General features: G+C 39.1%; 1 long non-coding RNA gene across 1 annotated transcript; it reads left to right on the forward strand.

Moving 5' to 3' along the window:
* The first annotated feature begins 7980 nt into the window (after window positions 1–7980).
* On the forward strand, window positions 7981–55390 carry LOC109036704 (uncharacterized). The gene is made up of 6 exons (XR_011899362.1): window positions 7981–8162; window positions 20564–20710; window positions 21421–21643; window positions 42630–52835; window positions 53850–54056; window positions 54996–55390. It is a non-coding gene; the product is annotated as an uncharacterized lncRNA (long non-coding RNA).
* Window positions 55391–72089: the final 16699 nt, after the last annotated feature.

Raw genomic sequence — 72089 nt, forward strand, 5'->3', positions numbered from 1 at the left:
AAGCACCATCTGAGTCATTAATTTAAATTCCTAAAGGATTCTTGGACTAATCTCATAATTGTAGAGGGGCCGATAGGAAACGCTCAATTCTCTGATAAATGAGTCGGAACGCTTCTAGATAATAGCAGCAAACGCTTTGAGTCAGGTGAAACCCAGGAATTCAAATGCATTATATAATGCATCATATACTATTTCCAAAATTACTCCGTAGGTATACACCAAGCAATATTAGACAACTAATTAGGTCCTCACATTACATAGGTACTATGAATCATCAAGCTAACGACAAGAACTGACACGTAGATCTTTATTAAAAACTAATATGTTTGTTGTTAATGAATTTAGAATCCCGGCAGATTCCATCTTTCGTGGTTCCTTTTTACGAGGTACGAAGCACAAATATAATACAGGGTTATCCAAAAGTCACTGACCACCCCTGTAACTTTTTTCCAAATTGAGATAGAAGTTCGAAACTTTGGGAATGTTCCTCGGTCTAAAGTAGCAACTTTTTGGTCCCCCCAAAATTTTGGGGGGCGGCCCCCCTTAAGGGGGGCGGGGGCTAACTTTTTTTTTTCAAATGGCAACCCCCCCCTTTGTGATACCTCATTCGAAAGATAATAAATAAAGAAAATTTTTGACGCAAACCGCAGGTCAAAATGTTCATTTTTGACAAAATGGCGGCCGGTCAAAGTTCAAAATGGCGGAAATTTGGCATCTCCGTTGTTTATTGACGGATTGGTGTGAAACTCGGAATTCTAGGGTTTTTTGTGATGAGAAAAACGATTCTGGCATTGGTTTTCCAGAAAAGTCAGTCTTTTGCAAAATGGCGGCGGTCAAAATGGCGGCCTAGAGCGGGAAGTGGATATTTAGGCTGCATAACGTTGGATATGCATGAAACTTGGTATCCCGGGGTATTTCGGCACGAGAAGAACAAATCTTTCATTGGATATCTGAAATTTTGACAAATTCCAAAATGGCGGCGGAAAAATTGCGGGAAATCAGTTTTACGGCTGAATACCGATGGATTTGCATGAAATTCGATATCCTGGCGGTTTTTGGCTGGATTTAAAGGAATCTTTCATTAGATTCTTGAAATATCAAATAATTTCATGCTAATCCATCGGTAAACAGCCGTAAAACTGATTTCCCGCAATTTTTCCGCCGCCATTTTGGAATTTGTCAAAATTTCAGATATCCAATGAAAGATTCGTTCTTCTTGTGCCGAAATACCCCTGGATACCAAGTTTCATGCACATCCAACGATATGCAGCCTAAATATCCACTTCCCGCTGTAGGCCGCCATTTTGACCGCCGCCATTTTGCAAAAGACTGACTTTTCTGGAAAACCAATTCCAGAATCGTTTTTCTCATCTCAAAAAACCCTAGAATTCCGAGTTTCACACCAATCCGTCAATAAACAACGGAGATGCCAAATTTCCGCCATTTTGAACTTTGACCGGCCGCCATTTTGTCAAAAATGAACATTTTGACCTGCGGTTTGCGTCAAAAATTTTCTTTATATATTATCTTCCGAATGAGGTATCACAAAGCGGGGGGTTGCCATTTGAAAAAAAAAAGTTAGCCCCCGCCCCCCTTAAGGGGGGCCGCCCCCCAAAATTTTGGGGGGATCAAAAAGTTGCTACTTTAGACCGAGGAACATTCCCAAAGTTTCAAACTTCTATCTCAATTTGGAAAAAGTTACAGGGGTGGTCAGTGACTTTTGGATAACCCTGTATAATAATTCGGCACAAATATGACTGATTTAATGCTTCTTAATAAAGGAGGTTATAATTGTTATAGCCTGAGGTTTGTTGACGTTTGTCGACAGCAGCAAGGAGATGGCGCTCTCTATTGTTTTCGCTTTGAATTACGGGGATACGCGGTAAGGAGATGGCGCTCTTGGCCGGCGTGTGGTGAACCTTCCAGCAGGTAGATTGGCCCGCCAAAGAGCCATGCACAAATTCGTCCGTTTTTGGGCCCTCGAAATTGGGGTCGGTGTGAGGTTTTTTTTTCATCTATAGGGTGACCCTTTACACATAATAAAATTTCAGATTGAGTATACGCACCGTTTTTGAGATAGGGGGGGGGGGCAAAGTCCCCGATTTTTACTCATATTTGCAGGTAATTTATAGTCGAACTTCAGCTGCTACAAGGTACCGGATGTAGATATTGAAGCGCGGTTTGCGGTGATTTGTCAAGCTATTTCTGGATTATTTTTTCACATCTTTTACAAACCCGCAAATGGTTTTTCGGGGGGGGGGGGGGGGAGCTTTATTCATACTATCATGACCGTTCGTATACGTCTTACTGGCATTAATTGCTTCGTTCTCGACTCCTCTCCACGCCGTAATCATGATGGTATTTTCTGTTAGGAATCTTTCTTCTTCTTTATATTTGACCAATTCTAATGTTGTCTCCCCCTTTCTCCCTTTTTAACCTCCCCCCCCCCCCAATTCTAAACACTCCCTCTCAAGTGTATATTCCTGTGCGGCAGATATGAAGGTGTTATTTGTGGGGAATTATTTTTCTGTCTTTATGGTTCATAAACTTTGACCCCACCTATTTCCTCCTTCCCCCCTTTACCCCTGTTTCACCCCCCCCCCCCAATTTCCACCGTACCTTACTCGAAGTTGTCTGCTCCCTCCGCAGCAGAAATGAGGATGTTTCCAGCGAAGAATTTTTTACTTTTTTAAACTCAATACAAGGGAGACACCCCCCACCCTTTTTTCTCTTTCCCATCCCCCCTCACTAGTTCATATTTCCTACCTTATTCCCTCTTTCCACTGCCCCCCCCTCTTTTCTCTTTTTTACATGCTTGAATACTTTTTTTTGTGAGAGTATAATAGTTATCGGATAGTGTAATAGTTACCGGAAACATCCTCATTTCTGCTGCAGAGGGAGCAGACAACTTCGAGTAAGGTACGGTGGAAATGGGGGGGGGGTGAAACAGGGGTAAAGGGGGGAAGGAGGAAATAGGTGGGGTCAAAGTTTATCAACCATAAAGACAGAAAATAATTCCCCACAAATAACACCTTCATATCTGCCGCACAGGAATATACACTTGAGAGGGAGTGTTTAGAATTGGGGGGGGGGGGGGGTTTAAAAAGGGAAAAAGGGGGAGACAACATTAGAATTGGTCAAATATAAAGAAGAAGAAAGATTCCTAACAGAAAATACCATCATGATTACGGCGTGGAGAGGAGTCGAGAACGAAGCAATTAATGCCAGTAAGACGTATACGAACGGTCATGATAGTATGAATAAAGCTCCCCCCCCCCCCCCCCGAAAAACCATTTGCGGGTTTGTAAAAGATGTGAAAAAATAATCCAGAAATAGCTTGACAAATCACCGCAAACCGCGCTTCAATATCTACATCCGGTACCTTGTAGCAGCCGAAGTTCGACTATAAAATACCTGCAAATATGAGTAAAAATCGGGGACTTTGCCCCCCCATATTTAAAAAACGGTGCGTATACTCAATCTGAAATTTTATTATGTGTAAAGGGTCACCCTATAGATGAAAAAATACCTCACACCGACCCCAATTTCGAGGGCCCGAAAACGGGCGAATTTTAGCCCTTTTTGTGCAAGGCTCTTTAAAATTTGGGAGATGCTAAGCGAAAACCGTTTAGTTTTAAGACTATTTAAACATCGAATAGTTATTCTACCCATTAAAGTAGATATTTGATAGCTTTTGACCGTGCTTAAGGAAATATTATAATATAAAATCGTATCTGAAGTATGATGTCAATGAATCTAATGGATTCTAATGAATCGTAGAAAAGCTAAGATTTTTACGGATCGCCGTCTTTGATAGGAGGCATCATTAATCAATTACATATTTAATTGAAGATGCCTCATTATATCGACAAGTCGAGTCCGAATATATGAATTCATCACATATCGCGAAGACATTTACAATAAAGTTCAGTGGTTTGAATAAAAATTTCATAACTATTATCCTGCGATCAAAATTCCAATCAAACTTTATGATTTTGTAAAATTGGCAGTATTTTTCTAAATATTCCGGTAAAAGTGTCTATGCAGGAGCGGAGCGCCGGCAAAAGCGAGAAAATATTGCGCGATTCTCGCACCATGATGGGGGCGAAGCCCCCCCACATGCCGGCGCGAGGCGCCGGTACGCGGTGCTTGCGCAGCCCATAAATTGGCCGGAGGCCAATTTTTTTTTTTTTTTTTTTCTTGCTTGGATGATGACAATACTTCCTCTCTACCCTAGGAGAGCGAGAAAGTAATATATAAATGACAAAAGTAAAATATTTTAGAAGAACCGAAATGCTTTACTCACAGCGTGCACTTCAAGGTTTCACAGGTAGAACTCGCCAGAAACAGGAGATGAGAGATACAGTGTGTTCGAAAAGTCCCCCCCCCTCTAACTTTTGACCTATTTGAGGTAGAGATTTGAAACTTGGAGGGTGTTTTTAGATCGAAAGGAGCTACTTTTTGACCCCCTCAAAATTTTGGGGGTCCCCCCCCCTTGGGGGGGTTACGGACCCTTACTTTTTTTTTTCAAATAGGAAGACCCCCTTTGTGATACCTCGTTCAAAAGAGCATAAAAATAGAAAATTTTTCGCGCAAACCCGAAGTCATTATCTCAAACCGTTTCAAAATGGCGGCCGGTCAAAGTTAAAAATGGCCGAAAATTGGCACCTCTGCTATTTGCGCATGGATTTGCTTGAAACTCGGTATCTGGGGGTATTTTGGCACGAGAAAAACGAATTTGACGTTAGATTTTTAAAAAACCCTAATTTTTCAAAATGGCCGCCGGTTTAGGCTCGAAATTTTGACAAACTCGATTTTTTGCTGATGGATTCACCTGAAATTTGGTATATGGGGGTATTAAGACCCGAGAAGAACGAATTCGACGTTAGATTTTTAAACAAACCCTCATTTTTCAAAATGGCCACCAATTAAAGTTCAAAATTGTCAACAATTGGCAACCTCGACTTTTTGCCGATGGATTCCTGTTAAATTTCAAGCTTGAGCTTCAGGATTCTCAGCTCATCGTTTTCCTCCCACCCAGATACCCCCAAACATCGAGTTTCAGGCGAATCCATCGGCAAAAAGTCGAGGTTGGCAATTGTTGACAATTTTGAATTTTAATCGGTGGCCATTTTGAAAAATGAGGGTTTGATTAAAAATCTAACGTCGAATTCGTTCTTCTCGGGTCAAAATACCCCGAGTTTCAAGCAAATCCATGCGCAAATAGCAGAGGTGCCAATTTTCGGCCATTTTGAACTTTGACCGGCCGCCATTTTGAAACGGTTTGAGATAATAACTTCGGGTTTGCGCGAAAATTTTCCTTTTTTATGCTCTTTCGAACGAGGTATCACAAAGGGGGTCTTCCCATTTGAAAAAAAAAGTTAGGGTCCGTAACCTTCCAAGGGGGGGGCCCCCCAAAATTTTGAGGGGGTCAAAAAGTAGCTCCCTTTGATCTAAGAACACCCTCCAAGTTTCAAATCTCCACCTCAATTAGGTCAAAAGTTAGAGGGGGGGGAGGGGACTTTTCGAACACCCTGTATGTGAGGAGGAGCAGAGCTGGGCGAAATGCAACTCACAGCGTGCACTTCAAGCGCCAGAGGAAGAAAACAGAGGAAAAGTGAGTGTATAGGAAACAGGACAAAATGCTACTCAGAGCGTGCACTCCGAGTCCCAAAAGTGAAGAGAAGCGAAGAGAAGTAGAGAGCGGGTGACCCTCCAGAAAGGAGAGGGTGATGAACAATGTTTGGCTTAGAGGGTCATCAGATTGATTTGAAGCTATTGGAAGACGATCTCGACATTCATTGCAAAATTTTTGTTACAAGAAAAATAAATTAAAATATAAAATTTACAGACATGGACGTAGGAAAATTTCCTACAGACGTTTATAGTAGTTTGGAATTTTTTTACAATTTTTCGCTTTAGGTGAATCTACGGAAAACCCTGATTTCGCAGTCCAACGAGCATCTAGGAGAGAGGAAAACGAGAAAAACAGTATTCCATTTCTTCTCATAATTCAAACAGCTGATGTACCGTCACCGGGAGTCGCGGCGCGGTGTCGCCAAGCCGTGACACATTTGTCGCTATTTTTGGTCTACAAAAGAAGGGGATAAACTTAACGAAGAATGAAATTCTTCGTTACACCCCCTACCCCACCCCCGCCCCTATTCTTTTTTTAATGTTTTTTAGATACATAATAATTTTGTGACAAGATCTCATAGGCTTGACGGAACTTCTACCCTTTTTGGGTTTTGGTGCGTATACGTAGTATACCGCCTTTGCGATCGTTTCGAGCCCCCTCCCCCTCGATACAATGTGCCGAGTATTACCGGAAAGTGACTGGCGCGAACGTCTGAGGTTACCCAAAGCGTGTAAAAAGTTTACTAATCCGTCAATAATTATGATTTAACTTTTTTTTGTCTTTCTAGAGCTTTCTAGTTTATGTGAAATGAATACCAAGAGTCTACATACCTTGGTTTAAAAAAAAAAAAAAAAAAAAAAAACCTAAGAATGCTCCGCGCTAATTAAAAATATGCATATATAAACAAAATCAAACGAACTGATTCGAGGATCGAAGACATCGGGGGGGAGGGGGGAGATCGGGGGGGGGGGGGGTGTTTTCGAGGCAAAGGGCCAAAATAATTTGTTTCTTCGCGGCCCTTGCATGCACATGGGTTTGGGGTTGCTCTTCAATTTATTCTCACATTACATATTTTTCCAGGAAAACATTGGGACATAATGTATTAACAAATAAGGTTTTCCTTTCCTTTTTAATTCATTAATTTATATCACTGAAGTTTCATATGGTTATTTGTGCTCAATGTGAATAAATATCGGGGGAAAATGTACGTAAAATAAGGCGGGGGGGGGGATAGTGATCGGAACTGCTTGATTTATAAATACGGATGAAGAATTAAAAATAAAATGTTACGTGATCATGCGGAAAATAAAAAGTAATCAACTCACTCGGGAACCGAACCCGGGATGTTATGAGCTTGGAATGAACCAGCACCTGTGCAGTAGGGCTTCGGACTCTCCTAAACATCGAATGCTTTAAAGCGGTAGAAGAGGCTGCTTCAGTGTTGCCACGCGCCGCACGACCAAATCACGCGCCGAAAATGCAACTTTTGGAAATTTTTTACGCCCTTCCTATTGCACATTCGGGAAAACGGCTCAAATTGACCTCTAGAATTGGTCCATAGAGTCTGTAAAATAAATTCAGCTCAATCCCAGGCGGCAGGTCCGTAAGTTCCCCTTCCTAGATTTTTGTCGTTGTTGTGGGTCACGTTGTATTCACTTTTTACAATAAGTTGTGTTATAGACTGAGAAAATTTGTCTATGTTTGGGATTGATATCCATTTTTTATTCCTATCAAGTACTGTGTTGCACAGTCTCTGGTCTATGCGTTTTGACTTTTTCTTTATTAGGATTTTCAGGATGTCCTGATAGCAGTTTCTAATATGGTGTACAGCTCTTTATTGTTATCTTGTTTTGACAGAGGAATGTTATTAGTCTATTAAGGAACCTGTGGAATCCTGTCATCTTCTGTTGCCAACTGTGGTATGAGTTTTCTGGTATTATCGCATCAGTGTAGCAAGGTTTGCGGTACATGCTGAATTTAAGTTTGTTATTCTTGATTTGTATAGTTAAATCAAGGTAGTTCAACTTCTTTCCACCAAACTCTAGTTTAAACTTGATTTTTGGGTGTAAGTCATTGAGCTCCTTCACAGGCTGTTCAGCTTCTCTCTTAGAACCTAACTTTATGCCAAACGAGCCGTCTACCAGTCTGAAATGTGAAATGAAGGTGATGAGAAGATGCAAAAAGGGCAAAAGAATGAACGTTTGTGAACAACTCGAAATAGATAGTTTTAAAACCAAAGCCATCCTTAATTCTCAGACAGAAAGCACCATAACAACGGTGATTACCCCTCCCACCTTGATGAACTACTACATGATAACAGGGAGTGAGGAAGAAAGACATAACAATGAATGTCAGGGTTATCAGTCACGTCACGAACGCGAACGCGGACGCGGATTCCGAGCCACTCGCGATTGCGAAAACGCATCGTAATTTTAGTTTTTATACATTTTTTAAATCACCTTACGATGAGCGTTAGCTCGAAACAGCTGTAGTGAAGAATGAGCAACAATTTTCAGAAAAATCGGTGAGAAAAAGTTTCACAAAATTTCAAAATTTGAAATCCTTATTTGTCCTAAATCATCTGACCATGTCAGGATGATTGTTTTTATAATTCTCTTCAAAGACAAATATTTTATTGGAGAAAAGGCAACTCTCGAGTGCTTTTGCGTAGTTTTTCCTGAACATGGTAGATTATTCAGTGGCGATTTTGCAAGATAGCAACAGTGTTTTTCCCCCATTTAAATATATGTAAAACAATCTATCCTTGGAAAAACAGCATGACTCGCCTAAAATCTTTTCGATGCATTTAAACGGAGGAAAAACAATGTCGCCAACTCTCAAGGATCGCCACTACGTATAGTGCAGAAGTCCCTGCGTAATCTAGGTAAAAGTTTCTTGATGAAACAAGCTAAGATCCTCTCTAAGGGGTCTTCTCAGACGTATCCTCACTATTTTAACGTGAAAGCGTATCTTGATTCTTGAATGAGCCCCGTTTAGCATGTATTTATATGTAAAACAGGGCTCACGTGGAAATTTAGATACTTTACGTCAGAGGAGCGACTGTGTGAATGAATTGCGAGACAGGAAAGACAAACAGAATCATTAGCGACATTATACGAGTATTTATTACGAGAATCAGAGGTTTTCACTTTCCAACCCTGGCTATACTGTAACCAAAGCAAAGTAATGCTCAGGAGACAGCAGCGCTTTGCACTGCAAAAGACGTGAGAAATTTAAAACCATTTTAATATCCCTCTTAAAGAGCAACCCTGCTAAAAATGATGAGTAGGCTATTCAGAATTCGCCGACTCACATGGGTAGAATTTTCTACTTATATGAGTAGACATCCTGCTCATATCACTAGAATATTCTACTCATAAGAGTAGATAATAGTCCAGTAAACGAAGGCGTATAGGGGCCGATTCCGGCCAAAAATTAAAATACGGCCGGATTTAGGCTCAATCGATTCTTCACGTGAAAAGGTGTTTTTAGCCAAAAGTCCTCATAATCCCCTTGGGGGATTTCGCACAGTGGTCCGATGAGGTTGAAAATTGGACATATTTTCAAAAATTCATTGCGGAGCGAGAAATAAACTTGGAGAGGACTAAAGACGATTTTTATTATGTTTACAAAGTTTGAATGATTCAACAGCAGTGGCGTAAATGAAGGGCCGCACTGAGGGCGAGCCCACGGCTCTAAGGGGCCCAGTCACCTCCTGAAATGTTGAAATGGAATCCCCTCATCGAGCCTTGCAGGGTATTGAGGTGGGCCCAGCGATAAAGTCTGCGGGCGGGCCCGTGCTTGGTGAGTGAAGTAACTCTTTACAGAAAACGCATGAATTTGAAAAAAAAAAGTTCATTTACACACGCTGAAGAGCGCAAGCCTGAAACATTACCCTATAATAAAAACCTTGCGTAAGCTGCTGAAAAGGGGGGGGGGGGTAAGGTCTAAGTTTGGCTCACGGGGTATTACGAAGGGGGGGGGGGGGGTCAAATCAAGTATTAGTGAGCCTCCCACTTTAAGAAAAAATAATAATTTTGAATAGAAACAAAAAGTCGTCACTTTTCACACTTTCTCTGTCACTCTCTGGAAAATTGGGTTGGGGGGGGGGGGGGGGTCAGGGCAGTTACTTGATTCCAAAGGGGATTGAAATGTAGTTGCACTGTTGCTTCACAAGGGGTGGAGGTTTAAAAAGTCGTCCAAAAAGCAACAAAAAGCCGTAAGTATTACATAAATCGCTACCAGAGCGAATTATTGAACAGTTAAACAATAAAGCGAAAACTGGCAACCATGGCGTTTTAAAAAAAGCCTTTATAATGGAAATGATTGATTTTGGTCGTAAGTAGACGAGCAGAGGTGAATTAACCATCACTGCCATCATGTGCCACCTAAAATCGCCAGTTTACGATTCAAAACATAGGCGGCCGCGCGTCGACCCGCTCCGTTTTTGCGCTTTTGCTCCCTCAATTTTAAAGATGAACCTATGATGTAATATACCAAATCAACGCTAAAAGAACGATCTACAACTTTTACTGAAGGATATTTTTCGATCCGGGTCTTCATAAGGACGTAAATACGGAAAATGCCTGTCAATAATTCTCAATTTTCAATTTCTTTCAATTTTACTCACCTTTAAATTACTTTGACATTTAAAACTATAGTTTATTCGAAAAGTAGACTCAATTACCTACAGTTTCGAAAAAAAAGATGAGCTCTCCAAGTTTATTTCTCGCTCCGCAGTGAATTTTTGAAAATATGTCAAATTTTCAACTTCATCGGACCACTGTGCGAAATCCCCCAAGGGGATTTATGGGGACTTTTGGCTAAAAACACCTTTTCATATGAAGAATCGATTGGGCCTAAGTCCGGCCGTATTTTAATTTTTGGCCATCAAAATGCTTCGTTTACTGAACTATAAGTTCAATTCATATGAATTTAATTTTTTTTCATTTTTCCGATGGGGTGTTTTGACCAGGAGACACCAACGTAATATGTAAATTTGAAAAATAAAAGCATTTTGTTCTTATTCTTTTTTTGATGCGGTGACTAGTTTCTGAGATAGGTATCGGACACGGCAGATTCAACGCTGAACTCATGTTAGTTGGAATCTCAAGTCATATGAGTCGGCGAAAAGTGAATAGAGAAATTCTGCTCATGTTAGTTAAATTCTATTCATAAAAGTTGAAATTATATTCATATGAGTTGAAATTCTATTCATATGAAATGAAATTCTATTCATTTGACTTTGATTTTCTACTCATTTGTACTCACCATTTTTAGCAGGGTTAAGTGCCATGAGAATGGCGTGATTTGATATGGGCAAGGGCATAATGACTATAGACAAAACCTAATATCGATGGTGAAACTACCAGACGTCTTATCTCGTTTGCGGTGTTTAAAAATATCTGCTGTCATTTTATTTTTTTGCAGAAGAACAAATCAGTATCATTCCTTGAAGTTTTCACAGAGGTCTCTTCGCAAAGAGAGGATAAATCACGGAGGTTTTCTAAAATTGACGTTGAGTAGTTTTCCATTTAAAAGCTAAGTGGGACAGGAAGTCAGCGACGTCACAAACCAGGATACGTGGTATGGTAGTTTCACCGTCAATACCTACGTTGGCTATCATGTCACATACAGCTCCTCTACTACCGGGATGGGTGAAAGAACGCTTGACACGCCTAAAATGAGCAGAAAATTTAGAGTTAGATTTGATAATTATTATTCAACATATATGTAGAAGAATAAAGGCAGGAAAACTGCAAGGAAAATGCCTGGGCCCATATTTATATAATATCTTCACTAGCGACATCCCAAAACCGAAGAGGGGCTAGATTGGCACTTTTGCAGATGATACTGCCTTAGCAGAAAGAGACAAAGACATTTTTATTTCTAATCTTAGATGACAAAAAGCTATCGATGAAATGGCTGGGTTCCTGACAATGGCGCCACGCTCATCGTAGGTAAATCTGCTCATACTGTTTTTTACAAATAAGAAAATACCACAATTGGACCGCGTTTAACAGAAAGGAACCAAGCCACATCAGCTATTGCCAAAAATTGGGCAATTTAATTTTTTACGAGAGAATGTTTGTGTGGATTCCTTTGAAATTTTCAAGGAATTTGCTTTGTACTGTAGAGAAAATCCACTGAAATTTGCACAAACATCCGTACATCCGTTTTCATGTAAAAAATTAAATTGCTCGATTAAATTTGGCAATGGCCGATGTGGCTTAGTTCCTTTCTGTTTAACGCGGTCCAATTACCAGTTCCCATAGGAGAAAGTTACTTACGTTACGAGCGCTGGATATTTAGGAATTTATTTAAACTCTAGGCTTACTTTTAAAGATCATAATAGAATCAAAATGAAAGAATTGAATAAAAAGTATAGAAAATTGTATTGGTTGTCAGACAAAAGATCAAAATTGTCAAATTAAAACAAAATTTTATTGTATAATCAAATATTCAAACCAATATAGGTGCGTGGCACCCTAGTAGCCAAAATAGTTTCATCAAATAGGTATCGCACAGATGTCATATTTTTTAAGTATTTAATGGATATTGTATGGGGTATAAAATATACAGGGTGCCCAAAAAGTCCCTTCCACCCCCTCTAAAATTTTACCTAATTATTATTTTGAAACGAAATTTTGGGGAAAGTACATCGATCAATGTTAGCTACTTTTCGGGACCACAAATTCCCCCCCCCCCCTTGAGGAGGGGCTGCGGACCCCAACTTTTTTTTAAACAACAACCCCTCCTTTGTGACAAATTCATCGAAAGGATAATAAAAAATGAAAATTTTTGGCGCAAACCGCTTTTCAAAATCTTACTTTTTGACAAAATGGCGGCCGGTCAAAGTTCAAAATAATGGAAATTTGAAATCTCCGTTTTTTTGGGCGGATTGGGACGAAAACTGGCACCCGAAGGTTTTTTGCGAGAAGAAAAACGATTCTGGTGGCATCAGTTTTCCGGACATCCTGTCCTCCTTAAATTGGCGGCGGTCAAAATGGCCACATGGAGCAGTAAGGGAATTTTTAGGCTGTTTATCGGTGGATTTGCATGAAACTTCGTATTAAGGGGAGGGGGGTTATTTCGGCATGAGAAAAATGAAGCTTTCATTGGATTTTTTAAATTCTGAATAACTTCAAAATGGCGCCAAAAAATGGCGGAAACTTGGAATTACAGACGTTTAGGGTTGAATTCGCATCAAACTCGGGGTTTTGATGGTTTCTGATTCGACAAGAATGACACTCTTGCTTTCAAAATTTGAAACGTTGCACACTTTCAAAATGGCAGCCGAGTTTCATGCGAATCCATCCCTAAACGTCTGTAATTCCAAGTTTCTGCCATTTTGAAGTTATTCAGAATTCCAAAAATCCAATTAGAGATTCGTTTTTCTCATACCGAAATACCCCCCCCCCCCCCTTAATATGAAGTTTCATGCAAATAGACCGATAAACAGCCTAAAAATTCCCTTACCGCTTCATGCCGCCATTTTCACCGCCGCCAATTTGAGAAGGACAGGGTGTCCGGAAAAATGATGCCACCAGAATCGTTTTCCTTCTCCCAAAAAACCTTCGGATGCCAGTTTTCATCCCAATCCGCCAAAAAAACGGATATGCCAAATTTCCATTATTTTGAACTTTGACCGGCCGCCATTTTATCAAAAATTAAGATTTTGAAAAGTGGTTTGTGCCAAAAATTTTCATATTTTACTTTTTTTCGATTGATATGTCACGAAGGGGGAGGGGTTGTTGTTTAAAAAAAGTTGGGGTCCGCAGCCCCTCCCCACGGGGGCGGGGGGGGAATTTTTTGGTCCAAAAAAGTAGCTAACATTGATCGATGAACGTCCCCAAAACTTCGTTTCAAAATATTAATTAGGTAAAATTTTAGAGGGGGTGGAAGAGACTTTTGGGACACCCTGTATATATTTAGATCTATTTATTTTATAGGTATTTTACATGATTTTTTATAGGTGAATCGCAAAAGCACTTTTAATATCTATTAATAAGTATCAAACCACCCTGGTAAAAAAGACGACTACGCTGCGACTATGCTGCGAATACATAGCATAGCCGTGTGCATATGTAAGAAGTCGCAGTGTAGTCACATGGTTGTCAAGGGTAGTCATCAGTAGGCGCAGTGTATTCGCAAGGTAGTTGCAAGGTGGTCACCAGTTAGTAGTCGCCATGAATGTGTAGTTGCAGAGCAATAGTGGGTATCCACAAGCATAGGTGCATATGTTTATGTACCTACCTTTACCCGCTAGACATGTGACTACACAACTCTGGGACACTTAGTTGTGCAACTACATATTGACATCACCTTTACATTATGCCTCAGACTATGATTTAATTACAGCATACCGATGGTGAAACTGCCACACCAGCCAGATAGCACCCAATGTTCTGAGAATATTCCAACAATGTTCCTACATTTTGAGCAGCATTTTAATAATCAGAGAATATTCTGTATCAGCAGCTAAACTCAGAATATTCTCAGAATGTTCATCATCTTCCACTACGCATGTGTAGGAGAATCCTCCAGCTACATTTGCATCATGCAAGGTAACAACGGATGACATATGTTATGCGAACATGCTCAATAAAATAGAAAATGAACAAAAACCACTCACCAACTTGCTCGAATTAGTAATCCACTGGGTCAGGAAAATCCACTTGACAACAATTAATCCAAATTTCCAATTAGAACTGGTGTAAGTACACAGAGAAACACTTGAAAACACTATGGGTGCATTGTAAAAAAAATCTTAAGCACTCTTTAGCGTAAGTGAAAAATTAGCACCATGATTTAATAGCTGATCAATACAGAACAGCACTCTCAGAAAAGCACTGACACAACACCATTTTTCAGTTTATTTTTACTTCTAGGAGAAAAATGCATTTTTCAAAAGATCCGACATCATCGGCCATCGCTCGTCAGCAATGAATGAGATAAAAATAAAGCTTAAATAATTTCACAATTTACTCCGATCATTGATGATATTAAGGTAGCCATTGATTCTCTACCCGACGTCCTTATCACACATAACAAGGAAGGTCAAGAGCACAGAGCAAATGGCACTAAGCAGCGCGATGCACATGTGATATCGCAAGTTCCGGAAGTGTCGATCTGCAAAAATACAAAGCGAGAAACAGATCATCATATTGATCCACCTACAATTAATGACCGTCAATAGAGACAGACATTCAAATACGTTATAATAAATAAGCCACCGTTTGTTAACAGAACAAAGTTTTCGTGAGAGTAAGACCCTTCCGTCTGGAGGGACGAGGACCTTCCTTGGACCTTTCCTTCCGAGAAACGCTTAAAAATGGACCACTTGACTACTTACAGGTCTGAGCTGCTGAATGAATTACATAACACCAGTCAATAAAATTTTAAACTCACGCCCTCACCGTCGAATGTTGACGGATGACCTGATCTATCGCTGAATATACATAAGTAGGATGAGAAGTTGGCACATCTGAAAAGCAGAGCGGTCATTTTTGTTTCAGCTCTGGTAGTATTTTAAAATTTAACAACTATCTGTTGCCTTAAAAGGGATGAAATAAGTGCAACACCAGCGCACCACTGCAAATGTGCGATTTGTCAAATTTCTAGGGATGAGGTGTTTCAAGTTTTCGCTAATAAATTAGCCAGCCAATTCAAGAAAATGACAGAGGATACGCAGTGAGGATGCCTTTCTATAAGTCAGTATATTGAACGGACGGGTGAAAGAGCTGTTGTCTCACAGTAGCTAGGTAACAGTCGGCAAACTATTTGGGCAAGAAGAGAGTTCTCAATTTTTAATTTGAATACTTGGAATCAATAGATGCCATTAGACTGAATTGAAGTACGCAAGGGTGTGATGATGAAAAATTACTTACTGATTGTGCCAATTTTTGAGTAAAAGGACTAAAAGGAAAAAGGTAGAACCAGTAGAGCTCTTTTGAACAAATGTGGGAGATAAACATTAATATAAACAAAACATAACATAACCTAACACTTGTCAAGGTGTTCCTGGAATAATCGTTCCTTGCCGATACTTCAAGGGACGTATATATTTATCAAAAGAATTATCAAAGAGAATTATCAGCAGAATAATTCAAAGCAGGGATTGAAGTACAAAAACTGGCATTCTTAAATGCTTTTAGAGGCTGATTTTCATTTTCATACGAAACCCGGATGAAAAGTCAACAGTTGGAACGGTCCACCGCCCAACTATCCGGTATCCAACTTGGAACACTAAATTCAAATTCATTTCAAATTTCAATTCACCAAGCCGACCCGACCCGTACGCAACGGTTACGGTCGACCATGCCGTTACTTTGAAAATGAAATAATTTAATCCAATATTTGATCTCCTTAGTTGTTTTCGTGATTCGTATCATCGGCATCCACCTCACTGTACCTAACTTCATCAAACACAGGTAAATACTCTCCCTTCTCCTTCCACCTTTAAACTCGGGACGACGGACACACGAATGAGCCTGTCGCCGATTGTTAAGCAACTGATAAAGTAACTTGAGTTGAATTTGCTTTCCCGATTTACGATTCAGTCGATTTAGGTATTCTAACTAGCAAGGTAATTGTGAATTCTATTTTCTTTGTCTGTGTATGCATTTACTACCATGTGCTATTCCTAACTGCAGTTGCGGGCTCTATTTCAAGTCGAAAAATTTTCTTGCACCCACTTCATCTCCTGTAGGACATCTGGCAGTTATCTAATTTTAATAATATCTAGTACCACTAGAGTTGAAATAAGTATGAACCCCTCAACATTTCAGATGTGCCAACTTCCCATCCTATGTATATTCAGCGACAGATCAGGTCATCTGTCAACATTCGACGGTGAGGGCATGAGTTTAAAATTTTATTGACTGGTGTAATGTAATTCATTCAGCAGCTCAGACCTGTAAGTAGTAAAGTGGTCCATTTTTAAGTGTTTCTCGGAAGGAAAGGTCCAAGGAAGGTCCTCGTCCCTCCAGACGGAAGGGTCTTACTCTCACGAAAACTTTGTTCTGTTAACAAACGGTGGCTTATTTATTATAACGTATTTGAATGTCTGTCTCTATTGACGGTCATTAATTGTAGGTGGATCAATATGATGATCTGTTTCTCGCTTTGTATTTTTGCAGATCGACACTTCCGGAACTTGCGATATCACATGTGCATCGCGCTGCTTAGTGCCATTTGCTCTGTGCTCTTGACCTTCCTTGTTATGTGTGATAAGGACGTCGGGTAGAGAATCAATGGCTACCTTAATATCATCAATGATCGGAGTAAATTGTGAAATTATTTAAGCTTTATTTTTATCTCATTCATTGCTGACGAGCGATGGCCGATGATGTCGGATCTTTTGAAAAATGCATTTTTCTCCTAGAAGTAAAAATAAACTGAAAAATGGTGTTGTGTCAGTGCTTTTCTGAGAGTGCTGTTCTGTATTGATCAGCTATTAAATCATGGTGCTAATTTTTCACTTACGCTAAAGAGTGCTTAAGATTTTTTTTACAATGCACCCATAGTGTTTTCAAGTGTTTCTCTGTGTACTTACACCAGTTCTAATTGGAAATTTGGATTAATTGTTGTCAAGTGGATTTTCCTGACCCAGTGGATTACTGATTCGAGCAAGTTGGTGAGTGGTTTTTGTTCATTTTCTATTTTATTGAGCATGTTTGCATGGCATATGCACTCCACAAGTTGGGTAGTCGCCAAGACAACCCCTGTGATTAGGAGGGTACGTAGTGGGAACACCCACAGGTAGTTGCACGGCTACATCTAGGTAGTCGCACAGCTACATCCAGGTAGTCGCACGGCTACATCCAGGCAGTCGCACGGCCACATCTAGGTAGTCGCACGACTACATCTAGGTAGTCGCACGGCTACCTACACTGGTTCCATTTATGTACCCTCCTAGTCGCAGGGGTAGTCGTCTTTTTTACCAGGGCAATTTCATTCTTAAGGTTTCATAGAAATGGAAAATTTCATCTCTGCATCCTCGTTTCGTGTTTGTGATAATGTTGATAATGGTATCACGGTGGTTTTAATTGAACGTCTACGTCCTCATACTTTGTTGTACTTATCTACGTCATCAAGATGGCCGCTACATATGTAACGGTCTTAGCTCCGCCTTCGCACGAACACGAGGACGACGATCCAACCAAGCGGACGCCGCCTTCTTGAATATTAAAAGTTTTTAAGTTGTTTTATATTTGTTTCAATACTTCATTACTGTCAGCTCCGATGCAGGAATTTGTTCATTGCTTGATTTATTCATCTGTTTCCCAGAGTAAATAGCTAATTTTACTTTTATCTCGTACCTTTTTCCTCGGTGAAATTCTTACGCTATCGATAAGCACTTTTCAAAGCCTACAAAGAACCATTTACATTAATGCAGAGTAAAATCTTTTTCCAGCATTTTTGAAAGCACTATCTAGGTAAAAATTAGCCTAAAAAGTACCGTGAATTTTGAAGAGTTTTCAACTCTTTATCTTAAGGGAAAAAAGTGTCTAAAAACAACGATAAACCTTTTAGTAATTTTTATAAAACTTTCTTCCTTAATTCTTACCGCTTGTAAATACTGAATAAACCCACAAAAAGAGGTTCCTCTCAGTGAAAATTTAAGATTTTTAAAAGAGTTGCCCTTTTAAAACAATAAATTTACTTTAAAAAAAAAAAAAAATAACAGAGATTCCCCAGGGTAGGCTTGTCGAAGCAAACTTATTCTGTACCCCTTTATAAGTAAATTTCCTCGACATTTCTTTTACTCTCTACTGACCGAACGGCTTGAAACAAAGAGAGATCCATCACGAGACGTTGAAAATACCCTTGCCGTGCCGGGTTGCCGTGTTGCCCGTTCACAGGGCCGTGCACAAGTTTTCCACTCAAATCATCGTGGGATGTTACGAATTTCGTGCGAAGGTGGCAGAACTGTTGAGAGATGTCCCTACTCGCGGTCGCGGTCGAGGCTGTTTATATCTTGTTTTTTTTCCTCCGAGATGATTAATTCCCTGTTATTTTGAGGAGTGTTCATAACCTCAAGTCGAGCCGCGCGGATGATTTTTTCTCAAACCACCTGATGCTGCCGCCACACAGTGTGGTCCGGAAACACCCCCCCCCCCCCCCCAAAGGCCCACGCTCAGTACACGGCGACATGAGTTGCTCATGGACTGCTAGAGTATTCTCTTCCCGTGACTTTACTCCAGAGTTTCAGGACGGCAGAAGCACAAGAAATTCTGGCTCATTTTTGATCCTTATAACTGTCATTGATTTTTCTACACAGAGTCCTTTTTTGTGAAAGTGCACCTGCCTCTTCCCTTATGTGTGTCTGTAAGTGATATTTGTAATGTACAAGTAAAAATTTGTTTCAAACGTGTTGATAGTTCTTTTGTGGATTCCATAATTATTTTTATTTATTTCACTGAATGAATCATTTATCATTTTACATTTTATACTTTATATTTTGATGAAAACTAGTTTTTCTGCTTGTATGGTTTATTCAAGGATGTTTTACTCCATATTTCTCCTCTCATTTCTTGAGTAGATAAAATAAAACATTTTATAATTAATAAAATTATAAATTTTTTTATAAAATATACATATTTATATCCGTCTATATTATAGGGATTTTACATGATTTCTTATTGGTGTATCTCAAAAGCATAATATATACCTGTTAATAAGTATCAAACCAAATTAATTCTTTAAGTTTCATGGAAATGAAAATTTTCATCTCTGCATCCTCCCTTTCGTGTTCGTGATAATGATAATGTTACCACGGTGGTTACTTAATCGAATGTCTACGTCCTCATACCGGTTGTACTTGTACTTATCTCGTACCTTTTTCCATGCCAACCTCACGTTACCTGCAGGTGACAAAGGACGTATGTAATTCTGCTTGTTGTTTGCGAGTATATATCTGGGTGCCTCATGCGAGTAAAATATTCCGCTAGACGATGGCCCTAACCGTCTCGTTTGAATCTTGTTCGACAAGATTCAAACACCAAAATACATTTCTGAGACCAGCGCAACTGCCCCATTATTTGCTATGGGGCTTAATCGTTAACGTGGATCCCAATTGTAGGTTAGGTCCTTCAAATCATACAAAACTTTTTCATAATCAGGTATTGAAATTATATGAAGTTATGCATGCATTTACTACCATGTGCCATTTCTCACTGCAGTTACAAAGTTGAGTGGAGAGTCTACGTTAAATAAGTGTACAAACTCCTTTGGTGGGACGGAAGATAATCTTTCATCAATTTAGCATTGAAAGTGAAGAGCAGAATCGAGATGGTGGATCCGCTGATGCACTCCAAAGGTGCAAATCTTATTTGGAGCGGACTCTTATCACAAATAGAAACTTCCCAACTATTGCAGGCGAGTGCTCCAGTAAGTCTGTAGGAACACCCATGAACATCCTCATACCACCTGCATTTTCCATGCGTCTTCAAAAGAATGAAGTACACTTAAAGTTTGGTTGCGTCTACTTCAACTCTTGTGGGACATGAAAGTTGAAGTCTTCTGAAAGTTGTCTGATTTTAAAATATCTAGAACCACTAGAGCTTCAACAAGAATGAACTGCTCTACGTATCAGATACTCATTGTATCCTGGCAATCTGTGATTGAATCGGGTTATCCGTCAACATTGGATGGTAGGTCCCTGAGCTTCAAAATGTATTGACTGACTGGTGGACTATGTTTCATTCAGTAGCTCAGACCAGTAAGTAGTGAAGTGGTCAATTTTTAAGTTTTTCTTGGTCCTCCCTCCAGAAGGAAGGGTCTAACTCTCACTTTGAATTCGTTCTGTTATCAAATGGTGGATGATTCATTGTAATGTACCTTAATGTCTATCTCTATTGACGGTCATTAATTTTAGGTGGATCAATTGGATGATCCGTCTCTCGCTTTGAATTTTTGCAGATCGACACTTCCAGGAACTTGCCATATCAGATGTAGTACATCGCTGCTTAGTGGCATTCGCTCTGTACCTCTCGACATTCCCTGTCATGTGTGGAAGGAACGTCGGGTAGAGAATCGATGGCTACCGTAATATCTTCAATGATCAGAGTAAATCAATAAATTGTTTAAGCTTCATTTTTATAGGTGCCGAGGGATGATGTCGCATCTTTTGAAAAATGCATTTTTAGTCTCTAAAAATTAATTGAAAAATGGCGTTGTGTCAGCGCTTTTCTGAGAGTGATGTTCTGTAGCCTGATTGTTGAAATTTTGTGTCTCTTGGGTAGAAATAGATGACATAGGCTAAATGGCGGAGCGTGATTGGTCGGCTATGTTTTATCGCTGCTTTGTTTTGCCTATGTCGGGTCGAACTCACGACAAGCTGCAGGCACCTCTTCAGTTTTCAACTATATGTCGTCCATTCCACTTGATTAAGGCATGATAAAGCAGCAATAAGACATAGCCGACCAAGCTTGCTCCGCCTTCTTACCTATGTCTACCCGACGAACACAAAATATCAACATCCAGGCTGCTGTTTTGATCAGCTTTCAAATCATGGTGCTAATTTTTCTCTTACGTTAAAGAGTGCTTTAGATTTTTCTACAATGCACCCATAGTGCTTCAAGTGTTCCTCGGTACTTATACCAGTTCTAATTGTTTTGATTCATTGCTGCTATAATTTATGCTTTACATTTTTCTATAATTTTTGTCCAATTTTTTTTTTTTTTTTTTTTTTTTTTTTTTTTTTTTTTTTTTTTTTTTTTTTTAACGGATCTGTAAATAGCTTAATTGGCTAATCCCACGCTTACTTCCTGCCCCAGGTGACCATTTTCTGAGACCATCATACTCAGGTCACCTGGCCGGGAATCGAACCTGGGACCTCTTGGTAGGGCAGTGCTACAACCACTACACCACAGAAGACCGACATAATGCACTCATAGTGTTTCAAGTGTTCCCCGGTACTTATACCAGTTCTAAATGGTCGGATTCATTGTCGCAAAGTGGATTTTCCCAACCCAATGGATTGCAGATTCGAGCAAGTTGGTGAGGGTTTTTTGTTCATTTTCCAAAATTTAATTGAGCATGTTTGCATGGCCCAAATATCACGTGCCTCCATGGAGACGCTTTATTTCCCTGGGGACACTTGCTTCTCTGGAAATTTAGGCCATGGTTGGTTGCTATACACTACTGAACCTTGAATTTTCAACAGTGACTTGATGATAATAATGCCATTTGACGAAATTGAGCCGAAAGGCACCAGTATGGGATCTTCACATTTTAGTTACAGCTGATTGCTCGCTACCAAATTATGGCTAAATGATCAGAAATTCCATTCAGATTACTTTAAGCATTAATTCCTTTCATTAAATGAGACATTTTTATTTTTTGGCGCGTATACGTAGTATACCGCCTTTGCGATCGTTTCGACCCCCCACTCGATACAATAACCGAGTCCCTTAGTTCCTTACCGAAAAGTGACTACCGCGAACTTCTGAGATTTTCCAAAGGGTGTAAAAAGTTTATTTATCCGTCAATAATTATGATTTAAAGTTGTTTCTCATTCTGGGGCTCCCTAGTTTATGTGTAATGAATACCAAGAGTCTACGTTACTTGGTTTTTCTTAAAAAAACCTTAGAATGCGACGCGCTGATTTAAAATATGCATATATAAGCAGAAGCAAGCGAACTGATTCGAGGATGGCTGATCAGGTCGGCACTCGTTGAATGAGAATTTCACTTCTTCGTTTTGTTTAAAACGTTGCTTTGACAGATCTCCATACCCCTGTTATCCTTTTCAAAATTTGGTACTCCTTGCTCTGATAGCCAGGGCCAGCAGGATAGTGGTAAGTGCAATCTGTGATGAGCCTCGAGACTCATTTGCCCATGTGCTAACCGTGGCCCATACAGAAATTCACTCCCCTATCAGGCCAAAACAGTGCACAGGCAGGCACAAAACCCAGGTAGTGTCCCGGTCCTGGCTCGGTTCGCCGCGTCGCTTCCCAGCTGAAGAACAAAAGGCGACCCTCGCGGCCCTCGCCACAGTCAGACCTAATTACTTTCACTCGATTACCCATTTCACCGTCACGCTGTGATACATCAAATTTTCGAAAAAATTGTTTCACGAGTACTTAGCAATTTTTTCCTTACTCTCCGTTCAAAGACGAATTGAAAGAGGTCTCATTCATAAAAATCGGCCGAATAGAAGAGAAGTTACAGTATTCGAAATCCGAAGAAATCAACGAAACTTCTCCATACAAAAAATAAAATGAAGGGGAAAAAAGAAATGTATAAATTACAATTAAATATAATTGATCTCAGAATTTGGCAAGCAATTCAACTATATAACAGAGAAAAAATTGGGAGAAATTACAAAAAACTCGCCTCTTGCAAGGGGCTTCCTTGTAAGAATTTTGATCTGAAGGCAAGGATTGAATACCAGCGCAATACTCCATACAATACAGGGTGTGCCTGAACGAACATTTTTTTTTTTGTGTCAAAATCGAAAATTCTAAATATTTTTTAACTACAGTGTCTCTTGAGTCGTTTAAGCCAAAAAAAAATTCCGTCAAGATTCTGGAAAGTAAAGGCGCTTTAAAAGTATTCTGGGGCTATGTTTCCTAACTGTGTCCACACATGGTTTCTGTTCAGCATATCCATGTGTAAGTATTTTTACACGTAGAATCTAATTTTCACGTCAGGGAGTCGACACATCTCGATTTTTTCGATTTTATACGGAAAATTGATGGGTTTTTGGGATTGAAATTATTATTGTTTCATGAAAAATAAATGCACCCAAAATGACTATCGCATATTGATTTTTATATATTTGCACCCACGAAATTGGTTGGTAAATTCAACGAGTGAAGGCATCGACCTGGTATATCAAGTTTCTGCAATTTTTTACGGCAAATCGGTAGATTTTCGGGATGTAGATTGCTTACTTTCAATTCATGAATGAATTAAGCATGGACATGGTTGAACTTCTTTGCATGGAAGTACGTTTAAAATAACAAAATCAAGACATATTTAATGCAATGGGCCTGTTGCATGCAAGAGATACAGCCGCGCGAATAGACTTTTTAGAGGTTAAATGATACGAAAATTACGATGGTCACATTAAAAAAGTCTGAAATACACTCCTTACTGCGCAATTTGCGTTGTTAGGAACGCGCTTTTTCAAATTTCCCGCGTCTGGGGGCAGTTTTCTAATCACCGGAAACTAGCAAACGGCGGGCTCGAAGATTTCCGGAAGATGCCGAGTCGTTGTTGTTGTTGTTATTTTTTCCTTCAGTTTGTTTACAAACCCAACGTGATCTCTTATAGTGGTCCATATACGCTTTATGCGGTAACCAAATCGATCAACTTTTAAATATCCAACGCAATCCTTCTACATTTTCTTTCACGATATCACGAGCTCCGATTTTTAGGTTATGTTGTCAGTTTTAGTTGACCGGAAATAGCCGCGAGTTGCCGTTAATTGTTTCGTAAGAAAACTGCCCCCAGACGCGGGAAATTTGAAAAGGCGCGTTCTTAACAACGCAAATTGCACAGTTAGGAGTGTATTTCAGACTTTTTTAATGTGACCATCGTAATTTTCGTGTCATTTAACCTCTAATAAGTCTATTCGCATGGCTGTATCTCTTGCATGCAACAGGCCCATTGCATTTATATCGAGTCAATTTCTTTTCAATAATATATCGGGATCTATAATAGGTAGGTACCGGTGATTTGGATATTTTAGCCCCAAAAAGACCTTTAAATCGACTGTATCTTTCAGGAGTTCGACAGAATTTTTCCTTTCTTCGCTTAAATTATTCCGTAGCACTTTTCTTTAAGAATCTGATAAGATATTGCTGAAGGCAGATCAAAAAACTTAAACTCGTTCGAATGGCTTTCTACATTCACAATACAAGGTCTCGTCAAAGTGCGTCGTTGAAGAGTTGGATCGTATGAATTCTCTTGTTGTGCTACTTGCCTATTTTGAAATCTCTATAAATGAAAACTAAAGGGGTTGATATGTGTGAGTGAATGACGCGCCTTATCAACACATTGTGTTGGAGTTCACTGCTTGTTTTTTCGTTGTCTTGACTTAATAAACTACCTAAAAACAGTTTTTTCTACATTGATCCAAAGAATAATTAAAGACTCGTCGATCGAATTGATTCTCTTGAGTAATCATCATGTTCCTTTTTTCTTATGTCTTGATTCTGGAATCTTCTATGTCAGGATGTTGATCTGTATTATTATTTTTATACTCCTGTTTATTCGTTGGCTTTCTTCATCTCTTTACTAGGATGTATTCTAAGCCTTTGGTGTTTTATTCATTTGTTCTTTGTATCCATGTGTAAAAAAATAAACGGTTTTATGAGTGTTACACATGCTATCTTTTGTACAGGCCATCTAGGAACCTACTTTTTACACATTAAAAATGGTACCCCATCGTTTGGGGCATATACCCCATTTTATACCCATGTAATATGGTATTTAATACTTCCCTATTTCATACCTATTTTATATGGTATGTTATACTTTTAAAAAAGGACACTTTATAGGATATTTTAATATGCGGTATTTTATACCTATTTTCAGCTATTTAATACCCTAAGTATTTGATAGGTATTTGAATAGGTATTTTTTACGTATCTTGAACGGTATTATAAACCATATTTTGGCTACTAGGGCTGTAATGTAACTTTGGTTAAATTTACTTTAGTCAAGGTCATGACTTTTTACGTGTATTTTAACTCATTTATTCTTCGCCGTATTCATTTCAAACTCGTTTGTTTTCTCTACGCTTAAGAAGGTAACTGTATCAGTAATTCGCACTCTCAAATATTAGGTGACCAAGATAATAAGCTCCGTTGGTGATATTATGAACTAGTAATTATTTAGTTTCAAATCATACAAATAACGGGAGCTGTTGACATTACCATGCTAATTTTGAAGAAATGGGAGAAGAAGAAATGTATTAGTAAACACAATCACCTCCATGCCTCATCAAAGAACCGGCATTTCTCATGAAATTCTGAAGGGTAAGCATCTACCTGGCAAAAATGTCCCATTCGAAATTTGCATGGAAATCAGCCGCATGGAAAATTGGGACGGAAAAGTTTCCATGCGCAAATGGCATGGAAATCAACTTCATGAAAATCAGCCGCATGGAAAATGTTAAGCAGGGTGGTTGGGGAAAAAGAGGCACCCCTAACAATAATGTAAGGAAATAATTATCGAAATCTTGAAAAATAAAATTAATTGAACTATTGAAAGTCCATGTTAGCGTTACCGTAGGTTAGAATTTTTTTGCCTGCATCGGGGATTGCACCTGAGACCTACCCAACCCTAGCCGAAGACCCTACCGATTGATCTATACCGAGTGATGAAAACGGGAATCGAAAAACGGGGATTTAACTTCGATTAGATCGGATTACTAGAATATTTAGAATACAGGTACATTTGTGCGTTTTTAAAAATGAGATGTATTTTTACCTAATTTGATTTTAACTTTACTTTAGTTGTTTACTTTATTTTATTTTTTAACCCTTTTTTTTACTTTACTTTATACCTTTATTTTCTTTGACTTTATTTTTTAACTCTATTTTATTTTAAACTTTTTTCACTTTAATTTATTTTTTTCTTTATATGATCATTCCTCACTTACACTATTTTTCTGTAATTTTATTTTTTAAAATGTATTTTAAGCTTTTACGTATTTTTTTTATTTAATTTGATATCATTTTCCTTTGTTCACTTGTTTATTTTTTAATTTAATATTATTTTTCTTTGTTCCCTTTTTTTATGATTTAATTTAATATTATTTTTCTTTGTTCCCTTTTTTTATTATTTAATTTAATATTATTTTCCTTTGTTCACTTTTTTTATTATTAAATTTAATATTATATTCCTCTGTTCCCTTTTTTATTATTTAATTTAATATTATTTTCCTTTGTTCACTTTTTTATTATTTAATTTAATATTATATTCCTTTTTTCCCTTTTTTTATTATTTAATTTAATATTATTTCCCTTTATTTACTTTTTGCTTCATTTATGCACGCCCACAAAAGACCACAAAAGACCACAAAAGACAACAAAAGAAGGAAATGTCAACGATTTTTTGGGGACTACTAATGCAACCCGCAACAATCGTCCGTGAATTCTTCAAAAAAACTACGTTTGACTCATCTTTTTCTTTCTCCTGTTTTTTTTTTTTTTCAACTAAAATTAAGATTCTTCTGTATAATGTTATACTGTGCTCAGTGTAGAAATTTCCAATAATTATTGAGGTTAACGAAATTTCATAAAATCTTGCATATCTGGTTTGACCCATCGTGATTAGTACCAAGTCTTTTTGTTTTTTCCACAATGCCTTAATAACAAGGACTTCGTTTGCAGGCTGCTCAAATAATGGTGGTAACGATTCCATACTCATTGCATGGCAAAAGTAAAATGTCCAGGCACGTTGCATTGAAATCATAAGATTTTACTGTGCAGCTAAAAAAATTACAAAAATTTCTCTCGGACAAGATAGGTCGATCCTTATGTATTTTGAGGCGCTGAATCCGAATATGACCTCCATTTTTTCCCATTACCCTCCAGCCTTCCGGCAAAGTCGATTTTACCCGGAAAAATGGCAATTTTCGGGCATTTTTGGTGTTTTTGCGACTGTTACCCCCTGCAGAATGTGGGTAAAATTTTTTTCTGAGATCCTCTTGAGGTCTCTGCTGCTGTTTTGAGGTCAGCTGAATCCGAATTTGACCTCTATTCGTCTCTGACAACCCCCCCCCCCTTTACTAGCAAGTCCGATTTTTCCGGGGAAAAAGCTTTTCCGAACCGTCCCCGCCTCCAAGGACATTTTAAAAATTTTCTGCATATGTGATACATCGATTCTCATGTAATTTGAGCTGGGAAACCCGAATGTGGCCTCAGAAATTCGTTATCACCCACCATTTCTACGGAACACTCGAATTATAACGAATTTTTGAAGCCATATTCGGGTTTTCCAGCTCAAATTACACGAGAATCGATGTATCACAAATGCAGAAAATTTTTAAAATGTCCTTGGAGGTGGGGACGGTTCGGAAAAGCTTTTTCCCCGGATAAATCGGACTTGCTAGTAAAGGGGGGGGGGGTTGTCAGAGACGAATAGAGGTCAAATTTGGACTCAGCTGACCTTAAAATAGCAGCACGGACCTCAAGAGGGTCTCGGAAAATTTTTTAAACTCCTCACAACAGGAAAATCGTCCAAAAAACACCTGAAAATGCAGTTTTCCGAGGAAAATCGATTTTCCGGGAGAATCATGGGTGATCGGAAAAATCCAAGGTCATTTTCGGGTTCAGCGCGTTGAAATACATAAGAATCGATGTATCGCACGTCGCGAACATGTTAAAAATATATTTTTAATCCCCTTTGAGTCCGGGAAAGCTTATGCACAAATTTAGGCTCGGAAAAATCGACTTCACCGGAAAATTGCAGGGTGATGGAAAAAATCCGAGATCATATTCGGATTCAGCGGCTTATACATACGAATCATTGTACCACGGGTCCAGGAAAATGTATACAAATAAATTGTGCGCATGACAAATATACGTCAAATTTGCTCATTTTCCCGGGGAAAAGTCGTTTTTCCAGAAAACTGAGAAGTGGTAGGAAAAAATGAAGGTCATGTTCGGACTCAACGGCTCAAAATACATTGAAGTAGCCGTTTCTCGTACCTGAGAAAAATTTTACCCACATTCTGCAGGGGGTAACAGTCGCAAAAACACCAAAAATGCCCGAAAATTGCCATTTTTCCGGGTAAAATCGACTTTGCCGGAAGGCTGGAGGGTAATGGGAAAAAATGGAGGTCATATTCGGATTCAGCGCCTCAAAATACATAAGGATCGACCTATCTTGTCCGAGAGAAATTTTTGTAATTTTTTTAGCTGCACAGTAAAATCTTATGATTTCAATGCAACGTGCCTGGACATTTTACTTTTGCCATGCAATGAGTATGGAATCGTTACCACCATTATTTGAGCAGCCTGCAAACGAAGTCCTTGTTATTAAGGCATTGTGGAAAAAACAAAAAGACTTGGTACTAATCACGATGGGTCAAACCAGATATGCAAGATTTTATGAAATTTCGTTAACCTCAATAATTATTGGAAATTTCTACACTGAGCACAGTATAACATTATACAGAAGAATCTTAATTTTAGTTGAAAAAAAAAAAAAAACAGGAGAAAGAAAAAGATGAGTCAAACGTAGTTTTTTTGAAGAATTCACGGACGATTGTTGCGGGTTGCATTAGTAGTCCCCAAAAAATCGTTGACATTTCCTTCTTTTGTTGTCTTTTGTGGTCTTTTGTGGGCGTGCATAAATGAAGCAAAAAGTAAATAAAGGGAAATAATATTAAATTAAATAATAAAAAAAGTGAACAAAGGAAAATAATATTAAATTAAATAATAAAACTGTGAAAATACATAGGGATCACCTTATCTTGTCCGGGAGACAGTTTCGTCATTTTTTTTTTGTTGCACCGTGTTTCCATCCAGACTGCATGGAAATGATGACGTTTTCCTCTCGCGTGGAAATCACTTGAGTTCTGCTGTGCTTGGAGATCACAAGCAAGTTGCAATTCATGCAAGCAAGCAATTTCATGCAAGTTGCATGGAAATGATTTGACTTCCATGCGGCTTTTATGGAAACCAATTGATTTCCATGCGCGTCTTGCATGGACATCAGGTGATTTACAAGCCAATTCGCACGAAACATATTAACCAGGGCTCTTTCGTTAAAGGTTTGCAGTTTTGATTTCGAATGAATCGTGAAAGTTGAAGTATTGATCGATTCTACACTCTATGCTGGCTTATTTTATCCAAAGTTAAGGTAAAAATCCTAATTATTAAGGCGACAATTGCAACGCATAGCATTGGTATAATGCAAGCATGGGCTTCACAAGTGTTTGGCAGTGGTTGCCAATTTCTGGTGTACCTACTCAAATTTTGATCTTCCAATGAATGACACTGGGTGTTTTGAGGTTAAGGAGATAAGGTTGACAGAGAAAAAAAAATAAAACATATTAAACAAAAACACGATGAAAACAAAAATTAAAAACACATAGATATTAATGAATGCATAAAATAAGTGCTTGCCAATTAGCCACTGGTGCACGACCTGCCAATTACTGGCAAATCCTAATTTTTGGGTGCCAATTACCGATACATTTCTCATTTTCCATAAATATCAATAATAAGTTCAGCGAAAGCATGAAAAATGTTACTTTGGGCCATTTTTAAACAGAGGAGCGTATGCACATTTGTTAAAATTCAACATATCAACGATAAGTCTCAAATTTTCAGAGAAATAGACCTTCAAAGTTGAAAAAATCCTTAACGTGACAATTACTGGTGCAGTTACCTTACAAGGTTTTTTGTGAACAAGTTGTGTTAGGAGGACACCTACATGATGAGTAACTCATCAAATTTCTCGGCGATATTTTGTAGGGGTTATCATTGAAGAAGCCAAAACCACGATAAATTTTCAATGTATCAGCTGTGCTGGTTACCTATGGATCCGTGTTTTGAATCTTGACCCTCGTATATTGGCCGATATTATAGGATTTATCCCAACAGCAGTTTTCTACGTAAAATATTAACCGTGAAATCGCGTGTTAAAAACTTTGTTATATGGCATCGTCCACCGCGTTAGTGCACGGAAAAAAATGCATTGGTGATTTTAACTATGTCGGTCTGGTAAGTCAGGATTTAGCAAGAGTGACTACAATTACAAGAAATGCAGATAATCTTCTTGACATGTGACACTAAATCAAAAGTTGCACTCGCCAAATCAAAGTAGCAAAAAAAAAATTGACATTAGCCATATTTACTACACCAATGGTCAAATCGACTCGTCAGTGTGGTTTGCTCCCCTTGACGTGTTAGTTCCAAATTACCACACAGATATTGGTCAATGATGCTAACCTACAGAGGCCACATTTACCACACCAATGGTCAAAACGACTTGTTAGTGTTGGTTCACCTTATTCAAGTAATTTGCTTTGGTGCTATAGCAAATCTGTGAATATTTTACGTGCTAAATGAGAGAGAGAAAAAAGCACTAAGAAGTGGCTCGAACTGTATGTAACAAGGTGGAGAAATGGTGCTAGGTCCACACCATTTCGCGGAGAAAACAAAGACCCAAACCAGTATACATCTCTCGCCGTGACTCCAACTTTTAATATTCCAATGCAAACTGCCTGAGCGGAACACTCTCCGCCCTCATAGTTTTGTACTGGCACTCATTAGAGTTAAAAAATTATTTTTGCCTCTAATTATAATTTTTGGAACTTCTTGGCTTTGTTTTCCCCGCGAAATGATGTGAACCCAGCACTATTTCTCCACCTTGTTCACATGCTGAATTTCACGCATAAACCTCAATGATTTACACGTCAAAGTCTGCTATAATTCAAGTCTCATGTAGAATCAGCAAGTAAAAGTTTTACATGTCGATTCATTTACACGGAAAATTTATTCAAATTTCGATGCAAGTCACCATCGAAAAATTTTACATGCAAAATTTCCTCGTAAGAAAATAATACACATGCAATTTTTAATGTAACACTTTTAACTTAGATTTACTCATTGTCAGAGTTACGTTGCAGCAGTTGGCAATGAGAATACCCTTTCATTCGTACCCATCAACCTATGTTCGTTTTATTCACAGTCTTGTTATGCATGTAGTTCCAAGTATAATTTCCAGTCAAGCTATCATTGTAATTCATTTTGCTGTATTTATTTTCGAATTTTTGTTCTGAAGTTCAATTGCCCTAGAAAAAATAACTACTTGAGTAATCTGACTGGAAAGTATTCATCGGACCTGGAACTACCCAAATGTGCTAAAGATAGATTCCATTTTCTGAGGGGCAAAATGAGATCATGTTTTACCAACTGAACTTCTTCATGGTGTATTTTATTATTATTAGTTTTTCCAAATAGTATTTTCTAAGATTTCCCCCTTTTATGATAATTTTTAATTAGATGAGCTGTAGTGTAATTGTTCGATTCATCAATTTACAATTTTATGTGGAATAAACATTTCTTTTTCTTCTTTCTGCCGAAGTATTTTTATTAGAAACCATCTCTTTCATAATAATAATTTTAAGAAGTCGATTTAAATAAAAACGTAATACATATTTAAAAAAATAAATCATGGATAATTAAATCTTGACTGGGACACTTACAAGTAAGGTCCTTATTTGAATGTCCCTCTTCCGTTGGCTTCAGTGGTGTAACGGTTAGGATGTTAGATTAGGATACGGTAGGTCCCGGGTTCGATCCCAAGGTAGGTCCCGAAAATTAAAATTGCGTTTCACAGGTTTAATTGGTGTCAAATTATTCTAAATAACTGAAGGTAGGTAAATTGTTTAGTAATTTTGCATGTGCTGTTATCGTTTATTAATAAAATTTGCGAGAGGCACAAATTCTACTGCCGAAGCGGGTATTTTGCGCCTGAATTTCTAACAGTACTGTTGGCCAAGGCAACCTACGAGGTTTTATAGATGGAACTGCTAGAATGGCATCATTAACTAGAATAATGCTCCGTGGAGATGTGCTGGCATGGTCTATTTTACCACACCAGCATATCCGTGTGGACGAAACGGTCGTTAGTCAGATTTACCATACCACAATAGTCGCTAGGGCTATAAGATTAGTCAGCTCATATGGAGGTATTCGGTTTGGTAAAACTTGCCAATCTATTAGCAGCAACGATCACACTTTTTTTTCAGTGTGATACCATTGGTGTCTTGCACCTTGCTTTCATCCGAGCTTCAGGTTGAGTGACCATATGTGTGTCCTGCTGATGATGAAACCTGTTGCTTATATTTGGCAACAATCAGAACTATTGAATAACTCATTAAAGATAAAGAAAAAAAAAAAAAAACAAGCAGTGAACTCCAACACAATTTGTTGATGAGGCGCGTCATTAACTCGCACATATCAACCCCTTTAGTCTTCATTTACAGAGATTTTAAAATAGGCAAGCAGCACAACAAGAGAATTCACGATCCAACACTGCGAGGTCAACGACGCACCTTGACGAGACCGTGTATTGTGAATGTAGAAAGCCATTCGAACGAGTTTAAGTTTTTTGATCTGCCTCAAGCAAAATCTCATAAGATTCTTGAAGAAAAATGCTACAAAATAATTTAAGCGAAGATAGGAAACATTCTGTCGAACTCCTAAAAGATAAAGTCCATTTAAAGGTATTTGGGGGCTAAAATACCCAAATAATCGGTATTATAAATCCCGTTATATTATTGAAAAGAAATTGACTCTCTTCAAATGCAAATGCATTGAATATGTCTTGATTTTGTTATTTTAAACGTATTTCCATGCAAAGAAGTCCATCCATGCCCATGCTTTATTCATTCATGAATTGAAATTGAGCTATCTACATCCCGAAAATCTACTGATTTGCCGTAAAAAATTGCAGAAACTTGATACCTATACCAGGTCGATGCACCCTCTCGTTGAATTTACCAACCAATTTCGTGAGTGCAAATATGTAAAAATCAATATGCTATAGTCATTTTGGGTGCAATTATTTTTCATGAAACAATAATAATTTCAATCCCGAAAAACCATCCATTTAATTTCCGTATAAAATCGAAAAAATCGAAATGAGTCGACTCCCTGACGTGAAAATTAGATTCTACGTGTAAAAATACGCACGTATCGATTTTAGCCGCTTCGCCTGCCTCTCCTCGTTATTTACAAACCGTTTATATTCATCTCAAAATTTCTCTCAGAGCTTTGTGTTATTATCAGCTTCCATTTAAATCCCGGTTCGATGACCGAATCGACTGCCCAAAAAGCAAGCCATTTTTTAAAGGTGCTATGAGAAATTCGTGATATTATCGGCTCTCAGGAAATCACCACATGGCTAAAATTGGTGGTATAAATGTTTGAGTGCTTAAAATATTCATATTCAAGAAACTAAGGCATTAAACTATGGAGTCAATTTCTTTTTAATAATATAACGGGATTTACTACCCGTGATTTAGCTATAATAGCCCCAGAATACTTTTAAAGCACCTTTACTTTCCAGAATCTTGACAGAATTTTTTTTTGGATTAAACGACTCAAGGGACAATGTAAATAAAAAATATAAAGAATTTTCGATTTTGACAAAAAAAAAAAAAAAAAAAAAAAAAAAAAAGGTTCGTTCAGGTACACCGTGTATTGTATGGAGTACTGCTGTTATTCAACGCTTGTTTTCAGGTCAAAATTCTTACGAGGAAGCCCCTTGCAAGAGGCGAATTTTTTGTAATTTCTCTCAGTTGTTTCTCCGTTTTATAAATGAATTTCTTGTCGAATTCTGAGGTCAATTATATTTAATTGTAATTTATACATTTCTTTTTTTTCCTTCTTTTTATTTTTTCTTTAGAGAAATCGAGGTTTCAATGATTTCTTCGGATATCGAATTATGTAACTTCTCTTCTATTCGGCCGATTTTTATGAATGAGGCCTCGTTTTATTCGTGTTTTAACAGAGAGTAAGGAAAAGATTGCTAAATACACGCGAAACAATTTTTTTGAAAATTTCCCATGATCCCAGCGTGACGGTGAAATGGGTAATCGAGTGAAAGTAATTAGGTCTGACTTCGGCGAGGGTCGCCTTTTGTTCTTCAGCTGTGAAGCGACGCGGCGAACCGAGCCACGATCGGGACACTGCCAGGGTTTGTGCCTGCCTGTGCTCTGTTTTGGCCTGATAGGGGAATGAATTTCTGTATGGGCCACGGTTAGCTTATGAATCTAATGAGTCTCGAGGCTCATCACAGATTGCACTTACGGCTGTCCTGCCTGGCCCTGGCTATCAGAGCAGTGGTACCAAATTTTGAAAAGCGTAACAGGGGTGTACATATCTGTCAAAGCAACGTTATGAACGAAACGAAGGAGTGACATTCTCATTCGAAGAGTGCTGGCCTGCTCAGCAATCCTCGAATCAGTTCGCTTGCTTCTGCTTGTATATGCATATTTTAAATCAGCGCTGCGCATTCCTAGGCTTTTTTAAAAAACCAAGTAACGTAGACTCTTGGTATTCATTACACATAACCTAGAAATCCCCAGAATGAGGAAAAACTTTAAATCATAATTATTGACGGATTAGTAAACTTTTTACACGCTTTGGAAAATCTCAGAAGTTCGCGGTAGTCACTTTCCGGTAAGGAACTAAGGGACTCGGTTATTGTATCGAGTGGGGGGTCGAAACGATCGCAAAGGCGGTATACCACGTATACGAAAATACTCTTTAACTTCATAATAACAATTACCTTCATAATAGATACGACTTTATTCACAAAGGTTTACCGATTGACAATGCGTTTATCTATAAGTCTTGGAGACTTAGGGTTGAAGCTTAATAAGCTTCAACAAAACCAAAGTGGAAGAAACCGAGAAGGTCATGTACTATCGCGGTGGATGACGCCTTGCACCAAATTATTTGAGCGCGATATGTCCGTTAACACTGAACGTAGAGAATGGATCGATTGCGCCGGTCACAGAATCATGTTTTGGTGCTTGATTCTTGTGGATTAGCTAAAATTAATAAGATTGCGTCCAAACAGCAACTTTCTACGTTTAATATTAACCAAGAAAATGCAATTTGAAAAATTTGGTCAATGACATCATCCCCCGCGGTAGTGACACTCTTTGTTTCTTCCGCCTTACTCCATTTGTCCGAGAGACACACATTTTCACTGGTTACGCAACGCGAAACTCGAATGAAAGTAGGTAAAGTGAAATAAACCGAAGGTGTCACTACCGCGGTGGATGACGTCATATACCGAATTTCAAATCGTGATATCTCGGTTGAAATCGGACGTCAATTGTTTGGACAGATATTACATATATTATTTTTAGCTAATCCACATTAAGTAGGCATCAAAACACGATTCTTTGACCAGCACAACTGACCCATTGCTGTTCGGACGGATCATATCATTTTTGACCTATCTGACCCATTCAAAAGTTCGATGCTTGAATATTTGGAATCTAATGTGTCTATTGTAGGTATCACGGAAGTTTTTGGAGATTGCAAAAATTTTAGAGTACATTGTGGTGGCTCTTTGAATTGATTAAGTTTACGCGATGTGATGCGAACTTCTTCATTTATGAGGAGATGAAATTCCTATATTGAGAGGGGGAACATTTCTGCTCCTTAATTGACGCCACGACTGTTTGTTCTCTTGCATTAAAATTGGGGCCGATCCATCTTAACATTCGTGACATTGTCTTTAAGAGCACATATTCTACAAAAACAAGCCTACATGTGCCCTTTCGACGTTTCACGTGGTCGTCTCTAGAAAAAATATTTCATCTGAATGCAGGCCACAAATCGTCGCCTACGGGTTGATTATTGAAATTGGTAGACAAAGCAATGGTCAAGAAAGACGTAGGGAGTATGGAGCGATCATATTGGTTGAAACGGCTGATTCTTATAGACTAAGGGGGAAAATTGTGGACAAATTGTAGGGTTTCTTGTCGGTTGCCATTGGTTATAGTCTCCTTGCCTCCTTCGTCCACTGCAACCACCCGTTTCCGCCGATTGGATCCATCCATATCCCATTTATCCTCTTTGTCTACACCTTCATCTATCAATTTCAATAGGTACTCTAGGAAAACTGGGACTTTGTGACATCACTCTGATGTCATAATGACATTACCTATGTGTTTCATAAAGTAGTGTGACGTCACAGTGATATCCGCTGAACACTCTGTCTTCACATTGTCATCATAGTGATGTCTGAATTGTTAAAATGAAGTCAGAGTGATGTCAGATTAATATGAGATTAATATCAGAGTGAAATTATAGAGATTTGTTTCATGAACCATCGTGATGTCTCAATGACGAGGTAATTATGCTCCAGCTCCACTTTTACCAGGGTAATTAGTACGCTGCCTGATAAAAGGGCGTAACCACACTTATTGCTGGACCCGAGAAAGCATTGAGTTTTTTGTAAGGCAGGGTTCATCTCGAGATGTACTCAGGTCTTTATTTAAGGATGGCGACGAAATAGGAAAAATATCTTGGATAAGGAACCTTAAGTATTTCTTTCTATCTCATTTTCAAATATATTTTCCGAGCCTCTAACTGGTCTTTATCAGACATTAGCCAGCAAACAGTTTTTGACAAATTTGTCATTTAAAAAATATACGAAAACTGATGAGATTCGCTTCAAAAGTCTTTGTTACGAACTTAAGAAACAAATATTTGTATAAATGCGGTATAAGTGGTACTTAAATTCTTTTGGTTTCAAAGCGATGATAGCAGGCTTTAAGGCACTTGAAATGAGGTGGAACCTGACAAAATTTGAGACGTCAAAGAAGGTAAAGGGCACATAAATTTGGAGAGTAAAAAGAAACAGAAAATTTCACAGAAAGAACGATGTAAAAATTATGGGAAAAGTAGGAAAATGATTTGCCGCGACAAATTCGTGAAGGCGTTTTTTTTTATTATTTTTTATTATTATTATTATTATATTTATGTTCACTACTGTCACCAGCTTTGCTGGGTTGCTTTAAGCCCTCACACAGGGGCAAACAATGCTCCTAGGTATGAGGGCTGTTTGTGGTTTGGGTGGCCGGGTGGTAATTATTTTACTCCCCCTTATTGGGGGATGGCTCGTCCCGGACAAGGATACCTGTTTTAGGAACCGAGGCAGGGTAGGTGTCTGGAGGACGCCTGCCTAAAGGTTTCTTTCCTGAGGTGGTAGGGGGTAGGGGTGTTTTTGGTGTGTGGGAAAAAATAAGTATGGATTCTTTGGTTAAGGTTTTCAACTTAAGACTTTCCTCAGTATCCTAGCAGTTCCGAGGATTGCTGCTTTCTGAGCTGTGACAAGAGAGTGCTTCCCAGGGATTTCTTCCTTAAATTTCTTCCATTCTTTCGAGACTGCTCCCGTCGCGCCGATTACGAAGGGTATGACTTTCGTGTCCGTTTTCCACATTCTACTTATCTCGATTTCTAAGTCTTTATACTTGAGTCTTTTTTCGGCTTCCTTCAATGATATGTTCTTATCCGCTGGGATTGACACGTCGATAAGCAAGCAAGTTTGCCCCCTTTTTCGCAGTATGATGTCAGGCCTGTTGTTCGGAACCGTCCTATCAGTTCTGACAGGAACATTCCATATGATAGTTGTTTGTCCATCATCCGTTGCTGTGATAGCTTTTGGCTTGTGCTCGTACCAGTTTGTTTCGACTGCTATATTGTACTCTTTGCACAGGTTATGATGGAGATGGGTGCACACTCTGTCATGCCGTTCTATGTAGTCCTTTTTGGCAAGGATCGGGCACGCCGATATTATGTGATCTATAGTTTCCTCGTGCTGATGGCAAATTCTGCACTTACTGTCTCGGGCTCTGCCGTGTATTTTCCGATCTCGGTACCTAGTGTTAAGAGCCTGGTCTTGGGCTGCTGCAATTAGGCTTTCGGTTTCTCCTTTTAATGCTCCTTTGCTCAGCAACATGGTTGAAAGAGTGCTTTCGACTCTGTCTTCTTCCAGTAAGCGAGGGTACTGACCGTGCATGTTCTTTTCGGTCCATTTTGATCTTAAGGTTTCGGCTATTTTCTTCTTGATTGTTTGGTTCCTGCTTTTAACTGGTGTTTGTTCAAAGTTTTGTTCTAACTCAGTTTCAAACTTGTCAGCTTTTTTGGTAATCGAGTGTAGCGTGTTCAGCTGGGTGTCCGCCTCGTGTACCGATTTAAGAAACAGATCTTCATTTCTCTTCTTTCTCAGGTAGTATTTCGTACTGATAATGGTGGACTTGTACGCTGCTTCTATCTGTCTCAACCCTCTTCCTCCCAGTTTTCTGCTGACGTAGAGTCGGTGAACATCCGCGGATGGGTGGTGCATTTTGTACATTGTCAGGTATTTTCTTGTTTTGACGTCCAGAGCTCGGATTTCTGTCATCTTCCAGTCTAGGATTGCAAATCCGTACTGAAGCACGGGAACTGCAAGTGCTCCGATGGCCGAAATCTTATTTTTTGCTGACAGCTCTGTCTTTAATACTGCCCTATAACTCTTCGGATGTATTCTTTCTTGACCTTCTCTTTGACTGTTGTATTTTGCACTCCTGAATTCTCTTCCATGCCCAGGTACTTGTAAGTTTCACCAGGGTCTAGTTGTCTGATGCTGGTTTCATTGTCGATGGTTACATTTTCACCTTTAAAAAACTTTCCTTTCTTGAAAGTCACTTTGGCGCACTTATCCAGGCCGAATTTCATTCCGATATCGTCACTAAATTCTTTTACTGTTTTAAGCTGTTGTTGAAGCTTTGTTTCATTGCTACTGAAGAGTTTCAAGTCGTCCATGTAAAGAAGGTGTGTCAGTTGTGTGTAACCATCCTCAAGGTCGTATCCGTTCTGTTGTTCGTTCAGCTTCTTCGATAGGGGTATTAGTCCTATGCAAAACAGAAGGGGCGAGAATGCGTCTCCTTGATAGATTCCACGCCTGATTTTGATTTCCGAAGTTACGATTTGGCCCGCGTTTCCGTTCAGTTGGATGACAGTTGCCCAGTGTTTCATCATGTTCTTACACGCGTTGACTAGATTTGGGTGGACTCCCATTATCTCCAGTGCTCGTATGATCCAGCTATGTGGCATGCTGTCGAAGGCTTTTTGGTAGTCTAGCCATGCTACGGATAGATTTTTCTTCCTCCTTTTGCAGTCTTCAATGGCAGTCTTGGATATAAGGAGTTGATCTAAGCATCCATTTGCTCCTTTTCGGCACCCTTTCTGCTCTATTGGGAGGAGTTCAGCACTTTCTAAATACTTGTAAGTTTTGCCAGCCATTAAAGCGGTGTATATCTTGTACATAATGTTAAGACAAGTGATCGGGCGGAAGTTCTTTGGGTTCGCTGTTTCTTTGTTTTTCGGTATCAAGTACGTGCACCCTTTAGCTAACGAAGGTTGGAACTCTTCTCCCCCCAGTAGTTTTATGTATTCTGTTGTTAGATACTTGTGGATGGGGTGCATTTTTTTGTACCAGAAGCTCTGTATCTTGTCTGGGCCGGGTGCTTTCCAATTCGCAAGATTCTTTAAGACATTCGCTACTTCTGCCTCATTTAGGGGAGTCCATTCCATCTGATGTTCGACGTTTAGATCCTTAATCCAGTCCGCTTCGGTGTTATGCTCTGTGGGAGTTTCGTAAATTCCTTTCCAGAACTCCTCTATTTCTTGTTTCTTAGGGGTTGCACCAGTTTCTGCTCCGTCCCCTTTGATTTTTCTGTAGAAGCTCTTACAGTTAGTTACAAACATCCTATTTTCCCTATATTGGTTAGATCGTTTTTTGTATCTCCTGATCCTTTGGCTGAACACTGATATGCGTTGTTTAAGTTGCTCGGCTACATTGTCAATATTGTATTCTTCTCCTTCGTCAGTGTATTTTTCTAGTATTGATTTAACTCGCTGTGTCATTGGCTTCTCGTTAGACTTGCTAGTCTCCTTGAAATTAGTTAACACTGAAAGGTTGCATCTCAGCTCTTTTATTCTGTTATCGATCCTTTTTTGCCACAGGGGTTTCGTTTCTTTCGCGTTGTTCTTTTTTACTGGTCTTGGGTTGTTTGCTTCATCACTGACTGTTAGAGCTGCCGCGTAGAGTAAGCAATTTATTTTCCAGAGGTCCAATTCCTGTTCGGTTTCTAGTATAGTCTTCACCTCACTGTTGGCTCGTGCAAGGATTTCCTTCTCCTTTTTTGCGCCGTTCAGTTTTCTGATCGGTTCTCTTTCCTCTAAGGTCATCTCCAGTACTTCTTGGTAGAGTCTCCTAATTGGTGACTCTGGCTTTTCGTTTTGTGATGACTTGGGTTCTGGCGTTGGGGCTAACGGCTCAGGGTTGGTCTCTGTCAGCTCATCGCTCGTAGGTTGCTGGTTTCCAGGAGGAGTTTGTGACGCTTGGTTTGAGATGTTTAGCTCGGCTAGGATGTCTTGGGATAGGATATCATCCAGTGCATCAGGTGCCACTTGGGGGGCTTCTCCGGCATGTTCCTCAGTTGATGCTTCTAGTGTGGCAATAGCATCTGCTTTAATTTCTTCAAGCAACTCATCGCTAAGTTTCCTTTTGTTTTCTATGTATCTTCTCTGCGTGGCTAGTTTATTCGCATTGATGTGTAATCGGGTGTCAGGGTTCCTAGCTCTCCATAAATCGTACGTCTCCTTTATGTTGCAAAAGCCTGTACCTTCTTTAGTATACCAGTGACACCACATGACTTCTTTGTACTCTTCTTGAGTCCATTTAATTCTTTGTGAGGATTGGGCTACTTGAGACGATATTCCCTCATCCTCTGGATCTTTTTGGTTGGCTGAGCTGCTTTGCGAACGTTCTGTCTCATTTTCTGGGCTCTGAGATGTCTGTCCAAGGTGGAGACGGACGTCTGCTTTGATTTCGGAGAGTTGCATCTCATTCAGTTTCTTTTGGTTCTCTATGTACCTGCGTTGGGTTGCAAGTTTATTTGCTTCAATATAAGGACGGGTAGCTGGGTTTCTCTTTCTCCAGAGATTGTAAATGGACTTCATGTTGCAGCTGCCTGTGCTTTCTTTGATGTAGAGGTAGCACCACATGACTTCTTTGTATTCTGCCTCGCTCCATTTTGTTCGCGCCCTTGTATGGTTGGGCTGAGAGTCTGGCTGGCTACTCAAAGGTTGTACTTGAGTCGGGCTGAGAGTTTGTGGCGTGTTTGTAGGCACATTTCTTGGGTCCGCTCGGTTTGTTCTCGAGTTTGTTGGTCTGTTCATCTCTTCATCTCTATCCCTATTCGTTAGGGTGATTTGAGAGTTCTTGCGTTGTTTAGTAATTTTTCTGGAATCCATGTTGTTCCCACGAGTAGAGGAGGATTTGGACGGTCCGCCCGGCAGCCTCTTCGCCGGGTAAGGCTACGTACTCTGGGAGGTCGCCCGGTATCCCAGGGCACCGTGGGTAGACACCTTCAGAAGCACCCGATGCCAAGAGACCCGATGGGCACGGTTTGCTTACACCCCGGGTTGGGTTTTTTTTATTGAAGTACTTCCTGGCACAAAGGGAGTGCTCAGAAAGTGACTCGGGACTGGAGGTGCGTGAATACCCCAGACCATAGACAGTCCTCCCTGCAGTTTTATTATTATTATTATTATGAAAATGAATACATTTTTACAATTAAACTGGCAATCGTCAGGGATATGAGGAAATCCCAAGGACCAAGAATAATATCATTGTGTTCCACGCATGGTGGTGTTGCTTGATAATTTATTCTGAACTCAGCGCTGGATAATACACAGAATCTAGTAGGTATATATTTACTTAAAAAAACTAACTAAATCTACAGGCTTGTATAAAATAACATTTTTTCGGTACATCGTTTTAAAGGGAATTTGACTTAATTTTCGATTACCTTTTTGTTAATATTTATTTCTTTAGTTTTGTTCTTTATTATTGTAAATTATTTTCGAAAATTCTGGCACTCAGATGCCCCGTGACATCCTCTTGAAAAAGAATAAGTGGGAATTTTGAAGCAGCACAATCAAGGTACTTGATCTTTTGAGTTTTGGTATCGACATTTGATTCCTTGCATTAGTTTGCACGACTTACATGATATTTTTAGCAAAAGAGCCGTGCATTTGCATGGGCGCTATTGCGTAATTTTTCAACCAAGGCCCAAAATCAGTTTATCGGTAATTTTTCCAAAATGTTACCTTCCTGAAGATATGGGAGCAAAATCTTTCTGAAGAGAATGAGGCCATGAGTGATGGTTCAGACACGAGTAAAAACGCTTCGAAAAAAGGACGAAAAAGAAAGAGAGACATTTTTTTTTAAATTTAACACATGAAGCCCTTCAGTTCATACACAGCTTTGACTGTTGATCTGAGTCATCATTAAAAATCACGTTTATTTCTGGATGAAACAAGGGCTTCTTCGAATCGAGAATGAATGGCCGCTTTAAGCGGATTACATCTAGTGAATATGGTTCGTTTTTGTGACATGTTCAACGGTTGTTCATTTTTCCTCTCTTTTTTTCGCAGGAACTTCAAAATTTTCGGTGGTGTCGTAATTTCAAAGGGACTAGAATTTCCCTCATTAGAAGTTTGAATCAATATTTGTACTGCATTTAATAAAAACTTCGTAAAAGTTTCTGGTTTTAAGCCGAGTTTAATTTGATGAGCTTGACTTGGACTTTTTTCTTTTTTTCTCTCATTGGACACCTCTTTGAAACGACGTTTTAGCTAAACATGAGCAGATCGCTAATTTCAAGCACGAGAAGCTCATGAGAGCTATCCACGGCCGGCTAGAGCACCTTTGTGGGGAGACTGTAGATACTGGGCCCCATGGAGTGCTTATGACCTAAATAGAGGCGCTATGTTTTGGTTTTTGAGGAAAGGAGGGGGGAGGGGACAATGCCAACTTTTTTCGGTTATCGCCTAGTTATCATCAACCGCACTTGCTGCCAACCTTACTGTACAAGATAATTTTCTCGAAAATAGCACACGATTAGCCGTAAAACTATATAATTACGTCGTAATTTTGTATTTGAGTACGATCCTCGTTGCGATATGCAAATGAGACTACATTTTGAGCAATTTTATTTTTACAATCAATACAGCGTCCGTAATTTTTAGGTCCTAGAAGGCTCCAATCAGCTTGAGATGGCTGAACCAATCAGAGGTGGTGACCGTGCGTGGTGATACCATACTCTCCGTACGGCCGGCAATATCACTCATTCTATGATACTGATTCCGTTCAAATATATTTAGCACAATTTGAAAGTCACAATATGTTTGGAATATCCATTTGGCAGATTTAGGTAATGCTAATTAAACTATGAATAAAATAAAGATACTGCTATGCTAAATTTGGATACTCAAAGACACTATTGTAATTGTTTCTTTTCCTTCCGCTCACTCAGGAAATGGTGATAATCAGCGAGAGACGATCGAAAATAATTTCGCCTCTAAGAAGAGTGACCGATATGATTTTAATTTATAACTAGCTGCTCCGGGCGCCCTACGGGCGCCCTCCACAGCTAGCAATGGTGGTGCAGTAGCTTATTTGGAATCGGAGCGATTAGTGGAATCTATTTAATAATGATGATGATTCTGCGGCAGAAGATCAAGGAATTTAACTGCCTCTCTGCGTTACAGGGTGGAGACTGTCATTCTACCGAAAAATGTTATAAAAAGTTCGGATTATTAGTTTTTCTTTTTTTTGTGTTATTTTTTAATTTTTTTTATTTTTATTTTTTCATAGTTTACTGATGACTATGAGGCTTTTGGAATTTATAAAAGATCGAAGCACCTCTTTGTGCACGATGTTTTTTGTACGGTTGCCTTTGGGAAGAATTTGGACTTCAAAATTTTTGTACGATGTAGCTCGTGAGAGTGCAACATACAGTTGACCATGGCCAAAACTGTTTGGGGTAAATAAATGCCGACTCGCTTCAACGTTTGACCCTCAGCTTTGATGATGGTCATGCAGAACGCAATGCGAATTGGGAATTGTCGCCTCTTAAAAGAGAAAGGGAGAGAGGAGTCTGCAGGTGACAAATCAATTCTTGGCAGTGAAATTCTTTCACCGGCCTTCTCGCCGGAAATGACCTACAAATTAAGACAATTTTCATAATAGTGCGGTGGCTAGTTGCAACTTAGTGGCAAATCGTGATACAGTTTAGCGGTTTTCAGGGGTCAAAGTAGATGACATTTTAAGAGTTTTGAGTCGAAGAGGCATTTCAAATTTAGTGGCATATCCAAGATGGCGGCCATTCAAAATGGCGTCCGGGCGCGTACTTTGAGCCGCTATAGATCGAGATCCACTGAACCGATTTAATTTTTCTTTTTTTTGTTAAATAGGTAATTTATAGTGAAATATAACAAAATCACAAAAATTTTGATTTTGACAATATACACGGTGTTTTTTTCACAAAAACCGGTTTTTCAGAAACACAAAAATCGTTTACATTTAAATAACTTTTAAGGATGGGCATGGAATTACCAGCATGTAAGATGTGTTTATTCTGAAATAGCTTGTTTTTAGCGTTCCAACGGTATATCACATTATGGGTCTGTAATTAACAGTTTGCGTAATATCTTAATCCGCGCGGCGGCGGCGCGCGATGGACCTCCGAAATAGCAGTGTAGCGTATACGCCATATCGCTCTAGCTCCGCTTCTACTGAACTGATTTCAGATTTTTTTGTTTTGTTCGGAAGGTGTATCAACGGAGAAATTCGAAGATAGCTAAGGAGGGTCTGAGCCCCCGACTCCTTTTTTATTCAATATAGAAAATGTCTATTTCTGTGCTATTCAGTGTTTTTTCCTTCTAGTACGTTGGCTTAGTGCCAAACAAAGGGCAAAATGCTGCAAATCGTGTTTTGCCACTTTGGGAGGTCAAAGTAGATGACATATTAAGAGTTTTGACCCGAAGAGGCATATCAAATTTAGTGGCAGATCCAAGATGGCGGCCACTCAAAATGGCGTCCGGGCGCGTACTTTGAGCCGCTATAGATCGAGATCCACTGAATCAATTTAATTTTTCTTTTTTTTAAAAAAAAGGTAATTTACAGGAGAATATAACAAAATCACAAAAATTTTGATTTTGACAATATTTAGGGTGTTTTTCCCACAAAAACCGGGTTTTGTGCATTGAAAAAAAAACTTTTAACCCGTATAACTTTAAAAATTGCAATATTAATACCACTAAAATATGCATCATGTTAAAGAACGTGTTTTAAGCTTTCCAATGATATATTACATGATGGGTCTATAATTTAAGGTTTTCGCACCACTGCGATCCGCGCGACGGCGGCACAGCGCGGGCGTGCATAAATTAATCCAGGGGCATATGTTGAAAAGAAGCCTCCCGTGGAATAGTGACTGGAGCAAGTGTGAAAAATGGCCTAATCTCTTTTTTTCAATGTGTAGAAAAATAATTTAGATGTTGTCAAGCTCAATTTTGCGTCCAACCCCTCCAATTCAAGATGGCGGCCAAAATGAGGGCTGAGGGGTTGAAGATGTTGGAATTAGTTTTTGATGTCATGTAAGGGGTCTATCACCATGTACCTTTGGTCGTAGAGTCCGAATTAGAGGTCCAAAATTGTCTCCGGCTCAAAGGGATGCCCAAAATCCAATATGGCCGCCAAAATTTCTACGATAGGGTCAAATCTCCGAAAGTTGCGTAAAACTGCCAAGTAGGATATCTTTCATAGGGTTTTCTGGGTCGTAAATTTCACGTATAGAAATGATCGCATCGCATGTGGGAAATTCAGTGTCGTTATGTCAGAGAAACAAACATCACTTTGCTCCGGTATGAATATCTTACATCATTGCAATCACACTCCTTAAAAAGTGAATTCGATCAAAAACATCATGCGCGGCAACAGAGCTGGCATTGTTGAAATGAAGATAGCGCGGGACATTCAAACTGTGCGTGAGAATAACAATGCCACATTGTGACGATCGGCATTTCTCCTGTTGATGCAACGTTCTTTTTGTCAACAAATTGGACATTGTAATTATGACTTTTGGCTGTGTGTCTCTCATATTGCAGCCTTACTGCGATAACAGCTTTTCTATTTACACGCATCATAAGCCGTACAACCATGTTTGACATTGTCATCCTCATCAATCATTTTTCTCCGTGTGCTTGTCGGTAAATCAATGAATTCCGGCATGGCCTTTTTTAGCAGAAAGCTAAACACCATCACCTATTTCGAGTTAAAATTTTGCAAACTCCGCTTCGTCTTGCAAAGTTCTCATATTTTGAGTAAGTTTTCTGATTTTGAAAAGAGGTCAAAGTGGTGAGAATTTGATTGCATTTTGCACCAATGTTTGGCGAGAAGCATGCGGAACAACGGGTAGAACCTGTCTAAAATCACCACCATAGACGACAATTTTTCCTCGGAAAGGGATATCATTACCCATTCTCTAAGAAGTCGGTCGATGCATGCCAGAGCATGCGTGATAACCATGGGAGCTTCACCCCAAAAAATGATCGTTGTTTTCCAAATAGTCTCAGCCTCTCTTGAGCTAACTGTCAGACTCGACACAGAATTCTCATTCAGAACCGAAGGAATTTTGAATTTGCTATGAACCGTTCAACCGTTAGGTAGCAACGATGCGGCGATACTTGTCCAAGCAACGGGGATGACGTCTAAATTTTCCTTCGTACAATACGCAGAAAGACATTCTTAAGCGAAAGTTTTTCCCGATCCTCCTGGACCATCAATGAAAATCGCATTACACGTGTAAGATGGATTTTGGATGAGACTAATTATATCAGAAATAATTTGATGTTTCTCTGGGTTAGCGGCAGAAATCATGGAATCATAATTTTAGGGGGAGGAGAGTCAGGCTCCGACCCTTGAAGATTCAGGTTAATTGGAAGCAATTCCGGAAGATCAAATGATGATATTGAAAATCCATGAAGTCTTAATGTGCTTTTAATAGCAAAAAGCCGATCAACGTAGTCGACCGACCAACAAAATAAAGAGAGAGGAAGAAACGAAGTATCAAGCAAATTTGAAACAAAGTTGGAAAGAGAAAAGAACAAATAAGAATGAAATGTCCATAACAATACATGTTGTTAGCAATACGTGTGCGCACCGCTGCAGTTAATGAGTCAGGGTCAGTCAAACCGCCAGGATGCCTATCAAGAAGTGGTGATGCGGAGTCGCCGAGAGATTGCGACGGAATGTGGGTGGTGAGTGACGAACGGCAATGCGACCCAAACCTTCTTTGAGGTTGGTGGGAGGAAAGCTATACGAAAGAAAACGGAGATAGCCGAAAGAACGTGGTGAGAGGGGTGGCTGGGACCCTAGGGGGGTATCTAGGGACGGGCAAGCAGGTAGCGGCTAGATGACCGCTCGAAACAGCTGAACTTTACTCGTTGATAAAAGTAAGAAAATTTGAGAAAATCGAAAAAACAATTACAGCCTGCAAATCTACAGATCACAGGCTTTCATTTAAAACAAAAATCATGCAAATCAGTCCGATGGTTCTCTCAAAGTTAACGTCCTAAGATTCGGACCTCCGTTTTAATGCATCGAAGAAAATTTGAGAAAATTATGGGAGAAAATTTGAGAAAATCGAAAAAACGATCACAGCCTGCAAATCTACAGCTCAGGGGCTTTCATTTAAAAAAAGATCACGCAAATTGGTCCGGTGGTTCTTTCAAAGTTAATGCCCCAAGATTCGGAACTTTGCATTTTAATATTTAGGATGAAGTCTAAAACGAATGGAAGCCTCTCTCACAGAACTAGAGTAAAGGAGAGTATACTGAAAGTGAATTAATTATCAACCAAATATAATAACAACGTAAACGAATCCGTGTAGAGAACTACGACAAAATCTCATCGAGTGAATTAATACATGGGACCGGTCATATGGATGAAGGACATTTGGACTGCATTTTGCAATTTGGACCTATAAATTCTATCTCTCCTGGAAAAACAATTATGTGCACAGGGGTTCTAATGGTTCATACGTTGTTTTTAAACCGGGCTAAAATTTATAGCTCCAAATTGCAAAATGTAGTCCATTTCATGCCAGAATAATCCAAACTGACTTATTAGTTACATCGCCTAGTGGAGCTTTTCATAAACATGTTTGGACTGAAAGCCTTTAAAAGGGCTAACAACAAACTGGAATTGTGACGAAATGAGGATAGCCATGACTGAAATTAAGGCGGACAGAAGAGGGGCTAGCCCCCCCCCCCCCCCACATTCAGAAATATTCTCAGCCCCTCCTGAAAATACAAGATATTTTGCTAAATAGGTGCGCGACACAGCTTCCATCTTCGAAAATGTAATGCGATCAATTTTTCGGTACCAAGAGCTTTTAATCGCTCTACAGAAGCGTTAATTTTTCAAAACATCCGAATGGACCCCTCCCGCCCTCCAACTAGACTCTCCTTTAGACCTAAAGAAATCCCCCGAACTCTCCTATGGATCTAATAACCTTTCACAAACCCCCTTTTGAAGATTTTTCCTTAGTGCCTCCAGGCCTCCATGATGAGATGCTCTCATATCTTTTTTCCCCATCAAAAAGTTTCTGGTTCCATCTACAAGTATACCAGTTTTTGCAAAGAGCTATATATTTGTGCGTTTGAAGCTTGGAATACTTGGTATAAAATTTAACTTTATTTTATTTATTAGTACAGTAAGAAATGGATTGCCCATTATTTTGCATGTATTAAAAAGTTTGGAGACCTTTGAAAAGGGGGATACGATGGACTACAGGTCTCTCGTGGGTTGCCGTTAGATAGTCACCGAAAAAAATACCCCGGTAAAACTGATCGCTAAAAAAATAGGCAACATCGCCAAAAAAATAGGCGACATCGCCTAAAAGGTAGGCGACATCACCTAGAAGGTAGGCGACATCGCCTAGAGGGTAGGTGACGTCGCCTAGAAGGTAGGTGACGTCGCCTAGAAGGTAAGTGGCATCGCCTAGACGGTAGGTGACATCACCTGAAAGCTAGGTGACATCACACAGGTCGCGTCGCATTTGAGTTTCAGGATTAAGTAAGGAAAAATTAAATATTAACTGGCTAATCATTGGATAATTTCATGGGTGCATAATAGAACATTTGCTTTGTGCTAAACATTTTTATACCTACAGTGGAAAAAACTTTAAGAATAAATATATATAAAAAAAGGAAATTTTGAACATTAAGTAAAATAAAAACAAGAATGAAGTAAAAATAAAATAGATTAAGGTAATATCGTAAAAAAATATATGTTAGAAGCGGACGTTAGAAAATGAAAAAAGTGAAAAAACAAATTAAAGTGAAAAATAAAATGCAGTCTGAAAATGAAACATAGTAAATAAAATAAAATAAAATAGAGAAAAAAAGTAAAATAGCACAGCGTGAAAAAATAAAAAATTAAAAAATAAAGTAAATTAAAAAAATAAAATATAGTAAAAAAATAATATAGGGAATATACCTAATAAAATAGAGTCAAATAATAAAGTAGAGTAAAATGAATAAAAAAGAATATAAAATGAAAAAATGGGTAAAAAATAAAATGAAGTAAAGTAATGAACTGAAATAAATTAAAGTAAAAAACGAACAAATCAATAAAAACTGGTCGAGACATCCTGGCTGTGCAGTGCACGTTTAATTCGAAGCTAAATGTAGGTTTTTTGTCACTGTTTTCAGGCGGCCGGCATAGCTTAGTAGGTAAGGTCTTCGTTCAGTGTTCGGGAGGTCCCAGGTTCAATCCCCGGAGCAGGCAAAAATTTCCAGATCAAAATTCCAACAAAAGTGCCTAACAGTGTCACGTGGACGCCATTTTTCACAGTTTTTGAAATAATCCCCGTACATAACCCATTTGGGGGGGGGGGGGGGCTTTTTTCACGGCCCCACAATGCTAGGTGACATCATCTACACATTTTAGGCGACATCGCCTGTTCCAAAAATCTCCTCACCTAAGTTGGTGAGGCGATGTCGCCTATTTTTTGGCGATCAGTTTTACCAGGGTAGTGATCCATTCTTTAATTATTAAAATATTAATACATAAAAAATCCTTGATTTCTCATAAAAACAGAATCAACTATTACGGCTGAAAAATAATTACTTTTCTAGAACGCAGAAAGAAAATGTATCAAAGATGAACGTATCACTTAACGAAGCCAAATTAGTTGTTTTAATGCTGCCCTACTTGGACAAGTAAACAATATTATAGGTAAATAAATGAGAGAAATATAAATATTATTAGGTAAATGATGAGACAATAAACACAATCAATCAACTACAACTGAGCACTGAAGATAACTTTTTGCCAATCGGAGGCACCAGATATCCAGTTCGTCCGCCGGCCACTAGGTTGCAGCACACTATGCTAAAACCTTCTAATGACCCATCATCAGAGACAACTTCTCCTCTTTTTATTCTCTATGATACTATGTCTTCGTGATAACAGCATAAAAAAAATCGAATACGTAAATAGACAAAGAGAATTCCTACAATTTGTACCAGAATAATAACCAGAGTAAACGGAAATTATATTAATTTTTTCCTCCCCATATTATGTTCATCTATTAGTGAAAAATCTTTCGCATTTTCCTTCCACAGTTTTCCCTCTGACGGCAGATTGTTAATTTTGTTCTCCTGAAATCCTAGCTTGCATTTAGTAAATTCGTAATTGGCGCGTATACGTAGTATACCGCCTTTGCGATCGTTTCGACCCTCCACTCGATACAATAACCGAGTCCCTTAGTTCCTTACCGGAAAGTGACTACCGCGAACTTCTGAGATTTTCCAAAGCGTGAAAAAAGTTTACTTATCCATCAATTATTATGATTTAAAGTTTTTTTTCTCATTCTGGGGCTTTCTAGTTTATGTGCAATGAATACCAATAGTCTACGTTACTCGGTTTTCTTAAAAAAAAAAACCTAAGAATGCTCCGCGCTAATTTAAAATATGCATATATAAGCAGAAGCAAACGAACTGATTCGAGGATGGCTGAGCAGTTCGGCACTCTTCGAATGAGATATTCACTCCTCCGTTTTGTTCAAAACGTTGCTTTGACAGATCTGCACACCCCTGTTATGCTGTTCAAAATGTGGTACCACTGCTCCAATAGCCAGGGCCAGCCAGGGCAGCCGTAAGTGCAATCTGTGATGAGCCTCGAGGCTCATTAGACCATTTGCTAAACGTGGCTCGTACAGGAATCCACTTACTCACGCGCCTGATCACTGCGTCGGCGTCTCCAGAGGAACAATGGCCTTGGGTTCCGGCACTTACGCTTGATTAACCAATTCACCGTCACGTTAGGATTCACCCAATTTTCAAAAAAAAAATGTTTCGCGTGTATTTAGCAATTTTTTTCTTACTCTCCGTTGAATCTGTTCTCTTTTTGGAGTGACTTACAGGGCAGCCATTAGTACAATCTGGGATGAGCCTCAAGACTCATTAGACCATTTGCTAAACGTGGCTCATACAGAAAGCTACTTGCGCACATATGGAAATCTACCTACCCCTCTCTTCCCCGCGCGCCAGACCCCAGCGTCGGGTTCTCGAAGGAAACAATAGCTCGGCTCTCGGCGACGCAGCCGCCGGGACCCTAATTACTTACGCTGGATTAACCATTTCATCGTCATGCTAGGATTTGTCCAATTTTCAAGAAAAATTGTTTCGCGCGTATTTAGCAATTTTTTCCATACTCTCCGATAAGCACGAATAAAAAGAGGCCTCGTTCACAAAAATCGGCCGAATAAAAGAGAAGTTACAGTATTCAAAATCCGAAGAAATCAACGAAACTTCTCCATATAAAAAATAAAATGAAGGGAAAAAAAGAAATGTATAAATTACAATTAAATATAATTGACCTCAGAATTTGACAAGCAATTCCATTATATGACGGAAAAAAATTGGAAGTAATTACAAAAAATCGCCTCTTGCAAGGGGCTTCCTAGTGAGAAATTTCACCTGAAGACAAGGGTCGAGTAGCAGCAGTACCCAATACAATACACAGTGTGCCTCAACGAGTTAAACGTGTTTTATAAGTCCAAATTAAAAATTCTTTATATTTGTAACTACAGGGTGTCTTAAGTCGTTTAAGCACCCCCCCCCAAAAAAAAAAAAAAAAAAAAATTCGTCGAGATTCTGGAACTTAAAGGCGCTTTAAAAGTATTCTAGGGCTATAATAGCTAAATCACTTGTAGTAAATCCCGTTATATTATTAAAAAGAACTTTAATCCATAGTTTAATGCCTTAGTTCCTTAAGGTGATTCCAAGTGATCTAGGGACAGCTCGTATCCGCGCAGAGAGCACCACTAGTCGTTTTTCTGAAGCGACCAGTAAATCGTCTATTACTTCAAATTCCCTGCGAAGATTTCCAAAATCGGATCCATAACTTATAGCTAATTTTTTGTATTATTTTTTGATGTATTTTTCATCGAGATTGGTTCAGTTTACGAGGTGAAAGTACGGTAACAGATTTTGAGGTGAGGAAAAGCGGCCGTGAGAAAAGTGACCGCCATGATTGTTGTTGTTTTGTTTACCTAACTTTAGGTTATGTCTTCTGTTTATCTGCACAATATACAATATACAATGTTCAAATTGTTTATCTGATAAAGACTCAACCGCCTTTACGTATAAGGAATAGAATTTCCCGGTTTTTTCTTGCTTGTTATTCTGATGCCATCATTGTGGAAAAATCGCGTGTGGAACTTGTGTTTAACAAGATTTTGGGACGGATTCGAGTGCACTGGACCTGCTCACCGCACTGTAACTTAGGTAAGTTCTTACACTCTATTTACTTCTTCAAACGCAACCCCTATTATTCCAGTAGGCGCAAATACTTTAGAGGAACAAGCAAAATATACGGAGACTGGGGTGAACACTATATTTGCGCCAACAATTCTCATTAGTTGGTAAATGAAAGCGCTGTATGTTCCGAGTATGTTTATACACTCTCAGAGACGAACCAAAGACCCTCTATCTTGAATCATGAATTAAAACCAATGAGCAAAGACAGCTAGATTTCCGACCCCACACCTCAAAAGGCTGAAATCTTTTGACAAGGATTCCAGCGAAGCAATAGCGCGACACTGACTATGTTGTAAGGGGATGGTGGCTGACACAAAAATTCAAAGGGGAAGTTTTATGCATTTTTAAAAAATATATGTGTGTTCAGTGAATTTTTCCTGTTGCTTACCTAACTTTCAGTATCTCTGGAATATTAAGTCAATTGTAATTGGACTGCGTTAAACAGAAAGAAACCAAGCCACATCAGCTATTGCCAAATTTAATCGGGCAATTTAAATTTTTACATGAAAACGGTTGTGCGGATTTTTGTGCAAATTTCAGTGGATTTTCTCCAGAGTATGAAGCTAATTCCTTGAAAATTTCAAAGGAATCCACACAAACGTCCTCACGTAAAAAACTAAATGGCCCGGTTAACTTTGGCAATAGCTGATGTGGCTTGGTTCCTTTCTGTTTAACGCCAATTGAAGTATGCTCTGACCGAACTTTGATTTGGTTCATTGAATGAGAGGATGGACGCGATAATAGAAATTACTTTAACGGTAAGTAATTTTAGAAAGGAAATGAATGCTTGAACAGGTAAGAGGTACCTTCAATTTCTGGATAATATGAGCATTGCAGTTGAGGGAGGGACGATCGAGTAGATTATTAAGAGTGCCTACTTAGGTACTTGGCTTATTTTACAGAAATTTTCTATACAAAGTTCTGCTCTGAAAAACCATCCTTTGCCATTCATTTCATCAGGAATGCATGTTTCTTTTCCAGGAGGTGTCCAAGTGTCAAGTCAAAGGATCATACTGATGCAGCATTAATTTTAGTGAATCCTGTCACTCTCTACTGGGATTCTCTGTAAGGACATTGCCAGAACCGGACGTTTAACTCAATGAACACCAATTCTTGTGATCTGATCCAGCCAGAGTGGGCACCAGTGACCTTTGGACCTTCGGAGATAGAGGGTGCTCTCCAGAAAAGGTAAGGGATTTTGCAAAATATATACGCGATATTTTTGTATTCTGCAAAATTTTATCAACATTTTTTCTGTGAAATCAAAGAATGTAAAAGATCTCTCCTTGAAGCTGTAGGTGTCCCCCACTACCCCAGGTGGGTGCCTTCCCTTGCTCACTGACCCTCCTTGATGCAAGTGCACTGCGACCCCCTACCTCCCTCAGAAAGAAAATTCATAATTCGCCTCATGCCAACTCTGAAATTGGTGAACTTTCTCCAAGGAGGTAAGGAAAGAAAAAATTAGCTAATCAGTGAATCCACGTTCATTAATCACAGAGACTATATGAGTAGCTCAGATCTAGAGGGTCGTAACACACTGTTTTGAGAAATTTAGCTAAGTACACGGGTCCATTCAAAATAAGTTCAAGAAGAGTTCTGTACGGTAGAAATTGTTTGTGCACCTCCAAATGCAATGTGCTTAAACCTCCGCTCATGCTTTATTAATTTTTTAATGAATACATGAACCAACAGTTTTCCTTAAAATATTCTGTAGAATTTCTAACACAATCGTAAATATTTTCATAACAATTTGAATTATATATTTTCGTCAGTTTATTTTTCAGAAGAACAAAAAATATAATTGAAGGCTTTTGAAACGGTTCAATGGAAGGATATTTTTCGGCCTTAGCCATTGCACTCTGTTCTCTATTGTCCTTTTCTACCAAGAATTCTCATGAGAGGCGAAGAATCAGTGAATTATTGTTGGGAATCCCCTCCCTTCTCCTGGGAGGTTCCTGTGATTTTCATTCCCCTCTTCCCCTGTAACTTCCGGATGTGGCAATCAAATCGGATTGTCTTGTTGGCTACCTTCCATGTCTTTGTGCTCGTCAAATGCTACTTAACAATAATCATTTTCTAAACTGTTTAGTTTTTAATTTTGATGAAATGCCTTATGTTCTTTTGCAGAGAGACCACCCCAGTCATATGAATCAGACAATCCTGTGCTCCCATATTCCAGAACTGGAACTGGACTTAGAGTAAATGCAGGGTCTATCTTGTCGCTATCGGTGAAATTTTCCACATCTCAGTAGAGACTGACTGGCTTCAAATTTTCTTCAGACGCCACAAGGAGCATCGTTTTCCCCCTTAGTCTTACCTATCTTACTTTTTTTAGTTCTAGAAATTACTCTTTAAATTTAATCGCTAAAACTCAAACGTTACATGTAGGTATCCTAAAGGGTTAGAAATCATCATAGTATTTGAAGTTAGAATTAATAAGTTATAGGTAGAATGGTCTGGCAGCGTCTCTCTTAATGTGTGTAAATTTTCTCTCATTATTTTAATAAATTTTTTATTTTCTTTCTTAGATAAGTTTTGCTGGTTTTCATTCATTCACACTTTTAAGGATTTTGGTAAGCTTTATTGAAAACAACTATGGACCTCTGCAGTGGCAGGGCGTGCTTTGCGATATATCCATTGATCGACCCTTTAAACCTATGGAAATGGATCAATAAACAGGGTGTTAGCAACGAATACTTTAATAAGCGATTCATTACCATAGCTTCAAATCTGGAGATATCGGTAACCGATCATTCATGCCTCGCCACTGGACCTCTGAGAATAAACAGGATAAAACCATCCAGTTTTGCGCAACTTAAAAAAGTTATATATTTTCTGAGTTCCATTCTTACAGTAACCTGTTTGCTGCGATCATCTAGTTAAACTTGAGCTTTTCTCTAGAATAATTGGAAACGATTTGACAAACGTTTTTCCTCATGAGAAAAATTAAAAGCAAGAAAAATATGAATCCTAGATGGAATGACATTTCTTTTGTTTGCAGGGATCATATGAATTTAAAAATAAAAAATGTAAATGATTAAAAATAGTTAAAAGTACTAATTTTGAAATTAAAACGTCATTACTTTCTCAAGGTTTTTTTTTTATCAATTTCAAAAATGTAAATGTATGCATAAAATTTTCCTGTCAAGTCCAGAGCAAGGAGGGGGAAGTCTAGAATACAGGGTGAGCGAAAAGTCCCCGACCCCCCCTCTAACTTTTGAACGAATTAAGCTAGGGAAATGAAACTTTGGGGATGTTCCTATCTCAAAGGGGACCATCTTTTGGGGGGGTCAAAATTTTAGATTTTTAAACGGTCAAATTTAGTTACCTTAAATTTTGTTTTTTTTTTAACTTTTCCCGAAATTTGGGGACTTGCCAACGTAATGTTGAACTGATTTTGACCTTACTGAGATAATGTGGAGGCAAATCCAGGGGAAATTGGCTTATTTCGCGGGAAAATTGAATGACCTTTGAATTGACGTATTTGGGGGTCCGAGCCCCCCCTTACAATTAAATCGAAGTGATTTTTGCAATTTTTACTTAAAAGCGGACACAATTTGGTAAATTTTCCCGTTTTATTTTTTTCTTTGCGATAATTTGAACCGGAGTTATGATTTTTTGAAAATAGGTCAAATTTCACCTTTGACCTATCATAACTCAGTCAAAAATTAAGATATTGATCTGCGGTTTGCGCCAAAATTCTTAGTTTCTTATGCTCTTTCGAATGAGGTATCACAAGATAGGGGTTGCCATTTGAAAAAAAAAAGTTGGGGGCCCCCCGCGCCCCCCCTGAGGGGGCCCCCCGCGCCCCCCCTGAGGGGGCCCCCCGCGCCCCCCCTGAGGGGGGACCAAAATTTTGACCCCCCCCAAAAGATGGTCCCCTTTGAGATAGGAACATCCCCAAAGTTTCATTTCCTTAGCTCAATTCGTTCAAAAGTTAGAGGGGGGGTCGGGGACTTTTCGCTCACCCTGTATGTTGGAACGTTAATATGCATTGTAGGTATGTTTTTCTTCGAGGGTTTCCTTGTATTGTTAAACCAAGTAGCCTGGAACTTATAGGTATAGGAAATTTCTTGCTTTGATCCACAATCTTCCCTGTGAGAGAAGGAAGTGAGGAAAATGCTCCCTTTTGCTTCTAGAATGTGAAGTACATCTCTGCCGTGCTAAGGAAAAACGTCCTAAGAACATTCGAGAGTTACCAGATTTCCTCCTACAAAATGTTTATTTTGGAGGAAAGATATGAATATTCTCCCTTGAAATTTTCAGGGGCTTTAGGTTAAATTGTGAACAAAATTATCTGAAAAATTGGAAGGAAGATATTCATAAGTTTACCAGGAAATTTGTATTTTATCAAAGGAAATTTGGCAACGCCTGAAGGTCCATACAGCATTTTTCCTTAGCACGGCAGACCTCATCTCAAGCTTCTTATCTTCAGAATCCGTCAACTGAAATGTTAAAAGTATGTATGTTACTTTAATTGAACGTCTGAGAACCCTTATACTTAACTTCCAAAAGAAAATTTAAGAAATTCAAGAACAGAAAGTTTGAAGCATAAAAGAGGATAAAACATTTAATGAGATTTAAAAGGAATCTAATCTGAAGCAGTTTCTAAGGTATAATTTTAATTCAAATTTTCACAGACAGGTTTTATTCAGGTCTCTTGAATTGATTTATTGACCTATGATTTTGTAAAAATAGAATTTATGCAAGCCAACATCTGAAGGATAGAAATTCAAAACTTTATAGCGCTTTTGTTGTTACTATGCTTGTGCAGCTGTTCCTCTCATTCAACAGAAATTTGGTAACCTAAACGTAACAGTTCTGTAGGGAAAATTGCCCATTACTAAGTTGACGAAACGAAGGTATTTTGAAATCTTTAAACGGAACCGGCAGGGAGAGATCGATCAAATTTAATTTGAGATTGGACCAATAACAGAACTTGTCTTGAACTAGTGACCTGCGTGATTCAAATAGTTATTGAGACAAAATTTAGTGGAAGTGAATTTACGATTGATAGTGAGGAGTAAGTACACTTAGCGACATGAATTATTTTAAGTTAAGTCAATACTGAAAAAAGTAAAATTAAATACTTACTTCGGTATTTTCAATTCTGATTGAATTTTGATGTCTTGTGATTTCTTACCTCCAGTGGCTGCTTAGCATGCTTTTTAAAAGTTATGGTTTTGATGAGTGAAAGTAATGCCAGCAGGCCTTTCCAAAATCAAGTTCTTCTCATTGAGAGGACACGAACTGACCTTTGGAAAGACCCCAAAACACTCTTGATCACATGATGTTGAGGACAGAACAGGACAGACCAATGTGTTCTTCTGAGCTTTATCATACCTAATACTAATTTCACATTGCTAGGTCAGTGGATCATCCCAACACTACACTCCTATCTCTTATGGCAAGAAACATGAATTCTGTCACAGAGCTGTCTCCACTTTTCCTTTCGCGACACCTGTGATCACTAAGTGTCATCACACATACACAAAAAATCCACTCCTGTCATTTCAATCTGCAATTATAAGGTCTTTCAGTTAGAATGGTAGATCAGCAGCCTGATTTTTTACATTTATGTCGGCACGACAAGAATCGGAAATCGATATATTACGCAGCGCAGATGGGGCAATATCTTGTCTTATCTTGCTGACATAGCCAGTTAAAGTTTCAACAATCGGGCTACTTGAGTAAGTTAGTTGTCAGGCATTCAACATGGGAAGGAGGATTTTCCATCCTCGTTCTTACAATTACTTTCAAGGTCTAATGGATGGAATAATTCTTCCGCACTCTATACGTTGGCCATCTATTTGGACGTTCTACGACCATTATGAGGAAGATCACAGTCGGGATGGAAGTTTGAAGCAGGCACTCTATGAAACATTCAGAGGCTTGTAAAGGCATCTACGAAAGATAGAATTGGGGAGGAGAAAGAGGGTTGAATCAAAGACTGCGTAACTTTTTTGTTAGGTTTTCAGTGCTGTAACGAAACCATTGGCAAAGTATCATCGATACACCTGAATTCGAAACAACAAGGTAGTGGGAGGCTGTATTACCTGACATCACAATTTTGTAATGGTTCACTGCTTTTGCAGTATCAAACATCCAATGTAAAAAAAAAAATATTGTTATGTATCTACATCAAGGAGCAAAGGAACTGTTCATTGCTAACCTCTAAACTTGTATGGAAACAAACATGAAACAAATAATGAATTTACATAATTTATGGTATTGCACAAATCTGGTTCAAACTTGTCGCGAAAACGATAGTTGACACATTTTACGACACATCTTACACGGATGAATATTTTCACTAGTGCATTTCTAATACGATAGTCAGCAATCTAATTATTCGCAGAGTGAGAACTGAGAACTCAGAAAACGAAATCAAAACAATCAGGGGATTCACGGGGCAACCCAAAAGTAGGAATTGGGCAACCGCAACGGCAACCATGCAGCATGCAGCTGACATCGGCATATCGCTATCTCTCTCTTACTCATTACGATACCCTATGTAAAATCCGTTCCCGTACTTTCGGGTATATTTTTGCAATAATTCTTGACAAATTTGGTATCATTGTGCTCAGAATTTATGCGGCTACACGTTATGGATCGATTTCCTTCATAAAAATCAAAGTGGCGACGACAATTCCTTCCTGAAGACTCACTCACGTAGCAGCGCTACGTGGTGGCGGTTGCCTTCCCTAGATCACTTGGAATCACCTTAAATACGATTATTTTAAGCACTCAAACTTTTATACCACCAGTTTTAGCCATGAGGTGATTTCCTGAGAGTGTCCACACATGGTTCCTGTTCAGCATATGGATACATAACGACGGTGAAACTACCAAACCACGTATCTCGGTTTGCGACGTTGCAGACTACCTGTGATACTTTATTTTTTAAATGAAAAACTACTTAACGTCTAGTCTTGAAAATTTCTATGATTTTTCCTCTTTGTGCGGAGAAAATTCTGTGAAAATTTCAAGGAATGATATTGATTTGGTCGACTTCAAAAAAATAAAATGCGAGCGTAGATATTTAAACACCGCAAACGAGATACGTGGTTTGGTAGTTTCACCGTCGATAAGTATTTTTACACGTAGAATTTAATTTTCACGTCAGGGAGTCGACATATTTTGATTTTTTCGATTTTATACGGAAAATGGATGGTTTTTCGGGATTGAAATTACTTATTATTGTTTCATGAAAAAAAAAAAAAAAAAAAAAAAAAAAAAAAAAAAAAAAAAAAAAAAAAAAAAAATGCACCCAAAATGACTATATAGCATATTGAGTTTTACATATTTGCACTCACGAAATTGATTGGTAAATTCAACGAGTAGGTACATCGACCTGCTATATCAAGTTTCTGCGATTATATACGGCAAATCAGTAGATTTTTGGGATGTAGATTGCTTACTTTCAATTCATGAATGAATAAGGAATGGGCATGGTTGGACTGTTGCCCTTGGTTGGCGCTCTTTGCATGGAAAGACGTTTAAAATAACAAACTCAAGACGTATTTATTGCAATTGCATTTATATCGAGTCAATTTCTTTTCAATAATATAATGTGATTTATACTACCGATGATTTGGGTATATTAGCCCCAAAATACCTTTAAATCGACTTTATCTTCTAGGAGTTCGACAGAATTTTTCCTTTCTTCGCTTAAATTCTTCCGTAGCACTTTTCTTCAAGAATCTGATACAGGGTTATTCAAAAGTTACGCACCACTGGTCATAACTTAAGTTCTAATTATGATATCGATTTGCGGTTTGTGGCGTCCTTCCTCATATCGAGGGGGAAACTTTTTGAGGTACTTCCCACTTCTTCACCCCCCCAGGGGGAGGGGGGGCGGGGGGCAACTCAAAAATTTCAAATGGCAACCCCCATCATGTGATACATCGTTAGAAAGAGCATGAAAAAAGAAAATTTTTGGCGCAAACCCGAAGTCGATCTGACCCCCCTATCAAAAGTTAGGGGGGTCCAAAGGTTATTTAGGGGGTCCGTACCTTCATTTTTTAGAGTAGCTTCGGCGGCTCTTAGACATACCGTTTCTCTTTTCAAAGAGTCCTTGAATACTCCAGGTCTGATACCGAAGTCTTCATATTGCCCCCGGGCCACCACAGCCCCCCCGTAGGGGGGGATGGGCCTGTTACAATGAAACATTGCATTAAAATGCGGAAAGTCACAGAAGAGCTTCAAACTTAGCATCAAATCCGAGTGGAACTTCTTGCCAATGTCAACGCAAACGCAGCCTGCGACTTTAAAGTGAGTTTTCAAAACTCTTAGCCCCCTGCCCCCCTCATTTTTGGTTGCAGAGCGGGTAAAAACCGGGAAATTCACCACAAATAAGCCCGAAACTAATGTCCAACTTGAGAAGGACCCTTGAAACGTTGCGATCAGTCGGAGCATTGAAATACAGGGACTGCCGCCCCCTTAAAGTACGGAAACATCCATAAAACCCCCGCTGCCCCCCTCATTTTTTGTTGCGGAGCGGGTAAAAACCGGGAAAATCGCCAGAAATGATGCCCGAAACTACTGTCCAACTTGACGCGGACCCTTGAAACGTTGCGCCCAGTCGGAGAGCTGCAACACAGGAACTGCCGCGCACTTTAAGGATGGAATCATTCATAAAACCCTTCGCTGCCCCCCTCATTTTTCATTGCGGGGCTGTTATAGGAACCGGGGCATCATTTTTGGCGAATTTCCCGGTTCTTACCAGCTCTGCAACGAAAAAAGAGGGGGGCAGCGGGGGTTTTATGGATGTTTCCGTCCCTAAAGTGGGCGGCAGTTCCTATATTGCAGTTCTCCGACTGTAGTACGGAAGTACGGAAACATCCATAAAACCCCCGCTGCCCCCCTCATTTTTTGTTGCGGAGCGGGTAAAAACCGGGAAAATCGCCAGAAATGATGCCCGAAACTACTGTCCAACTTGACGCGGACCCTTGAAACGTTGCGCCCAGTCGGAGAACTGCAATATAGGAACTGCCGCCCACTTTAGGGACGGAAACATCCATAAAACCCCCGCTGCCCCCCTCTTTTTTCGTTGCAGAGCTGGTAAGAACCGGGAAATTCGCCAAAAATGATGCCCCGGTTCCTATAACAGCCCCGCAATGAAAAATGAGGGGGGCAGCGAAGGGTTTTATGAATGATTCCATCCTTAAAGTGCGCGGCAGTTCCTGTGTTGCAGCTCTCCGACTGGGCGCAACGTTTCAAGGGTCCGCGTCAAGTTGGACAGTAGTTTCGGGCATCATTTCTGGCGATTTTCCCGGTTTTTACCCGCTCCGCAACAAAAAATGAGGGGGGCAGCGGGGGTTTTATGGATGTTTCCGTACTTTAAGGGGGCGGCAGTCCCTGTATTTCAATGCTCCGACTGATCGCAACGTTTCAAGGGTCCTTCTCAAGTTGGACATTAGTTTCGGGCTTATTTGTGGTGAATTTCCCGGTTTTTACCCGCTCTGCAACCAAAAATGAGGGGGGCAGGGGGCTAAGAGTTTTGAAAACTCACTTTAAAGTCGCAGGCTGCGTTTGCGTTGACATTGGCAAGAAGTTCCACTCGGATTTGATGCTAAGTTTGAAGCTCTTCTGTGACTTTCCGCATTTTAATGCAATGTTTCATTGTAACAGGCCCATCCCCCCCTACGGGGGGGCTGTGGTGGCCCGGGGGCAATATGAAGACTTCGGTATCAGACCTGGAGTATTCAAGGACTCTTTGAAAAGAGAAACGGTATGTCTAAGAGCCGCCGAAGCTACTCTAAAAAATGAAGGTACGGACCCCCTAAATAACCTTTGGACCCCCCTAACTTTTGATAGGGGGGTCAGATCGACTTCGGGTTTGCGCCAAAAATTTTCTTTTTTCATGCTCTTTCTAACGATGTATCACATGATGGGGGTTGCCATTTGAAATTTTTGAGTTGCCCCCCGCCCCCCCTCCCCCTGGGGGGGTGAAGAAGTGGGAAGTACCTCAAAAAGTTTCCCCCTCGATATGAGGAAGGACGCCACAAACCGCAAATCGATATCATAATTAGAACTTAAGTTATGACCAGTGGTGCGTAACTTTTGAATAACCCTGTATGATTTTGCTTGAGGCAGATCAAAAAACTTAAATTCGTTCGAAAAGCTTTCTAGATTCACCACACACGGTCTCGTCAAGGTTCGTCGTTGACCTTGCAGTGTTAGATCGTGAATTCTCTTGTTGTGCTGCTTGCCTATTTTAAAATCTCTGTAAATGAAAACTAAAGGGGTTGATATGTGCGAGTTAATGACGCGCCTTATCAACACATTGTGTTGAAGTTCACTGCTTGTTTTCGTATTAGATTCCATAATTTCACCTTCGATACTAACTTTTAAAAAATACCGGCAATTTTTACTGAACATCCTTGATCATCATCGATTGACATCGCCTTTCATATGCGGTGTTGCCACCTTCTCAATATATGCGCCGGGCGCAATTCGGATACGGCTCGGGACGCAATTCGGAAGGGCCAGGGACGTAATTCGGATACAGCCGTTTGTGAATGCAACAAACCCAGTCTTGTTACATAAGCTAGACATATCAACCACCTGACTCGATGGTCATGTCACTCGCAAAGTACTGAGACAAGATTGTCTGTTCACTGCCCTCAACGGTCAAATTGAAAAAATACCGTAGGTACTATATTTTATATTTTTAAAGAGTCTTTTAAAAAATGGGCTTAGAAATGACTCCCGGAAAAATTTTCTGAATACTCAATGGATAAGGTAAATCAATATTGGGGCACTTTTGAAAACAAATAAATCGACACAAAAGCGCTCGTATTTTTTCAGCGCGTAACAAAAACAAATGAATAGCAATATCGTAATAATACTTAACAGTTTAGATATACAAAAAACCCCAAGAAACTATCAGATTCTAAGGGGTAAAGAATCCGGCCAAAGTCTTAAACTTGTTGAACCAAATTTTCTTATTACTCCTAAAAGAAAAACAAAAATAATACTTTACTGAAAATCGAATGTGGGCCCCTTCATAAACGAGTGATACAACATTCACTGCATGTGTGTATGTGAGCCTCTTGTAGAAGCCCAAGCGCTTCGCTCTTTGCAACAAACGCTACATTCGTGAATGGAAAGTCCTTGAAGGAGCACATAACGTCCTCCTTCTTCATTGAACTTTTGCATTTTTTATTCAGAATCTTCGTAAAATCAAAAAGAAAAGTATGGACTGATCTGAGCCTTACATGTGCTCTGAAACAATATGAAATATTTTATCGCACAAAGTCAAATATTTTTTCTTTAAAATTTAGAGCTACGTAACTAATTAAATAATCATGACTCGTGCATTCGCAGAAAAGTTTTCTCAGAGACTCAGTAAATTCCCTTGCTAAGCTGCATGTATCTTCAAGTAGGCATTATACTTCTAAAAGGAAATGAAAAATTATACTTCAATGTAGATAGAATGTAGCCCCTTCATTTATGAGTGATGCAACAGTCATGACGTGTAAGTATGTTTAGCCCTTGCTGCAGCCCGACCACAGACTTCTGACTTCCATCGATATTGATAGAACTCGGTTCCATTCCAATGGAATACCCTTCGAGGGCGACCACAGACCTAGATCTACATATAGAAACGGCGTTTGGAACTCTGTTCCATTGCTCATGGGTCTATAGAACTGCTCAATTCCATCGAAATTGAGGTTAGGATTCTTCTTTTTTGTACGTGCTTCTCACTCGTCGGCCATTGAAGTTGATTTAGTTCAAGTTATTGGTTGAAACCGAAATTTTGAGGTTAGTGTATCTCCCGCCATTTATGTTTTCCAACCTGCTTCTTCTTCTTCGATGCATGCGTCAAGGACGGTGATTGGTTGAGAACAATTTCCTCTTTTTCAGTTAATCGTTCAACATCGCACGCCTTCCATCGCCGTTCCATCGCGGTCCGTGGTCGCAAAAATTCTGGCGATAGAACTGCTATGGAACAAACTCGCACTTCTATCGCCGGGAGCCATAGATGTCTGTGGTCGGGCTGCAGGATATCTAAAGTAAAAAAAAATAGTCGGTATGGATTGATCTGAGCCTTCTATGTGCTCCAAAACAATATGAAATATTTTATCGCACAAAGTCCAATACTTTTCGATTCAGGTCCTACAAATGCTTTTAAAAGAGCATGTGAGAAAAAATACTCAATCGGCTGGCTAAAGTCCAGTATTTTTCTTGAGAATAGTCTCCTCCTTCAATGAGTGATGCAACAATTCCGACATTTTGGTATGAAAAGCCCTTGCAGAAGCCTTTTTATTTGACTCAGCTAAATTTTGAAGAATCACTGACGTGTCCGCAAAAATGCTCTTACTGTAATCATTAGTATTTGTCCCCTCTGCATGCTGCAAGATTGCTTGCAGCGTTTTTTTCGAGCGTATCATTCTTCCTTTGCTTTCTCCCAAAACTTATTTATTGTATAATATTTTTAATCTCAACCTATGATGCTGCAGTTTCTTATGAATGTAAATGGAAGCTATCATAACATTGTATCATATACCACTGCATAATGAACTGATCGTCATGAAAACGACTCCGGATTACCCAGATATTGCAAATTGTTTTAAGAGAAAATTAATGAAGATTTAAAAAAACTAAAATCATGGTTGAAGAGAGCGTTTTTATTTTTTACGCAGAGTAGAATAGGTAAGAGGGTTTTGACATGGATCCTCAGATATCTCTATGAAGCATTAATTTCAGTGGCCCATCTTTTTTACGCATTTTTGCGGACACGTCAGTGATTCTTCAAAATTTAGCTGAGTCAAATAAAAAGGCTTCTGCATGGACTTTTCATACAAAAATGTCGCAATTGTTGCATCACTCATTGAAGGAGGAGACTATTCTCAAGAAAAATACTGGACTTTAGCCAGCCGATTGAGTATTTTTTCTCAGGCTCTTTTAAAAGCATTTGTAGGACCTGAATCGAAAAGTATTGGACTTTGTGCGATAAAATATTTCATATTGTTTTGAAGCACATAGAAGGCTCAGATCAATCCATACCGAATATTTTTTTTTACTTTAGATATCCTGCAAGGGCTGAAAATACTTACACGTCATGACTGTTGCATCACTCATAAATGAAGGGGCTACATTCGATCTACAGTGAAGTATAATTTTTCATTTCCTTTTAGAAGTATAATGTCTACTTGAAGATACATGCAGCTTAGCAAGGGAATTTACTAAGTCTCTGAGAAAACTTTTCTGCGAATGCACGAGTCATGATTATTTAATTAGTTACGTAGCTCTAAATTTTAAAGAAAAAATATTTGACTTTGTGCGATAAAATATTTCATATTGTTTCAGAGCACATGTAAGGCTCAGATCAGTCCATACTTTTCTTTTTGATTTTACGAAGATTCTGAATAAAAAATGCAAAAGTTCAATGAAGAAGGAGGACGTTATGTGCTCCTTCAAGGACTTTCCATTCACGAATGTAGCTTTTGTTGCAAAGAGCGAACCGCTTGGGCTCCTACAAAACTACAAGAGGTTCACATACGCACATGCAGTGAATGTTGTATCACTCGTTTATGAAGGGGCCCACATTCGATTTTCAGTAAAGTATAATTTTTGCTTTTCTTTTAAGAGTAATAAGAAAATTTGGTTCAACAAGTTTAAGACTTTGGCCGGATTCTTTACCCCTTAGAATCTGAAAGTTTTTTGGGTTTTTTGTAGTTTTTATATCAGGTCGTTTTTGGAATGATGCGAAAAAATCAGAAGTAAGTAAATGAATATGGAGAAATCGAAAATAATTTTTTGAATGAGCTTTCGCCAACTTCTTGATTTGATCAATTAATATTCAGGTAAAAGTGGGTAATTCAGTTTGAGCCCAATAAAACTTCATGTTTTGGCTGGATGCCCGGTGTCATCGCTTGACATTTGAAATCATGGCTCAAAAGAGCCTTGTATATTTATATTCCTACCAAATGGAACTACATATGTGCATTAAGACACGAACCTTAAGACCCATAAGAACATATGCATATCAGGGCTCATATCCTAAAGCACATAGTTCCTTTTGGCAGGAATACGTCCAAATGTCGCAATTGTTGCATCACTTATTGAAGGAAGAGACTATTGTCAAGAAAAATACTGGACTCTAGCCAGCCGATTGAGTATTTTTTTCATGCTGTTTTAAAAGCATTTGTAGGAGCCGAATCAAAAAATATTGGACTTTGTGCGAGAAAGTTTTTCATATTGTTTTGAAGCACATAGAGGGCTGTTGGTACAACGGTTACAACCGTTGAGTAACAATTTCACTGGTTACTCAACGTGAAACAAAATTGAAACATGCGTGAAACTCGGATAAAAGCAAATTGGAGGGTTTCACTTCCTCGGCGGGTAACGGCATGAATCGAATTTTTCAAAGCACGATATCTCGGTTAACATTGAACTTTCAGAGTTGCTGTTGGAACAGACCCTACTATTTTTAGCTGCTTTACAAGATTCAAGCATCAGAACACGTTTCTGTGACCAGCTCGACTGATCTAAGCAAGAAATTTGTATACCTAAACCATAGCTATCATTCCACGAGAATGCCTATAATCGCCGTTTTATCCCCATTTAAAATCGAGATAAATTACATAATGAATCAAGTTTGTTGCGGTTTATCATTCATATCATATCTACCAGCGTAATTTAAGAAAACCGATATCCGCCCCTGCGCCTGCTAAGAAAACCTCTATTTACCGCCAAAAATAGAGGCGACATGCAGGTATATTTTTCCAGGGTTTGAAAACAGGCATCTGGAAGTCCCTTTGAGGACGAAAGAGGGAAAAACGCCGCTGTTGCATCGGAAAAGTTTTCCACGTGCGCTATGCACTTGGTTGTAGGGAAGGATTCTAAGCCCGCTGATCATTTTGCGATCAATTTTAATTAAATAGTAGAGTTCACCTCTAAGCGAGAAAATTGTAGAAATCGTTCCTAAAATTCCATGAGAATGCTGATTATCGGCGATATATCGTCGTTTAAAAGTGTAATGAATCAAATTTGTTGCGGTTTCATCCATCTCCATCTCATAAAAACTTAAGGAATCAGTTCGTTATACATTTTTTCATATTTATCATGTTAACCAGAGTATTTATTTTTAATTGTAGGTATTCACTTCGTCTCAAAAGGGTATGAAAGGATTTTCCAAAATTAACAATTTTCATGAAAATTTTGCGATGAATGATCAAAAAACAGCGAATATTCCAGTTCTGTAGCGTATGAACGTGGGCCGACGCGAGGTTGCACGGCGCATAAGTGGCGAACCTCTACCCGAGCGCGCGACCAAAACCGTCCTCACGCGTTTTCTATTCGTCACACAAAAAAGGTTTTGGTATCGTTTTGAAGATCAGAAAATCTTCTATCCACCTCAAGAAAATAAAGGGCTCTAATTGCGCCCAGAAACAAAAAATCAATGGCTGTTAAGATGATCGAAATTTAAAAATTCACGTATTTTTTCATAATATGGCAAATTATTTAAAGGTAAATGTAAAAATGCACATTATTTGAAAAGGTCTTTATAGTAGCTTTCAAACGAGACCAAAAGTTTGAAAATCGAACGAACGGTTGGAGAGATACAGCGCCTTTTACACGTGTGAAGCGCGCCCGTGGCCATGAACGCGGGGTGGAAATCGCGCGCCGCGGCCGATCGCGCGCCGCGGCCGATCGCGCGATACTTAAATGGCTCTCGCGGGCTAACTACTCGTAGCACAAAAATGGTAATGGTATCAAATTAAACGCGAGATCAAGACCCATCTCTTTTACTGAGGAGAAAATATCAATTTTCCTGCTCTGTTAAAAGTTATTTTGCTTTGAAATTTTAGGAATTTTCAAGGAAAAAATTTTTTGTAACATTTGGGACAAATTGTTGGCCAAATTGACTTTGTTATAATTTATTCATATTCTAGGCCCTTTTAACTCTCCTTTATAAAAAAAGAAAATCAAAATCGGACAATTAGCAACAGAGATATAGCACTTCAAAAAAGCGCTTGGCCGCCATCTTGGATCCTGCACGGATTTGAAAGTGGTTCTACGGACCAAAACTTTTATTTTTTCATCTAGTATGACCTCCCGAAGTGGCAATTTCCAATCAAAAAATCGTCGATTTTGATCGTACCCACCGTACTAATATTGACACTAGCGAAGAATATTTTGATTTATTTTGCTTAGAGTCGCTTCACTTTATAATTTGTCGAATCGTATAACTGGCATGAAGTAAGCATTTAAATTTTAATCGAGTCATTTGATTCATAAAAGATAATAAAGGCTACCTCTCAGTTACCAGATAGTTCAAGAATCCCTAGTAATTTTGTTGTCCACCGTCGGACTAAAAACACCACCCCCAAACTCTTCATCAGAGCATATTCCGCAGTTGGTACCTAGGCGCAAACTTTTTGATCATAAACGCCACCGCTACGCTAACCTAACCTAACCATACATAGACCCAACGCTCAATGAATTTCTGAGTGCACTGTTTCACTGGAGTAATTATGCTATAAACTCACTAGGTGAAGATGGAATACTTCTGTGACACAACAACCAACAACACCACAATATTTTCACATCAAGAGTGGCGGTAGCCACCCCCGGTCGAGGAAAATGACGACCTACTAAAATCCCGATAGCAAAAAGGTGGCCGACACTCTTAGTCACAACTATCTTCCTTCATCTGAAAATAGATTCGATTTAGACACGGAAAAAAAAGGCCTGTCATCCGAGCGGACTAGTCCGTACTGGTCCAGGAAAGTTCCTGTGAATATAGCGCTATAGGGGGTTACAGGGGTTGACGACTGTAATAGTACCTGTGAATTTGATGGTCACTATGCCGGAGTGGACAACTGTGAATGTCTCGCTACGCTACGCCGCCCGTCCTACTCATTCACTACTCCAGAGAGGTCCGCTGTGAATACCGGAACTCCCGGTCGTTCATACGGGTTTATTCGTTGGTTAGATCAGGCCAAGACAGATTTTGTAACAGAGCCAGGACTGATGTAATCACAGTACCGAATTTATTTTTCTTCCCCCCCCCCCTTCTCAGCCCTGCTGCTCCAGGGATCCTCAGGTTTTCGCTGTGCATTAGACCAGTTATTATTCGTTGAGAAAGCTCTTGTTCCTATATAGGAATAAGAGTTTATTAGTTCTTCAGGTTCGCATCCGTTTTAGCAATTTCGTACTTCCCGTTCATGCGCAGTTCATGATGTAAGTCAGAAACCCAAAAAATTCCCGCAATCAAGATCTGGTGCCCGTGTATCAGTTTCTGTTTGATTTTGATAGTTTTTCCGAAAGATGAGAGTGTTTTAAAAGAGCTGTCAGGCGTCAAAGCTGTTCAAAAGCTCAAAGATGTGTGTGTTTATCAGTCATTGAACACCGTCATGAATTTTCTACCAATTTTCAAAATTCGTCACCCTTTAGTTACTTATTAACTAAATAAATAAATAAGCAAAGAATGGGGGAAATAATTGTTTCATGTAACACATTTGCTTTGAAGTTAACGTGCATCACGCGTTTGTCGATGTCAGTATTTTCTCTCTTTGGATTTCAGCCTTTCAATAAATCAGTGAGACTTAATAGTTGCGTTACTAATGTCATGAATGTGTAATGAAATGCCAGTATTCTCAAAAATTCAAATTGCGGATTTTATCATTGATTGATTTCTATATGAGTGACCAAATAACAAATATACAAGCATTATAAAACCATCGATTCCATTAAAAATGAATGAATGCAAATAAAAATTGAATATTAGTTACATTAAATTCCTCACTGTTGTCTAGCTATGCGTAACTCAAAGGGTAAATATTCTCGCGTTGTACTTGATAGATGTATAAAGTAGGTGTGCACTTGTTTGCAGGTGAGATGGGGCAAAAACAATAAAGATCCAAGATACGAAAAACTGAATGATTCTGTGAAGTAAAATGTGAGTAATAATGTATGAGTGACGAATTCTGAAAATCTAGAATATTCGAGGGCCTAAAATGGCCTAATAAACACACTCACCTTGACAATACACTTAATCCTTAACTGCCTACAGCTCTCGTAGAATCGTCTCAGATTTCTTCAAATACATCAACATTGTACACAAAAACAAAACAGAAAATAACACAGTGTTCACACAGATATTAATATTTCAACTGAAACTTGGAAAGCAGTTAAAACGGTCAGAACGGTTGGAAGTCAAACACCAATATGGCGCGCGGTGGTAAGTGGACAAAGACCACGCCAACGGTAATTAGTTGGCCGGACAGACTTGCGGAAATGCGGACCAACGCGGGGTTGAGCCCTGATCCTTCTGTGCCGACGGGGGTCGATGCGTCCGGTATCCACGGGGTGGACTTTCCCCGTTCGTTGGCGCCGACCAGCCGCTCGTCATTACTGAAGTTACGGTATTTATCTCAGACCCGAACAGCCGGGTTCCACAGGCGACCTGAGTACGGGGTTGACAACCAGGAGTCGCCTGGGTCTTTATGAGACAGTCGTTCCTCAAGCTCGTACCTCAAATTAACCGAGCAGGTCCACTCACGTAGCGGACCACTTTCTTTTCCGTGTGGAATTCAGAGCAAACGGCGGCACGGATTCCAACGATCTTGGTGTCTTTGGACACGGCTAAGTTAGCCGGATGATATTTGAGGGTTTATTATCTAACAGTTGGAAGCTGCACCACCAGTGTAAGTCCATAACATAACCTCACTATTTGATGTGTTTACATCAAGTTTTCATATGTTAAAATAGAGAAGGAATGGGCACTACGTACTTACGATTGGTACGATTGGCCCGGCGATTTATGCAGCAATATAAATTCTTGATTTTATAGTAATCATCAAGCTGAGAAAATAGAACGAGTACATACCTTTCATGAAAGACTTTGTTACACATTGACTGGGCACATGGTGTTTCTAACAACTTCTGACGCAAAATCAAAGAGACTCGAAGAAAACCAAATTTGAGCCAATACTCATCGTCAAAGATCTCTGATTTAGGGACATAAAGTTGACTCAGTGATTGAATTATACCTCGCATCCCCATATCCCGATGATGTCTTCGTTGTAAACAAGCAACGGTAAGAAGCGAAAGCTTTCCAAGATTAGAAAAGCACAAGCACTCCAGAGCACGTAGGTTGAAAGCAAAATTTAAAGCGAATAAATTTTGGTCAGAGCATAGTATGACCGTGTCACATGTAGTGTGATGGGCGAAGGCTCATATTACAGTGATTTTTAGATCTTTTCT

This window comes from Bemisia tabaci, chromosome 2, assembly GCF_918797505.1.
Source record: "Bemisia tabaci chromosome 2, PGI_BMITA_v3".
Lineage (NCBI taxonomy): Eukaryota > Metazoa > Arthropoda > Insecta > Hemiptera > Aleyrodidae > Bemisia > Bemisia tabaci.